The following is a 72,089-nucleotide window of genomic DNA, read 5'->3' as shown; positions in this document are numbered from 1 at the left end:
TGCATGACAGAAAAATTCAATACACTAACACTGCTTAGAGAGAGGGGCACAGCAGGCTGTTAACTCAGATTAGTTTTTCATTTTCCAAAAGGCAGCATAGCAAGAGTATGTCCTCAAAGTGTTACTGGGGTAGTTTGGAGTTGAAAGACTGGGTCCAGCCTCTTGTCAGGGTAAAGGGAACACCATTCCTTTGGGATCCTTTGTCAAGGGGGGGCTCTCATTGCTGTCTGGAAGTCTTTGTCACAGGCTGGTCCTCTGAGCCCCAAGGTTTGTATGGTGAAAGCTGTGAGTGATCAGCAGCAAAACTCCTGGTGCTTTCCTTGTGATTTTGATTTTGCCCAAGCCCAATGTAGTATGATAACAGACTAAAGGGGCTCTGAAAACTCAGGGTCAAATATTCATCATCTCACTTTCCTCAGCAAGTAAAGTTTTTCTTTATATAAAGAAATTGAATATAATATAGCTTAATAATTCTCAGGTTTTAAGGTGATTGCATGTGCCCTGCCTGAAATGATACACACGTTTGCATTTTCAATCTCTAACAGACTCAGAGGGGAAGGCAGGAAAAAATAGTATTTACAAAAACATTTATTCAAGGAAAATCTTTAGGGATCATGTATAGGATAATCTTCAGGGTGACCCTCATTTTCTACAATATAAATGGTTTTACCCAGCAGTAGTTCAATGGTTTTGAATAAGCTGTAGAGCAGAGGAGCAAACATTTTAGCAAGAATGGAGGAGTTTAACCCAGAAAGGCAGGAGTATCAGCTTACTTTGAATATAATGGAGATGATTATTCTGCTGACCTTTTATGCCCACCATCACTAAATGTATATTATGAACACAATGGGGTCTGGTTTTGTGTAAATGATTGCTGTAAGCATGACTGACTTGTTCGAAGCAAGCAGCATTCCAAGCAGGAGGCTGGAAGGCACCAGTGCTGTGCACTGAGGCTCTCATCAAACAGCTTTCTTGCTTCAAGCCTTTTATTTGAACATAAACGTTTGTGAAGTTTTCCAGTGATTTTTTTTTCCTGGCATTCACCCCACGACTCTTATTATTTTTAGCCATGTAAATTGGCATTATGCAATTGCTGAATTTGTTTCTTTCAGCCCATGATGATTTATAAGACTTAATTTCCAGGATACTCCCTTGAAGTTACCTTCTCTTTGTGACCTCAGGATTTCTCTTCCCAGACCTTTGGTATTTATTTTTACTATTTCTGTGGTGGAGGTTTGGCAATGTTGTTTTGGAGTAATGACAAACATACATAAGGACTGGAAAGAATACATGTCTTAATCTTCCAATGTAATGTGTGGATTGTTTATCAGTAGTAGAAAGAAGTTTCTGGGGAGGTTTAACACATCCTAATAATAGGCCTTTGCAGCCAGATAGAAAGATTTTGATGTATCTGAACTACATGTAATTCTTCACTTGTTCCAAAATAGATGAAATTTGCTTATTTTATATTGCAATACAGTATTTCTTGCTCAGACTTTTCCCAGAAAGAATTGGAAGTGGAAGTCAGTTAATTTGGACAGGTATGTGTTGTTTATATGGACTATTTTAAATGACATAAAATTGTGTAAACATTCTAGCTCCTCTGCTCTTGGATGAAGAAAAGATCTTTGGCATAAAAATCCTGAATTTCTGTTCTATTTTTTACTTTTATGGAGGAAATTGCAAATAATTTAACACACAAATGAAATTACTCAGCATTTTACTCAGTTGTTGAATTTTCCTCATAAGCAGTATATTTTGCTTTCATCATATACCCACTAATTTTTTAACTTGCATCTTCTTATTTTTTATTTTTCTGTATATTCTCATCAACATTAATGGTTTATTTACTCAGGCTTAATTCCTTCGCTACACAGCCTACTGTGAATAAAATGTTCCTTTGAAAATGATTAACTTTGCACTTTGTTTACAGTGTAGTCTTGCAATGTTATATCTGATACTCATTAGCAGGAAAACAGAAATAAAAGGAGAAACATTAGTTATCCCTGCCAATCATTTTGAATTCACTGGGATCAGGATCTGACCTGAAATATTTAGGTTAGCTCAACAGCTCAAGTTGATTTGAAGGGTCTCAATGTTTATGCCTAACAGTGCGTCCTCCTATGACTTTTTATTTTTAACTGCTCAACAGTTCTCACTTTCTGTGAATTTTTAAGTTATTCTTAGGCTAAGCAATATAGTCTCTTCACAGGGAAAAACTGTGACAAGCATATCTATGTGATGCAGCTCATCATTTCTGAGGGCACATCACATCTACCTGAAGCTCAAGCAGGAAAAAAACCCCAAAGACTAAATAGTTACTTTTAAACTTAGATATGAAACACTTGGGTTCCAGTTCACTGTCTTCAATGTGTGAATTATTCTGTGTAATGGTCCACCCTTCCCTGTGGAACTTAATTTAATGGCCACAATACTAATTCCTTGCTACCCTGTCTTACTTGAAACCAAATTTGAATTTCTTAAAACAAGGAAATACTGCCTTTTTAGAAAAATATTAATGACTCCTTTTTAAAAATGGGAATCATATACTTGCATATGCAAATTAAATGGATCAAAGGGATCTAAATCCACTTGTATAAATGGGAAAGATCTCTGAAATGCAGGTTTATTGCAAAAAAACCCTGGATTTGATAGGTAATGAGAGAACAGTTTTTTAAGAACAATTATGCTGTATTTGGAAAACCTGACATTTTCTCTCTTAACTAATTTTAATTGGCATTATGATCCCACTGAGCCAAAAAAACCCCAAACAAGGAAGACAGCAGCAAAATATAAATATAAACTACGAGTAAAGTATCTTAGCGGATGAAATCATAGACAAAAGCCTCTGAAGCCTTTTCACAAATACCTTCTTCAAAATGGGGTGATCCTTGAGCAGTTTTGGTCCATGTCTATTCCTTGGCCTCTTCTACAGTTGTTGACATTGCACTGCCAATGAAGCAGCTGTCACTTTTTACCAGCGTAATGCCTGGCAGCAGCTGGCTCAGAAGTGCTGCTTTTAATTAAATTTCTGATTTCAATTGGATTTTGGTTTGCAGTTCACAATGAACAGAGATTTTCAGGATGGGGTCTTATGGGGCAACTGTGGGTGTTTCAGACACCTCTCTGGCACAGATGTGTTCAGAAAAATCAAGCATCACCTTAAAATTTGTTGCAGTTTTCCTCCATTACTTGTGAGTGCTCTTCCAGGATCTTGCTGCTATAATGGATAGAATTATTCATATTTTCAGCTTAACTGTATCTATAACATATTTACACTGCTTGTTGGTGTGCCAACATCGTCTCTTTGCTGAGGCAATTATCCTGTCTCCCCTTTCTCTGTGAATTAAAGAATTGTAGAATCATTAGATTAGAAAAGACCTTTAAAATAATTAAGGGCAGTCCTACCCCCTTGGGCACTGCTCCACTGGGACTAACCAGCCAAACTCTTGTGGGGTGAGTTGGCACTGATGGGGACAGGCAGACCCAGCCTCTCTGCTCACGATTTCAGTGGGCTGGGATACAAATTGAGCCTCTCCTGCTGCCTGTAGGGCTATGGCAGTGTAATGCTAAGCCTGAGCTGGTGAGTTCTGCTGGAGACCTCATTAGCACTGATTTAATTCAGGCCATGTGGATTTTGGGACAGTATGAGGCCAGCTGAGGCTCACATTGGTCTGCACCTGTTTGTTCAGATGTGTGCACAGTCTCTTCTCATGAGATGGATTTTCCATTTCTCTGATCCTTCTAGAAGCAATTTTCTGCATTGGTTTCATGACAAGTCCATTTTCCTGCATCATATAGGAAGGAATTAATTGGAGAACAAAAGATGGCTCTGCTCTCTCCTCCTTTTCCTTGCATTAGCACTGCTTGGCAGAGCATATGGCCACTTGTTCAGCACAATCATTCTCATCGGTCAGGTTGACATCTGGAAGTCACAGACAAACGCAGATGCAGCTTGACAGCTGAACACCTGGGCAAGGAGCATGGCATGTCAGGGACGTGCTGGGTGTGCCCTACATGTGCTGTGTTATTTGAGCACTGCTGTGCAATATGGCTTGGACCTACTGGAAACCCAAAGGACAAATGAAAAGTTTGGGTACATTTTGTTCTGAAGCCTCTCTTAACACACTGTAGAGCCAACCCATCTTGGTGAGCCTGGTGTGACCGAGGAGGCTCGGGCGGATTGTGGCTTGCTGGCCATCTGTGTTGTCCACGTTTCCCACAGGCTGCATTTCCTGCTCATGCAGGGCATGGCATGGGATTTCCCAGGCACAAACATGGGAGCCCAGGCACATGCTCGGGGGCCATGTGACAGGGCTGTGGCTGTGGAACTTCCCCATATGGAGCACAGCTGTGTCTGTCCTTGAAAGGAGTGACCTAAATTTTACACAGTATTCCAGTGACGTATGACCAACACATCCCTCACTGCTGGAAATACCCCATGTGTTTTTGAATTGTTTACCATTGCTGCCTCTCTTTAGGGGCTTATATACTAACCCTGACTATGATTGAACCATCTAGAGTTTTCTCCTCCACGTGCAGCTGGCAAGTGCCCATTTTATTGTGATATTTTTTGCTGCCAGCTTCATGAATTTGAGCTAGGCAGTTCTGGATTTCATCCTGTTCATACTGCTTCGGTCCTTGAATCTGTTTAGCTCTTCCAGTGAAATACTCCAGTCCTGTTCTGTATATTCACAGGTTTCCTAAGGTTGTTCCAAATTTTTGCACCCCAGTATTCTATGTCACATATATGGTCTGCTGACCATATTCTTATATTTTAATTTGATTGTGATAGTAAGCAGACAGCAGATAACCTTAGCTGATGTAACAGTCACAGCTTTTGCTATCAAAATAGTGCTGGTAGTGTTCCCAGCTAAGGTTCTGCCAGAATGTAATTAGAAATGTACCTTTAAAATGTGATCTTTCTTTAACTACTGTAAACATCTTTTAAAAGAATTCCAAAGACTTTGCTTAAAAATAAAACCGTGCTCATGAAACACTTTTATACCAAATTAACGCTAAGGATGTAACATAATATTAAAGGTACTACAATATTAAAGGTTTAGATTTCCATTATGAGGAATATTTCCTTTTGTTTAACTCAGCTGCAACTTTTTCCTATAAACTGAATCATTTAGGATGGAAAAGAACTGCAAGATCATGGAGTCCAACCTTTGACTGACTACCCCCTTGTCAAGTAAACCATAGCACTAAGTGCCATGACCAGTTGTTTCTCGAGCATCTCCACCATCCATGATGACTCCATCACTTCTCTGGGAAGTCCATTTCAATGCTTGACAACCCTTTTATTCAATGTTTGACAACCCTTTCAGAGAAGGAATTCCTCCTGATGTCCAGCCTGAACCTCACCTGGTGCAGCTTGAGGCCATTTCCTCTTGTCACTGATTGCTTTGATTCCCAGCTGGCTGCAACCTCCTTTCATGTAGTTGTAGAGAGCAATAAGATTTCCCCTGAGTCTCTCTTTCTCCAGGCTAACCAGGCCAGCTCCCTCATCTGCTCCTCATATGACTTACAGTGACCCCAGCTAATGTGAAAAAGCACACACCTCTTTTTGAGTCAGATGCCGAAGAGATATTGCAGCAATCAGTCCTGCCATCAGCTCCTTCCAATAGTGGTGTTGAAGTTGGCCTTTAAAGAAGTTTTGTTCTGTTAACCTAAGAACTGGGCATTATGTTGCTATTTTCTCTATGCCACAAGGGTTGTCTGATTCCCATCCCCTTTCTCCAGCTTTCTGACTGTCAAGAAAACTGAAAAAATATAAGCCAAATGCAGCAGTGCATCTGAAAGCAGTCTAGGTAACAACTCCAAGAGACAAGCTGGGCCACATCTCACATATGTTCAGCACTGATGATTGAAGTGTTGACATTGTCATGGTGACAATTAAGAAGCAAGAAGGGGAGGATCCTAGATCTGTCTGATTTAATGAGAATATTTTGGTTCTAATAGCTATCTATTGCTAAGAACCACCCAAATTTAGTCCTAGCAGGCTCCATGAATATGAACCCTTTTTAGGGGAACAAAGCTGGAAAACTGTGTTTACTGAGAAAACAGGATCCTGTGCTGAGCAGCCCTGTTTTTTGAGAGCAGCAGCTCATCTGGGGAATCAGGACAGATTAGTTAGTGGTTGCTACCATCACTTTGGCCAGTTGGTCTCTGACACGAGCTGATAAAATTTGAGCATGTGGCAATAAGAGGCAGTGACACTGCCTCCAGCATTTAATGAATCACTTTTAAAGGTGTTTGGAACTTTTTCTCATTTCTAGGTTCTAATTGGTCAGAGAAGAATTTTAGAAAACATTTATCCTCCATTCTGTGTGTAAAAAATATTTACTTTATTTGGTGTTTGATGCTTTTTTTTTTTTTTTTTTTTCTTTTAGGACATCAAACCATAATTGGCTAAACACCTGCATGGAAGTTTCCTAAAATGACCTGATATGGTGAATGCAGTTATAGACTATAGTTGAAGAGGTGCTTATTTTCACAGCTATGGGAACTGTAGAAACAGAAAATATTTTTTTCTGAAAAGTTCTGGCATCAACTTTTTTTTCTCTTATAGAGAGTTTTTAGTATAAAATTGCATAAGTATATTTCCTAGCACTAAACATTCTAAAAATAATACAGGATGATAAATAAGGTGACATTTAGATGCAGTACAGTGCTCACTGCCATCAAACTGTAACCACAGCCCTCTTGTATAGATATTTAATTTAACAATACATCACCTTAGATTCACAGCTCTGAATAGCTGAAAAATCCTTATGGAATGCTTGCCACTGACCCCCAATAACTTGCCATTTATTTGAATGGCATTCAATTAGAAAGCACTTAAAGCAGGGTACTTCTGCACATGTCAGTAACGTTTTTATGAGATTTAATTTACCACTGCATATTATGTCTCAGCCTTCACTTTCTGGGAAAGGTGATGTGAGGAAATTGTTTTACTAAGTAAGGACTGCAAAATTCATTATTTACTTCATGTTAATTTGATGCATAATTTTGTAATTCTAGATGGATTTTTGTCATTCAGCTGCTGAACAATGTAATTTTGGAGTTCAGCCCAGGTCTTTGTGTCCTGAGGTACATGAGGATGGCAGTACTAAAGAGGCTGTTAGCAGCTTTCTGACAGTTCAGATATCTTGTGTGTTGGGAATGAAGTCACTCCTTTCCACATAAGACAGCTGTTCAAATGCAGAATTCCTCTCCCCATATGCATTTGAGGTGTGGGGTGCAAATTTTCACTTCCTTTTCTGATGTAATTGAGCTGTTTAGAGTCACTCCAGAATCTGGTGTATTAATAACTGGATAGTGTTAAAAATGCCCAAAATACAACTCTTCTTCCAAATATATCTGGTAGGTTTTTCTTTTGTTTGCTGAAGTTTTGGTTTTCTTTTGTTTTCCTTTTTATTTTTTATTTCTTTAGTAGGAAAAATGAAGTGCATTAAGTTTTTTCAGCTGGCCTGTTTGATCTTCCCCAGCTTGAACATAAAAATGTCACAGAAACCCGTGAGTAATCTGAAACACAAGGTGTGACTAAGGCAAATTTTCAAGGCCATACTGAGACATAGCATACTTTGAAAAAAAAACAAACCTGTTGGAAGTCCTGGTCCAAGCTGGCCTGCCTTAGTTATGGTGATGTTTTGAATGGTACATCAGAAACTGCAGAGATGAATATAAAGCATTATGTCTCTTTTCATCTCTGTTGCTACTCTTCATTAAAAGGTTATCAACATCAGCTCTAACTTAGCAGCACCTCAGTCTCCATCTCTGAGTACGGCATTTCTTCCTGTTACACTCCCAGGATTTAATGTCATATCTCCAAGCTGTACCACAATAAGCATGGTTAGATGTGCATCTGCTTGTGGACCACTGGAGACCAGTCTTCACCCAAATGTAGCTGCTGACCTACTCAAAGACAATAATAGCCACAGATCCATAGTTGCTGAGCGTCTCATGTGCTTGTCTAAGAGGAATTCATGGACCTATCAATGCATTTCACTTAATAACCACAAGTTCATAACAATTTTTGACTACTATTAATACAGTACAATACAAATGAATGTGTTAACACTGCTGTTGTTTGGAAGCAGCAGAATTGCTTATGCGAGAACAGTTTCTATTTTCCTACCACAATTATTGTACATTACTATTCATTTAAATTGAAATAGAAATGAAAAGTCACTCAGGCTTTGGAATATGGAGGTTTAATATGTCTCTTATACATCTATTTTTTTCTTTTAACTTATTCACTGTGTGTGTTTTCTTCTGTCACCCTGTACCCATTAATATAATTCAAAAATGATTGTTTTTTTGAAATATAACTTCAAAAGAGAAATGTGATTTTCCCAGCATGCTGAAATCTTGGGTGGTATACAGTGTTGTCACTAGCCATATAATTTAAAATTAACACCATTGACAAATGCTGCTTTAAAGCTTCTATTGAAAAATCATAACATGTGAGTGCGGTAGGGCTTTTTTGCTGATCTGGATTTACATTTGTGTAATTTAGTTAATAACTGGAGAGATCTTGTTATAGCTTGATTACTCTTCTTCAGTATACCCCTTGTTTTGTATTCCATTATTCACTCAAAGAACTTAATTAAATGAATCAGAGTATAAGCTCACATTTGCTGCAACAATCACAATTCCCCATAGATAATTTTCTTTGGCTGGTCTTGCTGGGATTTCCAGGAAAGTTCCCAGAAACTGTTTCACAGAATAGAGGGATTTCTCTTTTTAAAACCCTTTTTTGGTTTTACACAAATCTGAGTCCAGAAGAGTTTAATTTTTGAGAAATAACCATGAATTCTACATGCATGTGTGACTCTATAACAACAAAATCTTCAGAATAAATTGTGTTTAAGTTGAATCTTATTTGATTTTTTGTGGTTGACTTTGGAAACATTTGGTAGTTATTTTCCATTGAAATTCGCATCCTCTCGGGGCAGCAATGTGTTTAAGTTCTCCTGTTATTTCTGCTCTGTAATCCTAATCTTAAAACTTGTTTTCAATTTTTTTTCTGTTTGCTGTGTTGTGTTGTATACCTTTCACATGGCAATAAATAATTCTGCATTTGGTATTGGTGGTCTTGGTCTTAGTGTGCATGTATTTGTGTTGAAGGGCTACAATATATAACCCAGTAAACAGCATTGTTCTTTATTATAGAAAGAGAGAAGGAAAGGTTCTAATTTATATCCATATTGCTGAAATAAAAATGTGGCCTCCCCACTCAAGAACGTGGCTGTAATTTTTCAAAATTACTTGTAAGGCTTAGATGACCCGTTTATAGCTAAACTGGGATATTTTTAAGAAATAAATTTTTAGAGAAGGAGGTTCAACACAACAGAAATTTTGACAGGACAAACTGGCTCCAAAGAACCACTAACACTATCAACTGCTGTCTGTGAGCACAGTGCAGTTCCCTTGGCTTCTGTTGCTTTTGTTGGGTCAAGATACTTAATTGCTTGATCCTTATTAGACATTAAATAATACTGATTCATGCCTCAGTGTACTGACATTCTGATGACAGGCACTAAAGAGATGAGGCACCATGTTAAGAGTCAAAAGGGAGAAGCTCTTTTTGGATTTAGAGATTTTATTTTTGCTTATTACCAGTTAATCAAAGACATTTCTATGAAAGCAGGTGAAAGCTTCCTCTGAGCATGTAGCAGACTGACAAGGTACAAGTCAGCTTGAATCCAGAGGTTGTGTCACTGTATTCCACTGTTTTGCAGGAAATAGTAGCTCAGGCAAAGCCACCTGTTCATAGTGCTGCACAATGTTTCTGCTAATGCTGGGCTACTTCTTGCCAGCCTAAAGGGACGTGTGACACTGACTTCTCACACATTCACAGACATGCATCCATTTCTGTGGGTATCAAAGACTTGTTCTGAGAGTCCCCACAGCAGTGGAAGCAGTCCAGTCATCTCTAAGGAGGTTTGTATCATCCATCATGTATATCCCAAGAGCTCTAACCAGAATTTATTGAGGCTAAGTGTCATATCTAGGAGCTCCAGATGAAATACGGTTTCAAATGGTAAATACAAAGTAAGAAAGTAAGATCCCACTTCCAAAACTTCAGCCTGAACTGGGAGGAAACTTAGATGGAAATGATCATCCAGCCCAATCTCTTGCCAAAGCAAGATTATATCCTGCAGGCTGTTTTCTAGCATTTGCCAATCTGGCTATAAAAGCACCAAACAAACAGGCTCCATTACTGGGAAGAGTCTGGGAGACTGTTCCATTGTTTAAAAGACGTCATGCCAGTTCATTGTATTCTGAAATTAAGTATTTATTTTTTTTTTCTTATCTTAGCTACATCTTATCCTTGGTTATGTTCTGAGATACCAAATTAAAATCTGACATTATTAAAGGCAATATCGTTCTTGGCTCTTACAATCTACCTTTGTGTCCTCAAACCCAGAGAGTTGATCACCCCAAGCCAAAGGGCTGCACAGCTGCATGACCATAATTATTCTATGTTATGGGGGGCCAGGGCAAACATGGCTATAAAATGTCTTTTGCTGCCTTTTTGTATCTGGCTTCCTCTGTCCTAATTAATAGCCTTCTCCATCCCATCACAGTTTTTGCTGTTCTCAGTGAGTGTTTGCCAGCAGCTGTGTCTACTTTAGTAAGCAGTAGTGGGGTGTAAGTAGTGTAAGAGTGTGGGGTGAAAGCAAAACTGTAGAGTAAAATGTTTGGTGCTGAGGGCTTAACACCCACAGTCATGCATGCTTTAAGGTTTTGGAATAGTTCTGGGCTGGTCCCTCAAACTGCATGTATGTACTGGCTGGAGATCATTATATGGGCTTCTGGAATGCATTTTCTGATTTAGTTTTTTCTGAAAGTCTGTGTGTATTAGTTTGTATTTTTATGAGAATCAGAGTGTAATATATAAGGATGAACTATAATGCTGGTGGCAGATACAATCCAAATATTTTTGTGTGTGTGTTGTTCAGAGCTGAATGCAACATTACATACCAACAAGAGAAATTTGAGTCAGACATCAGGAAAAAGTTTGTAATGATAAGGACAATGAAGCACTATGGAAGTTGAATAAAATCATAGCTGAAATGGATTAATTTAATATCCTAAGAAAAGGATAAGCAAAAAATAATTTGCTAAGAAGAAAGATACAGTTGTTCCTACAGAGAGAAACAGAAATAGGTTTGATCAGTTTATGGCATCCCTGTGGACCAGATTTCCCCTGGAGAACCTGAGGCTGGTGGGGAGACCATATTGTTCTCTACAACTACCCAAAAGAAGGTTGTAGTGAGGTGGGACTCAGGCTCTTGTCCCAAGCAACAAGCAGTAGGAAAAAAAGGACAGGGCCTCAATTTGTTCCAGGCAAAGGTTAGACTGGGTATTAGGAAAACTTTTTAATGAAAAAGGTTTGTCAAGCAGTGGAAGAGACTGTCCAGGGGAGTGGTGAAATCACCTTCCCTAGGAGTCCTTAAAAGACATGTAGATCTGGGACTTGGGTACATGGCTTAGTAGTGGACCCAATGAGTTTTAAGGCAATTTCCAACAAAAACCATTATATGATTCTATGATTCTATAACGGGTGCCCCTTTTTCTTATGCGTATCAATTTCATTTTTTCCCTTTTTAAAATTTTATGTCCTTCATCCTGCTGTTCATTATAATTTTTTCTTTTCCTTGTCTGTTATGAATAACTTGTGCTACTTTGGCTACATCATGAAGTCTCATTGAAGGCAATTTACTCTCCCAGATATCAAAAGTTTTTAACAAAGTTGACTCAAAAATCTTGTCTACCAAATAATACACGTCATAGGTGATAATATACTGTGAGCCAGATTTCAAAACACATATCATATTTTCTTCAGGTCTGTTTAAATGCTAGTTCACATGAGAAATAATCACAAATACTTTACTAAACTGATGGCATATAATTGTTTCCTGATGTTACTTTGTAATTCAGTCAAGCGGAAAACTTCACCTTAATAAATTTGCTGCCATTCTCTTCCTCTCTATTGTAGAGTTTTGGGAATTTTGTTCAATATTGTGTGTATCAATATGCTCACTGTTGAGAAAGAAGTGTCTTGAAAGAGAACTGCACCCCACAAAATACACATTTCAGAGCCAAACCCCAAACAAATTATACTCCTAAGCCTCAGATCACTCAAAGAGAGACTCAATAAATTTTGGCTTCTCTACCATTGAATTTAAATAGATATTAAGACCTTAAGACACTAAGGTTTCTTTTAAATGCCTCCCTTCTGCATTATAATTTTTTGCTTTATGCATTTTCTGCTGTGACTTGTGAAGATTCCAATGTCCCAAAAGGATGGGTCTTTTAAGTGGATGGTAGAGGTGTCCAGTTTCCACAGGGAGAAGCAGTCTAGACTTGCCTCTTGACTACTGTTTAATGCAATCTCTGGGAAAAGGAAGACATAGGCTTAAACCTACCCTACTAAAACATTTTACAATCCAGGTTGCTCATTTCCCAATAATTTATTTTAAACCTGCTCCATGTTCTAAAGATAACAAAGATTTAGAGATACAAGGCCACTTCATTTGTGTTCTTTTGTGTTGACAATATTTTATTTAGAAAAATATATTCTTTCCTTTCTCAGGTATTTCCATTTTGCTAGGATAAATTATATTCAGAAATATTTTTTGATGTCCAAAATTATGTGTATACCCCTATCCATTTCTGAATTTAGCAATATTAAAAAAGAACAATAATGGAGGAATGTTTTGCTACAAACACCAGTTTTGGAATGAAAACATTTTCATCTATGAGGCTCCATTTGTTCTGCAGTTAGCAAATACTTCAATTGACACTGTTGTCAAACCAAGGACATAAAACTGAGAGTGTGATATGTTATCTGCTGCCAATTACGTAAGTTTGTGATGCATAAGTTATTGCAAAAAATGGGGTCATGACCCCTAAACCAACTCCTTTTGAAGTTGTAGTTCTTCATAAAACCTCCCGCATATTTGTATATTTTAGTTGGTTAACTCTTAACTGATTTTATGCAAGTGCTTATGAGAATGATTATATGACATTAAAGAAAAAGCAGACTCTTACGTCTACAGAAATACCAATTTGTTGATATGCTTATGGAGAGGTGAATCTGGCTAAAACAAGGATTTTAGTTCATAATCAAAGAACTTAATCCAAGTTCCTTATCAAAGAGATGCTTGAAAAGAAATATTTTTGACCATCAAATGTAAATATTAAAGTTATTGCAGTATATTATCTAGCAGAGAGGTAAGAAGATTAGGACTCAACCTCTCCAGTCCTTGTCTTACCTTTTATATGATCTTTTATGACAATGTTACACTAATAACTGAATTTTCCATATTGCTTTCAGTTATCTTTCTGTTTGACTAAATATGACTAAAACTCATATTCATCACTTGAAAACAATGTGCAAGTAATAGACTTAAAACTTCATTTGAAAAATACCAGCAAAGCTGGGAAGAGTGTCAGGTGAAGAAATCAATTGGAACTGGAACAACAAGGTCCTTTTTCATGTCTGGGGCAGAGGTTCCAGAAACTTTAAGACTCAAGATATTGTGATGCTAAAGATATGTAGCACCTGCATTCTAATGCAAAGTGTTTGTTAGAGGATCGTTTAGCTAAAGGTATTTTTTGGTTTTTTTCTTTTTTTTTCTTTTTTTTTTTTTAATTTCAGGGAGGAAGAAAGTATGACTTTAAAATATTAGCTCTTTTCAAAATGTGATGGAATTATGACCTTTCAGATGACCGGACAAAGCCTCTCCTAGAACAGCTAGCAGTCCTTCTTCCTCATTCAGGTCAAGGACTGAAAAACAGGTGATTCATACTCTACTAAACGACTTTACTGAGTGGTTTTCTTTTTTTCCCTTGCATTTTTGGGACCTCCCAGCTGCCTCTGCTGCTCTGCCACTTGCTAACTTCATACAAGCAGTTACCTGTTCACTGACCTGGGGAATGACCAATGCAATAGTTCAATGGGCAGCCTGAGTTCAAGCCCTTGTTCAATTAATGGTTATTTATTTATACAAAGTGAAACAGGTCCAACAGGAGAGACAGAATACGAGAATAGCTTGATATTTTGTGGCCAGAAAGCTGGCCTGGAATATGGGTTTCTGACATCTTGCAGAACAGAAACTTGAAATCTGGACTCCTGTGCCACCAGTCAGTGTCTTGATCACAGGATGATTATCTAGGTGGAGTCAAAGTTTTCTTGCTCTTTGATGTATTTCATCCTAGGCATGAGAATCTTCCCCAGATAAGAACTTCATAAGAACTGGTAAGTACCTGCAGAAAGTTTGGTCTCAGGAGAATATAATCTCTCAGTGAAAGAATGCATCGCTGTAAACTCCAACGGGGCCATGACTAGAGCTTTTACAACCATGTAGGTCCAGGGTGGTTTGTCCATTGTGATGGTCCATCAATGTCCTGAGTTTGAAGGGGAGGTCAACAAGCAGTGCTGGAGGGCATGAGTCTCAGGAAGCCTGCAGAATGCCAAAGCATATGTCTGCGTAAGTGTCAGACTTGTAAATCAGCTGTTGGTACAAAAGTTTAACAATGGGGAAATGGTCACATTCAAACATTCGTTTGGGGATTAGGCTTATGAGTCTGGCTGCCTTTAAACACTTCAGCTGACATTGATATGAAACCAGGGCATAAAACCAGAAGCCTGACTTGTGATCTGCTGCCAGTTGCCTTCAAATTACCACGTCTGATGAGAGCAAAAAGAGATGAAGTTAATGGAGAAATGGGACAGGTCATCTGGACTCTGATAATTAATGTTCCCTAGAAAATAAAAGTTTTGAAACTTTCCTGGAAATGAAGTTTTATGATCTGCTACAACAGCCCACAGGGGAAATGCTGCAACCTACACATATTGACAATTGTGGTATTACCAGACAATTAATTTTTATGAGTAATTTCCAGAGCAACCCTCAACCATGCAGTCACGCATATAGTGCAACAGTGTGCCATGGAATTGAGACTCAGCTAAAGGCCAAAGATTATACAGATTTATTAATATTTGCAAAAAAGTTACCAATAGCAAGGAGCAAATTGAGCAACAGAATGGGAAAGAAGGAATGGACTTGACAATAAAATAAGTTTTGTAAGGATATGATCCAGAGCATGGTGAACTCAACAGAAAGATTTCCATTTATTTTTTTTAAGGTCTTGGATAGATCTCAAGAGAAATGAGACACTCTGTATTATACCTTTCCCCCTACTTTCTCCATCTGAATGGAAAATACATTCTCGTTCACAACTGGCATAGCCTTTAGTGACCAAGAATTACAAGCAAAATGTTGATCACATTTGAGATGTAGAGCCAAGAATCCCTACCTAAGCAGTCCCAGAAGTGGCTCTCCCATGGCTAAGCAACTGGCAAATTCTCTCTAACAGTACCTTCATATTTCTATTAGACTCAGAAGAGTCTTACCCTGTACTTAATGTTGCAAACCCATTCTACTTTCTCATTTAAAATACAGAGAATAATGGAGTAACTGGATTTATAATTTAATTTCTCTTAAATCCTTCTCCATACACACCTTAATTGCAAAGGCAACATTTAATTGTCCTCCATTTATGTCTAGTTTAACTAGTAATAGCTGTTACTTTTAAACAGCTATTAAATACTTCAGTAGTTTTTAAACCATGCCAAGGAATACTGGCAATAAAAGAACAATGAACAGAGATGTCTGGAGATGAAGTTGTAGAACTGAATTTGTTTATATATCATTCAGAAGGAAATAATAGTTCTGTCAAAGTCCCTGTTAAAGGCTGTTAAACAGAATGATATACTTTGCACTAAGTGAGTCTACATGGCTCATGGCTTGTGGCCCCAAGTGATAGATCTCCAAGATAAGCTTGGTTATCTATTTTCAAAATTTTTCCTTCAGTGGGAACAAAAGGCTGCTGCCTAATACAAGTAAGATTTGAGAAACTCATCCTGCTGTGATAGCAACTCTTATTTCATCCTACACACTGAAGAACATAATTTATCTTAACACTAGGCATTGAGCAAAGCTAGCTGTGGGGAAGTAGTACTAATAGGGTTTCCTTTTACTGCTGAACTCAATTGAAATCTGCAGTCAAGCCAAGCCTGGTTTAAATACTCTGCTGGTTATTTTCTTTAACATGGTGTGAAAGACCAAGGCTGCTTTATTGCAATGGAAGGATAAGTTACCAGCAAGACATGCTGAGTTGAGGAGCTGGTGACAACACGCAGAAAGAGAAATTGGCATTACTTCCCATCACTTTGGAGATACAAGAATAAGTTTCCTTACAGAGAAAACCAAAACATTTTCAGTTGAGAATGCTCAACAGAGAGTGCTACTGTTTGGTGGATTGCAGCCTTCTCAGTGTCCAGCAGATCAGGAGTAAACACTTCCAGGTCTGTAAGAACAAGCCCCTCACCTTGCCCAAGATTGGAGTGCCTGCTTCTCATCTTCTCATCTTCTCATCAATCTGGATTCCAGATGTATCAGAAAGCCCAAATTCCATGGTCTGAGGATTTACTCATTCCCTTCACAGCCATTGTAGGTGCTGGCTTTCCCTCTGTGGAATCACTCTGTGTTGCTTCCTCCAGGATCCTGTAAGGTAGCATCAGTGGAAAGAGCTGTCCTTCACTTGGCCTTGACACACACACAAACCCCTTAACAACAGGCATTGCCATCTCCTTTGGCAAGCTGATCTGACCCAGGGGGCACAGCACCAGCAGTGCCTAAAGCTTTACAAGAGAACAGAAAATATGCAGTAGAATTGGATTAAAAGAACAGAAATGAAAAAGACCTGCAGTTTTCCACTGTTACAGCACTGGACAAAGAACAGCACTTCCAGTTTAAAGTGTGTCAAATGATGGGGCACAGATAGCGTATTTGGAGTTATCAATTTAGCTTTTGCCCCAGACCTTCCTGAGGACACTGGGAATTCCTCTGTGTTTGATAAGGCACAATCGAGGCCCTTTCCTCAAGGACAGGTAAACACATAGCCATTAAAAGTCAGGTTGTAAAGGATAACTGAGCCTACACAAGGACTTGTTTTCTCAGGTTCATCTGCACTATCAGCTTGACCACACCTGTAAAGATCCCCTGGGGGTCATGTAGTTTGGCCTCTTTGCTTTGTCTTCTCTCAGGATTTTTTTGGTTTTTTATTTTTTTTTTGCAAGTTCCCTGTCCATAAAGAGGTGTGGCAGAATGATTCTTGAAAACTTGGCTCTGTTCACTCTATCAGTGTCACAGCAGATCTAGTTTTTCACCAGGATGCCCCAGTGCTTTGGCTTGAGGAATGAGGGGGACACAGACTTCATTTATAAAAACGATATTAAAATCTGGTTTGTTGCCACAAATAACATCAAGATAGAAAGTCCTGATTCAGGAATTGGGATTCAAAGGTCAATATGAGTTTGTTGGGCAGAAACAATTATTTAATCCATGTTGTGGAGCAACAAACCCACTAATATCTTGGTTTTATCTGGAAAGGGATGATAATGACAGAGATGATATAGGTCTATGTCTATGACAAAATTAGCAGATTTTTCTGTGGACCCCATCCAAATACTACTGAAGCCTCCAGAAAACCCCCCCACAAAACCACACAAAAACAAAGGGTGCTTTTCTGTGCTTGCATACCAGAGGAGATGTGTATCAGTTTTGCTTTTAAACACAAATCTTAGGATGCATCCAGACCCATCCAGCACACGATTACGCAGCTGATGTGTACATTTCTCCTTTTTCCACTCTCATCAAAAGGTTCATCAAAGCTGTGGAGATGTTTGATATTCCTGGTGAGATGAGGTCAGTGCCCCTCTCTTGGAGCTGATTCATATGAAGTGGAGGCTGAAAGGGGACAGAGGGCATGGGAGAGAATAGGTACTATTTTTAGCACAGAGACATTTATCAGTAGCTGTGGCATCTCTGGAAATCAGCAAAGAGAAGTCTCTGCTGGGGACATGATTCATGAAATAATACACAGAAGACATGTGGAGACCTGCAAATAGCAGACTCCCCTACGGTCATGCCATTGACACCTGTTTGCATTTGGATTCTATCATTGTGTGCCAGTATTTCAGACTTATTATTTTTTTCCCTTAGTCTTTTAGGGGTTAGCACAGATGGTGACTTCTCTTGTGTGTTTTGCCCTTTACACTTGTTTCTAGTGACCACCTGACTGCCTACATTGTAGTTCTGTTCTTTTCAGAGCGCTATTGATTATATACAGCACTTTGTGGGAATCTGGTATAAAGGGATGGCTTTATAAACCATCATGGGCTCTGGGTATCTATTTTTATCAACCTAAGCAATTGTTGCTTTGAAAAAGAGACCCCTACTTCCCAGGCTGTGTGTTGCTGACCTCGGTTAGTCCGAACTCCTTTGACCTCAGTGCAGCTTAAGCGATGTGACAGCCGAGTCAGCCCCTTTAATTCCAGTCTTTGTGAGGCTCATGTGATAATCATGCACTTGCTCTGTCAGAGGAACCGGCAAAGAGCGATTCTGTCTGTACTTGCTCCCTGCAGCAGACCTCTTTCTTACCTTCTCTCTTCCACCAGATTCCTTTCATTTTGTTGGTTCTATTCAGGAACAAAGAGGACTTTGTTGAATTGTCTTTGTGGTTTATTTTCCTGAACCTTGCAAGATAGCAGACTTTTGCCACTGTTTTATCCAATCCTTTATCACATGCACAATACCTGGATGCTAATGGAAGCTAAAGTATGTTAGCCTAACTATCTCCCTTTCTTTTTTCAGGTTGGAAGCCAAGGCTGACTTCTGGATGCCAAGTTAGGAATAATGGCTGGAGTAAAAACTCAGGGAGGGGTCTGTCTATACAGCTGCAATAAAGGATTCAGTCAGAGGAGCTGTAGTCATCAGTAGATTTAATCTTGTTTTTCATGTTCTCTGGTCTTACTAGGCCCCCCATGTCTTTGTAGAAATCTATTTCTTTACAGGTGTAGAGGTGTACACATCTTCATCAAATGGTCTTTGGGCACATGTTCAAAAAGAGATAAAAAGGCATTGGCTGGCCACTACAGCTGTTAATATTTCACAGCTTTTATCTAAGCCTGTGAAAATGTTTTGACATGTTAAACTGCTGTGGTCTGCACAGATGCAGAAAGGCAGTTCAAAAGAGTGAGATGAAGGACTCTAGTTTATAGATTTTACCATAAAAGTCTTCTTCAAATCTCAGGACAAGTCAGTAGTGTGGTGAAGACTAAAAAGAACAGCTGACTCTAATCTTCTGCCCTAACCACTGTCCCAGCTGCTTTTCTCATGACCTGCCACTCTACCTAGATCCAACACACAGCTCTTAACGTGTTTTCTTTATTTAATGCATCAAAATGTGTTTTTTAAAATCATGGAAAATGTAGCCATTACTCAAGGCTGTCCTTGAGTGATAACTTTGTCTGTTTTGTCTACTGCCAGAAGGACACAGTGTTGTCCTGGGTTCTCTGGACAAGGTAATAACTGAGAGTTGCTTCATCAAACTTTTTCCCATGAGGGGAGAGATCTATAATCTTTGTTTTCAGTGGAACAGACTAACATCTCTAAAAGGCACCAAAATACAGTGCTTCTGGACTCTGTATAAAAAAGGTCAGGCGGTGTTTAATCCTGAGAGTGACCTCATGGACCTTGAGAGAATTTCATCAAGGATGTAGTTAGTTTGTATTTTGCAATAATCTGAAGGAAATAAGCTTGACATTTCAGAGATAAAACTCACAAGCAGCACCATTCCAGTCACCCAATGTACTTTGTAAATGGGATTTCTGTGCTGTTTATTTCTAAAATATTCTCATGTTCAAAATCTGAAACTTTCAGCCCTTACTTGAGCAAAAATTGCAGAAACCAGTATGAATAGTGCCAATATGAATAAAGCAAAGTGAAATAAAAGCTGGAGGATCTGGTGCTGTGTTATTTGTCTCATGCTGCAAAACTTCAGCAAATTTGTCTCCAGTGAGCAAAGTGAGCAGTTTTGACAGCTTTTATTATATTGAATTACAGTGACAAATAGGGGCATTGGTTTGCAGAACATTTGAAAGCGTGATAAAAACAGTCCTAATGAGAAAGATTTTCTTTTTATTTGACAGAACACCACTGTCTTTCCTCATACTCACAATTGCACACACAGACACACACACAAAACAAACAAAAAACCTGGTTATTTGAGGCAAAATTCCTGAAATATTATTCTCTAAATCTTTAAGCTTTCACTTATTACTTTTTATTCAGAGGTATTTTATGATTATATTGTCCACAGAAATTGTAGCAGTGATAAAATAAAATAAAATTGTTAGTTCAAATACAGAGTACCACAGTGTTTTCTTATGAATTTAACTATGAATTTAAAACCAAACATGGTTTTCAACATTAAAAATCTTATTGTCCAGAGGAAAAATGGTGCTTGCAGGAAAATAATTGCTCCTATAGCCCTCATGAAATTATAGTCTCTAGGTTGTTTGACTCCAGTTTTCCCCACTACGATGCTTTTTGAACTTTGAAGCCTACAGTGAGCAACTTGTACTACAGAAGAAAATAATTTAACATCCACGTGCACACAACAGTTGTAGCAAGCTCACTGGAGAGAAATCTGTTTGGAAAGCAGCTAGTATTATGGGTGCTGCTAAAAATAGCAATAATAGCAAGATAATTTTGCTTATCCACCAGTAACACTTGCAAATGAAGGCATTTTGCTGCAGCTGTTAGGATTCAATGACTTCTAAAAAGGTGTTTAGTTCAAGATGCTGGAATTTTACATGAATGTGGATTTCACTGAAAACTGTTTAGTGCTGCTGTCTGTTGTGTTTATAAACGTGCATCCCTCTCCATCTTCTTTAAACATAAAGAGTTGCTGTTGCCTGTGCAGATTCATTTTGTTATGCTGGTCCCAGACCAAATAATCCAGCACCTCTTTTATTTTTGATGTGGCAGTAAAATGGAAACAGGAGGTTATTGCTCTTCAGACAAGGGCTCACACATTTGAGCCCTCCCAGCAGGTACCTCTGTGTGTGCATGCCCTTCACACATGCATGTCCCTGCCAGCATATGTGCTTATCTTGCTGGGTTTCTAATTTTCTGAGGAATTTTCAGGAGACTTAGCTGAGCTGTGTCTCTGCTGGCTATTTCCTTACTCCTTCCTTACTTTTCACTTGCCTGTTCCTCTCTGTGCTCCCTGCATGCCTGCCTCAAACACTGCAGCCTGCTGAGATCAAGCCTGCCCCGGGCAGGGACACTTCTCCTGGTGCCTCCTGCCAGCGTTGCCTGCTCTCTGCACGTCCATCAGTCCGGGAACTTGCTCTGTGTGTGCTGATGCTGATGCTGGTGCAGTGGGGTGCAGTACCAGCTGAGATGAAGCCGCCAATAAAGCCACAGGAGCACAATGCATATGGAAATGAAGCAAGATATGACAAACCTGCCGCTAGGGCAGCCTCAGCTCACCCAAACCGTGCTGAGCAGAGGAACAGCTGAAGGAATTTTTCATGTGTTGTCACATCCTCAAAGCTTGTTTTTCAGAGCATAGAAATGCCTTTTGTTGTCTCTGAAGCCACCTCCTGTACATTTATGACTTGTAAATCAGTCTTACTTGGATTCAGCAGAATTAGGGATAGGGAAATCCTATTAGGTCTTATTATCATTTGAACTACCAGAGCAGTATTGTTCTATATGTTAATTTGCCAAGCACCAAGTTCCTGCTTAAATAACTCAGTGTAAACACCATGTGATTATTGTCTGTGCCTCTTAATACATAAAAATGTGTTTGAAAAAGATTGTTAATATTTCCATTAGAGTTTCAAACACCTTCCTGTCTCTTTTTAAAGATTTAGCCATTCCCCCTCATCAAGAATGTTATGTTAATTTTGATGGGGCAGTGGAGAGAGGGTGAAACTACAGTGACAATTTAAGCTGTATGTTCTTTAGTTAAGTTGCTTTTGGTCTCCCTGTTGAATGAACTGATTTCCTTAAAACAAAATGCAAAAGGAGCATTGTCTCCTGAAAGGTCTTCAGAAGCACAGTGAGGAAAGAAATACCTTGTTTGGCTCCTTGCACCCAGGGCAGATTATTCCCAGTGGCTGCTCAAAGTGATGTGCAAGACAGTACATGCTCTCCCATGTGCTTGGGACAGGCAGGAGAGGTGGGAATAAGCTACTATCACAGGCAGAGAGGGAGTTTATTTGACTGAGATGATTTTAGTCCAATGCATCTACTCCCTGTCCAGCAGTCTTGTCTCTCAGCTCACACTCTTGCAGCCCCAGCTTACTGCGAGACACCTTCCCCTCTGTCCCTCTGCCAGCATTTCCATCCAGTCACACCCTGGCAGCCTTCTTACTCCATGGCCAGGGTTTCTGCAGAGCTGTGTGCTCTGGCATGGCATGGAGCACCTCTGTGGTTAGCACTGCTGCAGTCCCAGAGCAATGAGGTGGCACCTTCCCTCTGTGGAAGGGTTGCTGCCCTGGCCATGCTGAAACCTTCACCAATGACAGACCTAAAGCAAACAGGTATGTGCCCAAAAGTAAGGAGACTTCTCACCAGGATTTTTTGCCTGATTTTTTTTACTGAGGCCAGTAAAGATACAGGCCTGATGCAAGGAGACATTCAGGTGGAGACCTCTTAATACCAGGTGAGAAAGAAGATGCAGCCCTGGAAGTGTGTTCCTAGAAGGAAGCCTGACAGCTCTCTCTGACACTGTGGTGATATTGCCATGTTGTTACCAGTGTAACAAGCTGCCCAATGAAAAAGGACCTGATGGTCCTGGCTGACAACAGCTGAACATGAGCCAGCGTGTGCTCAGGTGGCCAAGAAGGCTATGGGCACCCTGGCTTGTACCTGGAATAGTGTGGCCAGCAGGACCAGGGCAGTGATCATCCCCCTGTACTTGGCACTGGTGAGGCCATACCTTGTGTTCTGTGTCCAGTTCTGGTCCCTCACTTCAGGAAGGACATTGAGGGGCTGGAAGGACACTGATGTCCAGGGAAGGGCAATGGAGCTGATTAAAGGTGTGGAACACAAGTCTGATGAAGAACAGCTGAGGGATGTGGGGGTGTTTAGTCTGAAGAAATGGAGGCTTGGGGAGACCTTATTGCTCTGTACAACTAACTGCCTGAAAGGAGATTGTGGTGAGATAGGGGTTAGTCTCTTCTTCTTATGAAAGCAATAGGATGAAAGGAAGTGGCCTTAAGTTACACCAGGGGAGGTTTAGAAAGTTTATTAGGAAGCATTTGTTCAACAAAAATGTTGTCAGACATTGGGAGGGGGTGCCCAGGGCTGTGGTTGAGTCACCACACCTTGAGGTATTTAGAAGACATGTAGCTGTAGCACTTAGGGACATGGTTTAATGGTGGTCTTGGCAGTGCTGCATTAGTAGTGGGATTTGATGACCTAAAAGTTCCTTTCCAACCTAAGCATATCTATGATTGTATGATTTGGGTGCTGTAGCTGGTGAACATCAGCATCAAGCTGGAGAGACACCCACATCCTGTTGTGATTTGGACCTCTCTGTAGGGTGGTGGGTCATCAGGTCTCTTTATAGTGACAGTGAAAAAAAGAGAGGGAGAACATGGAGACACACTTCAAAGGAGATGAGTAGGCAGAAAAGAAATGAGGGAGCAATAGCCATGGCTTAGAAATCTGGAGACATATGAGTATATTTGGTAGCCTTAGGGCTACCTCTCTGGTCTGGACAGAGACTGAAGCTCCTGGTGGCTGGAAGAGAAGTGGAAAGAAACCTCTGTACATGCTGTGTGACTGGCAGTGGAGCTGGAAAGGGACACTGTCTCTGAAGGGCATGTGAGAAGGGAAGACAGAGGAGCGAAAGACAGATACTGCCAGGATGATTTCTTGGTGACCTGGCTTATGGGTGGCTTACTGGTGGCCTGGAATGGGTTATGCAAGAGGCTGCAATGACCTGTCCAGCCTGTCGCCCCAGATTTGTCATGTTGAGGTCAAGTAGCTGATCACATGCTCTGCTGGGAGCTTGCAGGCAGCCAGACCCATACTTGTATTGATACAGTGCCTGGATCTCTGTAGAAGGCTGTCAGTAGAGTTTGCCCAGGTGCTGAAAAGTGTTCTGTTGCCAATATCTGAGGGAAGATGAAAACCTTAGCTCCCATGGCACAGAACAGTGTTTCAAATAGCTGCTCTTTTGCAGGTGTCTGGTGTAGTTATTTCTGCATCTTCTGTTTAGGACTTAGAAGGGGAAGAGAGGAAATCTCTTTGCTGAGGTATTTCTGGAGGATACTAAGGAGTTTTATTAGTTTGTTTGGGTATCTGGAGAGTGCACATAGGGTAACAACCTGTACCAGCCTTCTGTATTTTCAGTGGACACATTGCATGAACAGACTAACTAGTAATCTCACAGACATCTATCACAATTGCACACATGACCAGTAATATTGGTGAGAACTCAGAATGGCAAAACTCTCTAAGGAAGCTGCAGATGATTTCTCCTTCACTACAGGTTTCTAGAAGGGGAACTGCAGGAAGTCCTGAAGTTGGACAGATGAATACAGAAATGTTGCCTCCATCAAGGGTAATCCTACACGCACAACACAAATTCTTCCAGGGAGAATAGACACCTCCTGTGAGCATGAAGAGAGGATAACACTGAATCCCATGCCTGCCATCAGTCTGGGATAGCTGCCCTTACCTTTGGCATCAGTCTTATCTATGCCTTGGAGGTCCACCTGAACAAGTCTGTCCACCTGACACAATGGACTTTTTTTAAGAAGGCAGATCTTGTGGGAAATAGTACCAAGGGCTGTGTGGATGAGTTTGTTCAGTAGAGGTGAAGCAAAGGGGAGCAGTGGTGATGTGGCTGCTGCCTGCATGTTGGACAATGGATACCAGAAAGCTTGGAGCACAGCTCACCTTTGATGTCCTTGCTGTGCCGTGGAGCCCAAGGAATGAGTGTGCTGCGTGGGTCAAACTGGAGCTGGGCATGAGGTGGTTCAGAGGCTGGGGCTCACTCTGGTTGCTGCTTGGTGGAAGTAACCCTGGGCAGTGGGACATGGGCTCTCTGCATTACTGACACTGAGAGAGAAATATCTGTCCTGTTACATTAACAGGGAATGGATTTGGACTTCCTAAGTCTCTGTTAGATTCTACTGCAACTCCAGCACTTGAATCTGTTTCTCTTATTGTACATTATTCTCCTCTGGGGAATCCCTCTTTCTCTGTATAAGAAACACAAAGAATAAGCCATAACAGACTTTATTAAGTTATCCAAGAGATGTTGTGCAGGACAGTGTCCCTGGAAGTCATCCCCTTGCTCTGAGGAAAGATCTCAACTAGATGGTCCCTGAGAGAAATTCCTGTAACTCCTCCCTGCCACCTCCAGTGATGCAGCATCAACTACACACTGAGGTTTCAAAGCTTCACTCCCCTTCCACCTTGCACTTCATTTATTTTTGCTCTCCTGACCTCAGTGTATCTTTGCTGCAAGTCAAGATTAAAATTTCTTGTCCAACTCTTGCTGCATATGGCAATGCTTTCCTTTGGTAACAGCCTTTCCTTCATACTGGACAACTCTTTGGAGGCCTCTTTCCCTCTATCAAGGCCTCTCTTTTCCATAGCACTTAATCTTCCTGCTGTGCTCCACTGGCCTCTCTCTCTGGCTCCCCTGCACTGCTCTTCTGGTGCGAGCCTTGTGTCCCTGTGACCTTGTTAGCAATTTAGGTCTAATATTTGATGCTGAGCACAAACCTACGATTGAGGCAACTTGCTCCAAAGACCAGGATCCTGGCAGAGTTCTAGCATGTGGTGCTCCTAAAGAATAATAACTCCATGAGGATTTGGTGACCCCTCTGTAAGACCTGCGGAAGAGAGTGCTGGCCAAGGCCTGGGGAGTTCTGTGGCATGTTGGCCCTCCCTGCTCCATCTGCTTTCTATTGTGCTTGAAAAGGAAATGAACTGAGCTAAATGATTTCAAAGTGACATTCTCCACACTGCACTCTAATTTCATAATTGCCATCTCCATGCAGTTCCCAGTACTAAAATGTTTAAATTAACAGCCTTCGAAAAGAGCCAAAGCTTCGAAAGGCCATGCACCACCTCTGCTGGAGTAGTAAAATGATGGCAGAATAATTTCCACATGCAGTGGATGGGTGTTTGGTTATTTGGGGGTTGAGCATAGTTACTTCCTTTGCCAGGAATTTCTCTAAGTCAGGAATCAAAATTACTTTTTTTCTCTGTGAACTCTATTTAAATGCTATATTGACTGATGTACCAGCCATGATTTGGTCTACTGTTGATCTCAAACTTTCCGGTGCAAACTTTTTAACAGACAAAAGAATCTTTTTATTTTTTAACATGGAATACTCTGCATGACCATATGGACAGAGGGATGAGATAAATTTTTACTCTCTGCCCTTTGATCTGATTAACTTCTCATGTGCAGTTCTGTAAATGACGCTGTAGCAATGATAGCACTGGCTTGGTTTAGTCTGACATTCATTAACAGCATCTTCAGTATGATGTAACATCTGGGACAAGAAAGATAATGTTCAGCCAGCTGACAGTGGGCTGCTACCAAAGATGTGTTGGTTACTGGTGCTTTGTACACCGTGGCTCAGAGACACTTCAGCATGCAAAGCTGCAGGACTAATTGTGATTTTTCCTAACCCATTAGTTGCATTCTTTCTCTAATGTTATCTCCATTTGCTCCATGTACACCTCATATTTTCTCTTCTCTTGTGTTTTTGGTGTGATTTTTTATTTTTTGAAATCTTCCTCTGAATCAGTTCTGCATTTTTAGCTTAATATATCTACCACCATGATTGACTTTGCTGTGTAGTATTGAGTCCACTTCTGGAATTCATCAAGTTATTGTAAAGACTCTTGTATATATTCCATTAAGTGAATGTGTATCTTGCCATACCTTTAAACAACTTTTCTGTTGATTTTGACAGAGAGAATTCAACTTTTTCCTTAAAGTAAAAAACAACCAGAATAAAAATAGCAAGCAATCTTTTCAGCAATGAGCAGTCAGAATTTATGTTCTCATTGGGCACAGCTCTGAAGATGTGATGATTCCATTCAGCTGAGCATCAACAAGATCAAAAGACTTTGTTGAAATGTAACTGTCACTTTGATCAGAGCTGTACTGGAAACTTAATGAAATGAGTGGCTTCTTTTGGCGGTTACTTCTTTTGACTATTTCTAGTTGTGGTTTTGATACTATGGGAAAATAACCTGACCCTGTTAAGTCCAGACACCGTGGCTGGATTTTGGGTGAGAGATTAGATCAGGCTTTCGTTTCTTCTCCAGTAAATACAGTTGTCTTGAATTTTGCATTGAATTCTGGACTCATCCAGCTGATTTCTTAAATTAGACATTTTTTTTTTCTTTTTGCCCTGATCACAGGTTATTTCATTGATTTCAGGTTTTCCAGCATTCTCAATAATTCTGAAATGGATGCTGTTTCCTATTCTGAAGAGGAGAAACGATTAGATGGCCAATGTCATAGACTGGGACCTGAAAATTTTGGATAAAATTATGTGGCAAAGTCTGTCCGTCTTTTGTGTGAGGGTTCAATGACTTGAAATTAGGTTGTGTTGCACTTTCTTTGGGCTTGACTTTACGAAATCACTGTGGAGGCAGGAGAAGACTGTAGTAGAATGGAATTGGTTTGGGAGGTTGGAGTCAGGAATGAACAATGCAGGTCTCTCTATAGGAAGATTTTTGACTGATCCTTCCTTAGCATTCTCTCACTCAGATGATGACAGAGTTTATCTTTGAAGTTATTTACCCCCAGCTAAGTATAAATGGCTGGGGACAAATCAACCTGTTTTTTCAGCTTAGTTCTGAAATTATCTATAAAATTCTTGGTTTGGTGTATTCAGCATTCTTTTTTGGACTATGATAATAGTTTCTCTGGAAAAGCCAATTTTTTCTTGTTTTGCAATTGGGTTTTAACTCCTTTGAATACCTCTAAAAGTCTCAAATTTGAAGTTGGGACATTAATTTCCTCAAGTCTAATTTTACCTTGTTGTATAATCCTTAGAGCCCTACCACCTTACACAAAACCAGATGGTGATTTCGACTTTTAAAAAATGATGAACAACCAGTGAGTGCCTGCAGATGAGGTACTCCAAAGGCTCTTCTCTCTTTTCCTAACAATCCTCTACAAGCAGCAGCTGTACTCATGTTCAGAGGTTCAAGTGACTAGATTTGGGACAAATGAACATCCTGAATTTTGATGCTCAGCTTTGAACTTTATGGTGTTTAAAATATTTATCGCATGTGAGACTTAAAACTACAGTTTCCCAACACTAGTTTTGTTGCTCCTGACATGGGGACCACCTTCAGAGCTGGTGGTACAAATATTATACACTTGTCCTCGCTCTTAGAAGACATGGTATTACCACTTGTTTTCAATTTCTGCTTTTTACATCAGAAGTCAGCTGGCAATTTTGCTGGTATTGACTCTCTGGTGATACAGATAAGACATCTGCCTTGTCCAGAGCTTGAACTGTCCTCGGGTTCCCTGCAGAGCAAGCTTTGTGTGGGAATAAACATCCATGTATTTTTTTTCCCTCAAAGTGACACTTTTCAACCAGGGTTGGTACCAGGTTTCTCAGAAAAACGAAGCGGATGGCTAAAGATTACCTTTTGGCCTGAGGGCTATGGCCTTTTGAAAGAATCTTGTTCAAAAAAACAAACAGGAAAAGCCTAAACAGGGAGAGTAGTTTTGAGCTGTCTTCAGTAGAAGGAGTACTTGGTAGCAGAATGGCGTGACACCTTGTATCCCTCACAATGAATATATCTGACTTCTAATTTCCTGAACTCTGGAGAGGAGTCAAATGTCTGAAGAGTTTCTTTGCTCACGGGTCCAAAACTTCTGCATTCAGAGAGCTGGGCAGACAGCTTGTCTCCGCTTTCTTTGGGAGTGCATTGCCAGATCTTGCCTGGCTGCTTCTGACATCCAGTATTTCCCTCTGCAGGGCCGGCTGCTGCCTCCTCCTGTTGTCTCCCAGCTGCCTGTGAAGCCCAGCAGCCAGTTTGGACCCTGCCATTCACAGGTCACATTCACTAGCCTGTGTCTTGTGTGTGCCATAATCCCAGCATTTGCTAAACAGAATAGAATATGGATGTTCCTGTATTTCTGCTGGGCAGACGTGCTCCCCACAGTCCTGATGAGGCAGAGACTGCCTGGCCTCCACTATCACAGCCATGGGGATAAGCCATGAAATTTCCTCCTGATTCCTAGGTTACTTTATGACCTGAAGCTTGAAAGTGTAAAGCTTTCCAAAGCACTTGGCTTTATCAAATGCTTGTAATTCTGTGTATTTTTATTACCCGTGTGAAGGTTTCCACCAATGTAACTTCATGGATTTCTAGCAGAACAGTCTTGATTTCTAGCCATGTAAGAAGAGGATCATATTCCAGGACTTTTCAACCTGGGACAATTATATTTTCAATTGGAAGAAGCAGCATTTTGTCTATAGACATTTTCAAACCGAAATTAATCTGCTATTTGTGCTCCACCAATTAATTTCATTGATATTTCGATTTCTTGGCCTGCTTTTAGATGGAAATGAAAGCTGAAATAATAAGATTTCCTCTAGATTGGAAATTCTGCCTTTTGATTGGGTCTTATGCAGCATGGGATTCTTTTATTGCCTAATTTAACACACATCCACACACACACACACACACGTATGTGTATATATATAGATATATATATATATATATATATATACATCTCTCTTTAATGAGCACCTTAGGACCTTAAATAAAAGTTTATTACAATTGAGTGTTACTTGTAACAGCATTTGGCAATTTATCAACAAACAGAGAAATGTCCAATTTTAATCCTATAGGAATTCTATAGTAACTTCATGGATAAGCTTCATATTGATCAACTCAAATATATCCTGTAAGGAATGCAATAAATACTTGAGAATGGAACACTTGTGTATTCACAAACTAAACACAGCTTGCAGTGAAGAAAGCAAGAGAAGTAAAACCATGATACCAAGGTCAGTCTCATGTCCCTGACATTTTTCTGTGTGGGAATTTGGCACAAGCAGATCTACTATAGCAAAATCAGAGTGTTTTGAGCATGCTGAACATCCCTTTTAAGCTCCCCCAGGCAGCTGTTTAACACTCCCCTCTTGTTGCTGCATTCCTCCTCTTTATCTCTGGTGTTTGGAGCTGTTGCTCTGCTGACCTTCATCTTTCCAAATCAACTTCTCTGCCTTGCAGACCTTTTTCCCCTCTTTTTTAAACAAAGGTTGATCTACGTATCTTTAAGTATTTAGTTCAAAACATTTGTTTCACATTTTACTTTCCCTACTTCCTTCTCTTTCCACCTCTATCCCCAGGCTTTTCAGGACTGTGGCACTTGCTTTTAGGAGAAGTTCTTGAAGGGAGACAGGAAAAGCAAGGGGGCACCTTCATGGTTAGGAAAACACAGGGGAAAGTAATTTCACTTTGTCTCTCTCCCTCCAGCTAATACCGGGAGCTTTTTGTTGAGACTGGTTGCATGATAGCTTAAGGGCTCCTCTTCCCTGGGGGTCAGTGGGGACAATGGGTGTTGAGCACCTCTGAAAATCCTTCTTCTTAGGAAGCCCTGCCTAGAAAGGCTGGGCTAGGTCAGGCTTAGCTCCACATGGCTACAGGTCGACTCTGATTTGGGCCTGGTCTCACCTGACATATGCCAACCCAATGGCTCAGCTAGTCTTTGGCTATTTTTGTCTTTTCTTTAGGGAGACAGCTTGACTGCTTAACGCAGCACTTAATTCTCAGGTCATGATCTGCATGTCTTCAGGTCATAGGGGAATTTTGGCTTGCCAAGTGTTAAACCTTCTGTGTTTATCAGCATTAAACCTTAATGTGGTTACTGCTCACTGCTCACCGTGTTTTGTTTCAGTCTTGTGAAGACTATGACATTTAGCTTAAGGGCACTGCAGACAGCAACTCAAGCTTTGTTCAAGACATGGCAGATAAAAAATTTTCATGCTACTAACATATGATGGGGATGTGGGACATTTTACACTGTGTAAATACAAAACTAGCATGTTACAAGGATGAGGTATTTGATATTTTCTTCCCAAGGAAAATATTTACTTATTTTTATAATATTGATTTGTACATCATTAAAAACCACCTATTTTGTTAGCTTTTGTGTGAATTAGGGGATGGAATCTTAAATTTATTTTAAAAATAAAAACCACATCATGCAATCATTTCTACACAATGTAGGAGTGCTGACCTCTTTAGTCACTTCCAAAGAACATTTCTGGTTGGCTTTTCCAGCCGCTGCAGACCTAGCAGCCTGCAGGTGAATGACATGTGGGGAGGACTCACTCTCTTCAGTCTTCTCACCTTCTTATTTCTCTGATAGCTTTGGATCAGCACAAAATTCTTTTCCCACTGAGCATCTGCTGACCTCAGTGATCTGCTGAAGGCAATCAGCCTCTGCTGACCTCAGTGATTTCCCTAAGAGCTGTAGTGTACAGGGAGGCTCTCCTGTCCTTAAGACCCGTATGTTAAGGGTCTGTCCCAAACCTCACTGAGTCCATGGCAAGCCTTTAACCAATCCAGATAGTCTTTAAACTGAGTCTTACTGTGGAATTTGTTAGTGGAATACAATGGGGATTTTGTGTCTTGGCATATTTAAGCAGGAATGCTTTACTGCTTCTGGACAAAGAGGGTAAAGTATTTGTATGGGATGGGATGGGATCAGTTCCTGATGTGGGTCTAGGGATGTGTAAAAGGCCATGAACAACTCCTTTGAAAGCACTGAGGATTGTTTAAAAGCCATTTTTAATCCAGCTACAAAAATGTGTGCAAATCTTATTTCAAGGTAAGTGGAAAAAAAGCAGATGCTGAGATATCAAATTTAATCTCTATCCAGAACTCTGTAGTAAACAAAGAAAGAAGAAAATACCTAAATACCAAAGAACCATGCAAATATACAAGGTCTTTTAAGTTCTTGTTTGCCTGGACTCCAAGCAATGCCTGGTTGTACACTATACATTTGCAGGTGGTATTTCTGTTTGATATCATTCAGACCTCCAAAGCTGTCTTTTCTCCAGGTGGAAATGTGTGGAGGTGTTACTTTACTTAGCTATATGAGAGGGTCTTACACAAGTGCTTGGATGAGGTCTAGCTATAAAAAGCAGTGATTATTTTGACTTGTATGTACTCCTTAAGGGAAAAGACCTATACAACAAGGGACTTTGCTCTTTTCCATATTATGGAGGAATTGCTGGCATGTTACAATGTGTTATTATTGAAAGCCAAATTCTGACCTCATTTGTAAATGTACAGATTTTATAGAATATGAGAGGCTCGGATGTGTGTAAATGAGATCAGGGGTTTACTTCATTTTACAGAAATTTAAAGTGAAATACAACCATAGAAAAACAGAGGTGAAAGGGTGCTCAAAAGTACCTCAATCATCTGTGTGTAACAAGGTAGGACCAATTACACCTGAGTCATTCCTGTCAGCTGTTTATTTAACTTGTACCAGAAGAATACACAGTACAGGAAAATCAAGGTGATCTATTCCAATGCCCAGATGATATATATATTCCACTGATTTGGTGGGTGGCTTTTTCTTAAGTCAAATCTGAATCTTCCCTACTGCAATCTTAGCCCTATTCTTTTTTTCCTATCTACCACGCAGTATCACACTCCTGATTTTTATATTGCTAGGAATATTTTCCTGTGTTGTCTATCTAGAGGTGTTCACAGACATGTTTTCCAACAGAACAATTGTAATTTAATTAAGGTGCTATGAGGCAACAAGAATAGAAACTATTACGTCTACTAACAACAGTCATATCTCTGCTTATCAGCGTAATAGCAAACCAATTTAATTAAATGCATTGGCTCAGTCAAGAGAGTTTGCAGTCTGAATTTGCCATTCCTGTTAATGGAGCCAAATCTGTTTATTTTTAGGGATTCCAGAAATTCATGTAACCATTTTCCAAGAATGGCTGTTGTCAGCAGACTGATAGTAGTGTTGAATCATTTGTGCTGGTTGTAACAATGATTTCTATTCCTGAAGAGGTATCCACTGAAAGGCAGGAGTATGTGCAGTTACAGACTGTGATGGGCATGTATGATGTTGATGATGTGAAGAGGACAGAAGGCCCTTTAAAAGAAAACCAGCCAGACCACAGAGAGAAGGGGATTCAAGGTAGGGCACCATGGACTTGGCAAAGGAGATGAATATTTTGTCCTTGTGAAGAAAGCTTTCTAAAAATGCCTCACTGTTGGCTCTGCTCCATTGACATTAGTGAAGCTGGAAGACATAGTAATAGTCTAAAAGATCAAAAGCATGAGTGGGAATTCTCTGCTGGGCCATACTGGTGGAGCTGGAGAAAGTCTCAAAACAGTGGAAAATCCTTAGTGATCATCCCTACTATAGAAAGGACCCCATGGAGCTTCCAGGAGTTAAATCTCCAGGAAATAAAAAGACGGTGAGAGAGTGTGAGAGATGCAGTGCAGACCATTCCTAATAGGAGTAAAACTGAACATAGCTCAAAATACAATATACGGAATATAATTGAAGAAGATGTTTTTTGAATGAACAATAACCTTTAAATTCTTTAGTGTGTGTTCTCTGAGCTGTAGAATGTTCTGATTGTTAAGGCAATTAGCTTTTAAAAATAGTTATTTTTTTAGCTTTTAATTACATGCTGCGTTTTGCCTTTGTTATTAGATGGGGTCAGTAAGGTTACTGAAGTAATTATTGCGCTCTGCTTGGCACTGGTTAAAGCATAACTGGAGTAACTGCATTCAATTCTGTATGAAAAAATCTGGACAAATTGAAGAATTTAGAGTGGAAGAAAGATGGTAAGAAGTCTGGCATTCAGATCTAAGAGGAGAGGTTAAGATAACTTGGCACCTTTAGCCTAAAGGCAAAAGTAGAGTGTGGGGAACATAATAAGGGGAGACATAAAGGAATGTTATAAAGAGGACAAGGATCAATTATTCTCATTAGTCAACAGAGATGGGACAAATAATAATTGGCTGAAGCAGAAGGGAAGTTTTAGGTTAAATATTAGACAAAACTGTAGAAGAACTGTTCGGCAGTTGGACAAGCTGCCAAGAGCCGTTGGACAATCACTGGCGTTGGAGTTATTCAAGGCCAGACACCCATCTGCAGGAACAGTTATAGAATAATTAGATCAATCCTGCCACAGACAGAAGGGTAGGCAAGGGGTCCTTCTGGCCTCAGTGACCAAGATTTTGTTATGGATCTACTTTTTCAGGATTCATGCCCACCCACTATTTTGTAAACTATGGTGTCTGCTTCAGCCTCCACTAAAATCAAGAAGGAGAGCAACAATTTAAAGCTGCTCTTCATAGGGTCAGAAAACATGTGAGACATAAAATTATCCCCTGATCTGTGGCCATGCATTTCTTTTTATGGCTTCTTAGAATGAGACTTCCTCTCCTCTGGGCGTCTCTGCTTTGTCCCTTTGAACATTTGAGCTCTGGGAGCATAAAGTAGTAACCAAAACAGAGTAAAATGGCTTTGGGCTTATTCATTGCTATTCACTACTTTATGGCAGCTTTCAGAAGTTGAATTGTAAATAATGTCTGTGTTTTATTGACAATATGCTCCTCATCTTCCCTACGACTTATATGGAAGAAACCAATCATGCCAAGTGCAGACTCTGTGGTATCAGCAGATCTCTTCCCATGGATCTGTTGAGATGCTGAAAACAAAGCAAACCAGGAGTAACTCTACAAAAATTTGCTGTGCTATAAAATGTTTGCCAGCTGGACTGGACCCAAAGATTGGCCTGGACAGGTTCTTCTTCCAACTACATAGCGAATGAATGTCAAGGCATGGCTCCAAATACTGGTCACTGTGTTTGCTAGCAGAGCAGATCATTTTTAGAGGTACATCACACTGTTTTCAGCACATCCGAGATTGGAATCTGGCTGCATGATGGACAAAAAAAAGAGATGGCTTATGTTTGCTCTGAGAGGCACTGCAGAGATGATACAAAGGGCAGTGAGCTAATTTGTATTGCAAAGAGTGGTCTTAAAATGGTAATTACATATGCAATTATAAACCATGAGCCCAGCTTGTTTATTTTTCCCCTCTAGTGCTAATGAAAAACAAAATAGTCTTAGTGTTTTGTGAGATCCTGGTGCAATGCAAGCAATCATTTGGCTGGCTAACTGGGAGGCAGAGACACGGTATGACACTGGTTGTGTTAAAAAAAAAAAGGAAAGAAGAAAGAAAAAATAATGAATAAAAGAGAGCCAGTGACAAAGATTTTAAATCCCCCGAATAATGGAAAAGTCATACAAAATCCTTGTACTTGCTAAGCCTCATAACACTGAGCAACCCCTGGTGTCTGGAATGCCTTGGCTGGCTGTGCTCTGTCCGCTTTGAGCTGGTAACGTTATCTCAGAGATACAGGGATATGTCTGCAGTGGAGATAACCTCTCTGCTGAGTCAGGACACCAGAAAATGGTCACAGAGCAGGAGATGCCATTGCAATGTGATGCACCACCCAATGTGTAGAGTGAACAACCCCATGACTGGAAGCATGGGATGTCTTCACTAAGCTCTATTGGCTTTATTTTATTTCACATTCCCATTTCTGTGACACAAAGCAAAAGGTGCTGAGGTGCTTTGAGGGGGGCTGCATAGGAGGGCTCCGTGGTAACTTGGGAACCCTGGGAAATCAAAGCCCCCCTGGGGAACCAGCAACATGTGTTTGTGATGGCTAGTTACTTCCAGCCAAGAGGTGGGAAGGGCTGATGGTCCTGCAATTTGCTCCCCATCACGGCCCTTGTACTCCCAGGGGCTCTGTGAGGAATCATGGAAGTCCCAGCTCCTGGCTTCACTCTCCCTCAGTCTGAGGATGCTCAGATTATCTTCTGCAGAGTGTGTAAAGAGACAGGGAAGTTGCTTTACATAAGGCCTGGTTTTCTACCCTAGTAGTGTTGAAGGAGACCATTTCATAGCATTAAATGTATTTGTCTGCATTTCTTTTCTAAAAGCAGATTGTACACTTGATGAAAAACTAATATTTAAGCAGACAGTGGCCTTTGAATTCAGTTATCCTTGGAAAATAATATATATATATATATACATGTCTAACAGATCATACATCTAACAGGGGAGGAAAGAACCTTTTCTTCTGTAACGCCTATTAATGAGTCTACGTGCAAAACTTCATCAAATGGTTTTTGGAACTATAAACCCTTCCTTTCTTGGCTTAGTTCTTCAGGCTTTGCTAACCCACTTTTTTTTGATGCTGTCTCATCCTGGACTAATTCACATGTGAGTGTGAGGGGGAAGAGTACCTTCATCACCCCTTCAGTGCTGAACTGAAGTGGTCTGGAGGGCCAAGGGATGAGGCATTTCTACCTACTAAAGTGGCTGATATCTTAGCGTGGAAGGCAGTGCTGTCCTAACATCACTGGGATTAATTACTCAGAGCTGCTTGATGTGGCCATTCCCTTTTGTGCTTGTGGGTCTACTTGCCCGCTAGAACCCCTTTGTAACCTCGGGCACCCTTGAGACCCAGCCTCCTCGCTTTTAATTCTCTGGGGACCTTGTGACATAACAGCACTAAGCCTCTGCCTGCTCTGGCTTTTTCTGTGAAGGGGGTGTTTTAAACAAGATTTCTGCTGCAAAGTTGAAAGACTAGAGGAAGAAAATCTGACATGACTTAGGGGTAGCACAAACGAGTCATAGGAAACTCACTCTAGAGATATCTCCAGAGACTAGTCAAGACAAAAGTTACAGCACAAGCATTTGGAAGGGGGCCACTGCAAACAATTTGTCCTCATTCCAGTTGAGCAACTGTAAGCAGGGACATTTTCAACACAGGCCATTTAGGGACAGAAGGAAAGATTGGATGGCACTAAAAGAAACTACACAAATACGTGGTGATAGGATGACTCGGCCACCCGCCACACATACTCTGCTGCTTCGTTTTTCTTTCTCCTGTCATCCCGACATCTGAAAAGGTTCCACCCCAGCACAGCAGCACAGCACAGCGGAGACTGGAATAAATTAACTCCAGGTGACAAAACCACCTTCCTCATCTGGCCTCTGCTTGCAAGGAAGGAGGACAGAGGTCATATGTGTGTCAGGAGCTGAGGACAAAGGGGTGAAAAAGGAGCTGAGGACAACAGGGTAAAAAAGGATTTTGCTTGTGTAAGTGAGCAATATAACAAACATAGGGAGTAAAGATGCTTTGCTCTGTATTTTTCCCCTGAGTTTTTGGGTTTAAGGGACTGCAGTCATCCTGTTTTTTGAGGAAATACTTGAATACCGTTATTTCAATTTCTTTAATCCTTCTCTTCCCCCCTCATTTACAAGCTGTTCCTGCTCTACTATTTTCCTCAGCATGCCAAGGGACCATACCTTTCTGTGGAAAGTTTCTGCTACCCTCTCTGATTTTGTATTCATGCTGCATAAATAAGAACAAGACCTCCCTCCAGCACCTTGGCATGATGTGGAGAGTTGGGTGGGAGGATTGTGCGTGATAGAAATATTATGTAAGCAAGGTTTGAATGTCTGTAGCCCTAGCTCTAGACAGCAGTTTTCCACAGATATGTTAAAACTGCTTCTTTTTTCTTTTTTTTCCCCCTTCTGAGCATCACATGACAATACGGTTTCATTCAGTGAAGAGCTGGCATTCAGGGGCTGGATGGCTTAACTGGCCCAGATGGGGTGCCTTTCATCTGTAGGTCATTGCTTTGAATTCTGCCCACATTTTTGGCTACTAGGAGTTCTTCTCTTCTGATGACAGTGCAGCAGCATATGCAAAATTGCTAGGAAGTCTCTGATCCTAGACACCATGTCTAGATCATAAAAGCTACCATAACAATGAGTCTAAATGGCACCCCTCTTGGCAGCTGAGGCAGGGGCCAAGCAATAAAAGGACTACGGAGAATAGGCTACTGTCTAACATCTATAAGCTAAGAGTGAGGAACACTAGTGAGGGAGTGTGAGAAAGTATGCACAGCCCATGAAGGCCCTTTTGGGTGAAGAAAGAGGATTTCAGTCTCCTAGGCTGAAAGGCCAACACCTTTCAGTAGCAGAATCATTTACAAATGTGAGAACAAAACCATTGTTAGTCCTCGTGCCCTTAACAATGCTGCTTCCTGTTGGCATCTTTTGCTTACTAAAAACACAGTCCCACGATTTGTATCTTCACAGTGCTACACGAGCACTAACTAATTAATCCTTTTTCACCCCTTTGAGGCAAGTGATTTTTTATTTTTAATGGTCTGTAGTGGAGAAATCTTCCTTAAAACAGATTGCAGATACGTTTATAAAGGCTACATTATGCTGATTACACAGTGGATGCTAACATTAGGATTTATGCTTTTGATACAGCTATTCCAGTTCAGGTAGGCTACACCCAGTTATATGTTCTTCTGAACTGAGGTCTTAATGAAAATAAATGAGTACTAAATCTTGGGAAAAAGAACCAAAACCAAGTCAGAGTGGGCCAAGTTTACATTATAATGATACGAAACAAACAAACAGCCCCTCCTTTCTGCCCCCCAAACAAATCAACTCCCCTTCACTGGAATAATATCTGGCTGTCTGACCTTATTTATTCAGATGCTGACATGAATCATCATCTGAACAAGTACTCCCTCCTACACCTGCAGTACTTGGGGTTATAGTTCTCCTTGGTTTTCTGCAGCAATAAGAGCTCAGTGTTACTTGGAGCTGTCTCCATCTGGCAGGCCATGATGTCCACAAAAGCACAGAGGTCTTTCTGTAAAAAATGGAGACAGCCCAGATTGCTTTCCATTTACACAACATCTCAAGAGGACTCCAGACTTCTCTCTTTTGCAGTTACAGTCAAGTGTGCAGTCTTTTTCTCTCCTATCTACTTTTTGTGTGATGACCTCTTCTTGGGGTAAAGAACTGCGTGGGTGAGTTTGGGGGGAGGGGTTGTTCTTCTCTGGAAAGCCAAATTGCAGGATGCAGCACATCTTGAGCTTGGCAGCCTTTCACACTTCCCCAAGAGGCAGCTGAAGGGCCCAAGCAGGGGTAAGACGTTATCAGCTCACTTCTACCCTGCCAGAGGATATCTTTTCACACACATAGTGACACACTGCCTGCACCACAGTTGACCTTCACAGGCCAAAGGAGATCCTTGGCTGTACGCTCGGGGAATATCTTGTGTCATCTGAACGCTGTTACAAGGCTGAGTACTTAATGAACGAGTAGCTCTGCAGTGTTAGCCATAAAGTATGTACAAAAGTGAAGGCAAAAGTTAAACATTATGTTATCTGCCAGTCATTCATTGTTTGGAGACAGTATCCCAAGAGCATGGCTGAGCATTGGTGTCATAAAGATCTATACGTTGCTGTTGAAATGAGGTCATTTGTCACCATCTGGGATTATACCACTAGCAGTATACAAGTGTATTCAGCTCCATGTTTCAGCCATATGGAAAAAGTGTAATATAGTGAGAAATTCAATCCTTTAATGGAATCCAGAGCACCCTCCAGAATGTTCTCCTTAGTTTTATTTCTTTGCAATGCAGACTTAATAACCATTGATGTAGCATTTAAATTGGAAGAGATGCAACATCTAGATAAGCCGAGAGATCTGCTGATACCAACTGCCTTCTGATAGGAAAATCCCTTGCTGTTTCAGTGGAAAAACCCACCAGGCTTACTAGACCCAGAGGAAGGGTATGGCACAGCTGTGGCATGCATTAACCTCTTTTGACTTTTGTCTCTGTAGACACCCTGAAGGGCTCCCTTATCACAACATAAATATTCTCAAGTAATTATCACTCTGGAAATTGTCATCCCTTTCATGCATTGAACATGCAAAATTCTAAAAGTATAAAACAGTTGTGATTTGTGATAAAATCCTGATGGTACAGGAGAAAGCAGAAGTCCTTGTCTTCTTCCCTATCACCTACCCCTCTTTATAGGCTACATTTGCCATAGAGGATTCATGTAGGTATGACCTCATGGCTAGTAGAGGATACTACGCTGGCCCTTGAAAATCCATTTGCAGCTGTAACACATCAAAATGGTCATATATATGAACTCAAAAGCAAAAATGTTTTTTTCTGTAGTCTTTCCTAGTGGTGCCAGGCTAGCTTCCCTTTGCTGAATAGAGTATATGAAACTGTATGTTATGTTGTTAAGGGTCTGGAATGATGCTGGTGAAGCTGGGAGGAATTCCTGTAAGAAATTAGCTTCCTTGACTGAGAAGCAATGATATCTGGACCAAACTCTGCCTCTGGCTGGGTGTTGTCAGGAGTGCCTGAAGGAATTTGATGTTTCTGAGTTTGACATCCCCAAAAAGGCTGTTACTGAGACATACCTGGCATGGCATTGTAGCCTAATGCCAGAAAAATGGAAACAAACCCTGAAAGAGATGATGAGGTTTTCTGAGGCCAGGAGCAAATAATACATGTTGCTGTCTGGGAAAGGTACAAATAGCTGCAGCTCAGTGCAAAAAACTACATTATGGCTATATCTGGCTTAAGTGCTACATAGCTCTGTGGGCTGTTAACAGATGTTGCCAGAGCAACATGTTATGACAAGCTGTGTTGTATTTCTGAACCCAGTAATGTTACTGGCACCACCTCCTCCATCTGCCAGTGAATGGGAGTTACCTTTGGTTAAGTTCACAGCCCATCCCAAACAAATACCCTTGAAGCTCCATATGTGGAACTAATGGGGCTCAGAGCTAAGTTCAGTGTGTGACAAATAGTCCTCTGATAGCCAAATTTTCCTTGTTGCTGTACAGGTCCATAGAGCTTGTCAGGATATTTTAAGGGCTACATTTTTAGAGGTAGACCAGGGGAGCATTTGACAGTAAGGAGGAAGTACAGATTGGCAGAAAATGGGGGAAGGGGGATGGAAAGAGGCAGACGAACTCTTCAGTAAAGTAGTCATGTGGCAGTCCCATGCCTATATCTATATTCTCAATCAGACAAAAAAGGGATCTGTACCCAGGTAGATAGACAATTTGCAGTGCAACTGAATTTGGTTGTGTAGACCCCTCTGTGTCTCTTTTCTTGTAGAAAAGTTGAAACTCACTGTGATTAGTTTCAGGAAATTTTTTTAGAAAACTCATATATTTTTAAAAATCAATCCATTTACAGCTATGCCAGTCAGGTTATTTTCTTTCCTTACGAAAACACTGCAAATAAGCTCCTTGGTATGAATCGTGCAGTACATGATAACTCAGCTATTCAGCCTAGTAGAGGATGAGATTTTCACACAGTGAAACAGATAAATCAATGGCAATGATGTACGGAGACAGTAAAGTCTGTGGGACCAAAAAAAAAAAATCCCTTAACATTCTGTAAGTCAGAATTCTATATTGCTCTGCTTAGTTTTTTTCTTTCCTACTAATACAGAAGAGAAAACAATGCAGAAGATCATCAATGAAGATTCACTCCTTATTGGCCCTTCCTGAAGAGTAGCCAGAAGTGAGGAGAAATGAACAAAGGCTCCTTCCAAAGGACATGAGTGGTAACACCGTCACTGACCCATCTTTTTTGGTTTGTGTGAGTCAGGGCAAAGAGTAATTGTGATGTAGTTCTTCATGCTTTGGTTTCTTGACGGAACAATACAACCCAAAGGATAAACAAAGTGATAAAATAAGCAAATCCTCTAACAGTTTTATTATCTAATTGATTATTTTCTCCCAAGCACAGTCTGCTCAGTAGCAATATGGTGTCTTGTAGTTTGTCAAAAGCAGCAGTTTGCTGGACCTGGAGACAGAAATGCTTTGAACAAGACGAAACAGGCATTTCAATAACTTCACAAAAACTGGGTATTTAGTCTCTCTGAAAATTTGATATGCTAAAAATAACTGTGTCACATGGTCTGTGATCAGGAGCCATGCTGGTCACAGCTGGCCAAAGCCAACAAGGAATGGTGTGGGCCACCACTGCCAAGAGAAAAGGCTGATGCAGACCACAACTGGCTTATTCCATAAAGCAAAAATCCTTGAGGATCTGATCTACAAAAGTGCTGAAGTAAATGGGAGTTGTGGTTGCTCAACACTTCCACGGGTCAGGCTGCTCTGTCCTCATTAGCCATGCTGCTGCTAAATCCTATAAACCCTGACGCTCCTTTTCATGCAGATAAGCTATCGTGCAGGAGTATCCCAACTCCCTCCACCCTGCCAAGTCCCACAGTCCTTCACCAAATGAAAGCCCCTGAAATACAGCACTGGTATTCATTTTTGGTAGCCTAACATCTGCAGATGCCTGATTTTACTAATCCTGCCTGTGACTAGCTCAGGCAGGCTGGCTGATGCATTCGCAGAAAGATGGAGCTCACATGTGCAAGATCAGGAAAACAGCCAAACCCTCAAAAGACCTATGAAGTAAAATAAGCAGGTTTCTGGGATTTGGACATGACATGTCTGCCATCTAGTAACTAGTCAGGGCTTGTTTCATGTAGAAAATGAAGAGTAAATAATCCAGTACCACATAAAAGGGGAATAAATTTAGTGAGGCTTTTGACAAATGAGAAAAAGACTTTCGATGGCATTTTAAATGAGGTTCTTGGAAAACAATATAATTAATAATTAAAATAAAAATATGTGAATTTCTAAACTTGTTTTGTTTGGCTGTAAAAACAGTTGTATATGCTAAACTAATAGACAGGAATACAACTGATGAAGTGTTATTGCAATAATGGACTTGAAAACTCTGGGTCCCACTCTCAAATACAAAGAGATTGTTAGCATGTGGTCCTGTTGGCATGAGATGTGATCTGGTAAAAGTTTGACCAGTGAAGTGGAAGCCAGGACATCAGAAGTTCTGTGCTGTTTTGTTCTTTGATTGATTGGGTAAGGCACAAATTGGCACAAAGGACGTTTCAGTCTCAGTTTACCCATTTGTAAATGAAGACGTATATCACACTGATGTTATCAGACAGACTTAATTTTTGTTATCTAATTAAAACATCTCAAGTGTGAGGTATTATAGAAAAATTTCTTGTTCCTAATCTAAAATAAGTATAAGATTTTCAGAATTCCTAATATTCTGATTTTGTATTTCGTGGGTAACTTTAGCTGTGAATAATGTTTTCCTTTACACACACACACACACACACACACACACACACAAGTTCTGTTGAAAAATAACATTCTCTTTGCTTTCTAACAAAGTTCTCTGTAGTGTGGCTTGGCAACCAAAATAAGGCTACAGTTCTGCTGAGCATTGATTTAGTTTAAGTCTTCAATTTAGTTAATTTCTCTGAGCCATGTAAGATGCTGACTTGCAGATATAAAATAGCTAAAATACTGCTTAAAGATATTCAGCTGGTGAATATCATTATATAAAAGACCCCTTAACTTTACAAGCTAGAGTTGTTCATTATAATGAATGCTGATTTTCTGCACAGGAACTATTAATCTTAATTTTAGCTTTTTGTTCATAAAAGAGGATGCTCACAGCTATAGAAGTACAAGTGTTTGCTGTGCATAAGGGGAGGAATGAGTTAAGGCTCTCCTGATGAACATGCTACTGGTTTGAAAATACTGTGGCTCTCTTGCTAGAATGTGATACTGGGTTTGTGTAAAAAGATGGAAGGGGTTTTTTGGTGATACTCTCAGTGTCCCTCTGACTTCAGAATGTAGAAACACTCGTTGAATAGGGAAGGGTATGACCCTGTCAGCCTCAGAGTCCTGCTCAAAGGTTGGTTTTCAGTTCTTGGTGTTAGAAAAATTCTCCCTTACTCACTGTCAAATGGGATCTGGTATGGTCACCTGTAGCCTTACTCTGTATCTTGCTGCTACTCACAGCAGGATTTTATGAGGGGCTGTGATGTCCTCTGGACAATCCAGGGACTTGTGGGAGCACCCTGCAATTGGAGGGCAGGATCTTGGTGAGCAATATGGGGGGGACATGGCAGGACAGTGCTCAGAGCACATCACTGTGTTGTAGTAGGGAATGTGACATGGCTAAGAAGGAGTAGAGCTGAATACTGGACCAAGAAATTTGCATTTTAGCTGAGGGTTGAATGACGTATGTGAGTAAACTGCATTAAAACTGGAGAAAAACTTTAAAGATTATGTTGCACTGAATATGGGATATTGGGAGCCAATGACAGAAGCAGCTCATGTGTCTCTGCTGGGGGCAGCTGTGTTTGTCAGGGAGATAGGACAAGTGTCAAAACGAGAGCAGATCTCCAGGATATTCACTGCAATCTGTGCGCCAGCTCTTCAGCCGGGTAAACTGGCTCAGAGCAGCCCTGTTCCTTGGCCTGGGTCTGACTGAGACAAGTTAGTATCACAGTAAAACTCAAGTGTCTGATCTTCCCTGTGGCTTCCTTTGGGGTGGCCCCATCCAGTCACTCTTTCTCTGGTCTTAAACCCTTTTTTTTCCCAAGCAAAGGTACCACAGACTGTGACAGAAGCGCTGCTGGAGTCCCTGGTGGGGCTCAGCAGACTGGAGTGGTCCTTGACTCAGATGGACAGTGATGAGGGCAGGTGACACCTTCCCTTTCACTGCTTGGAGAGGTCCTTCTCAGGTCTAACTCCCCTCTCACTAATTTTAGTCTTATGTAATTCAATTACTTTAGTGAGGTTGCCTCCTGATTTATGTCAGTGAGAGCGAACAGAGTATCAGCCCTTGAGCCTTTTGCTGAACAAAGTATGATGTTACACTATTTCTGGACATCATCATGTGCTGGTTGTGCAACAGATAAGAATAATGCTTGGTAAGTCATTAGTACTTCAGTTCAATTTGTGCTAAAATAATCAGCTACATCCCATTTAGTTTCTAAAGCCTCCTCATTATTGCTTCAAACATCAGACCCATGACCTGCTTTTCACTCTGTGAGCGAGGGTAAGTGAATTTAATGTGATCTCTGCATTACAAAAAGTCTGCTGCTGCTCCCTTGAAATCAGGTGGTGCCTTATCATTGACTTCAGGGAAGGTAGGATCAGGTCCAAATTTCAAACACTTAATTTTCCAGCAGAAGAGAGTCAGGCTTAAATTGCTGCACTTCTTTGGCAAATAATGAATGGGACCTCATTATCTCTATTGGGACGTGACTTTACAGACGGTTACATGCTGAAAGTATGCCACTGATAGACTGTCCTGAACTGTGAAATTTGCACAGAGAATCAGAGACTGCTAACTTTCAAGACACTCCATTCATTCTCATATCATGAATGGTTTTGTCAATGAATGGGACTACTGACCTTGATGATGTGGTATTGTCATTTCCTTCTAGGTACAAGCACATTGATGCTATGACCATTGAGCAATATCCCTGCATTCTTTTAAGATGAAAAGTCATCCAAAGTAGTATTTACCAGAATTTCTCTCCTTGTAAGGTATTACTGTGACCTTTTCAATTTCTAAAGCATTTGATATCCCTTAGAAAAACAGTATACAAATTAAGAATCAAAGGAGTTTCTCTACAAGTTTTACAGAGAAAATCTTGGTCTGAGTTTCTGAACATATATTTGCTAAAATGTTCTAAGTCATAATGTGACAAAATAAATTTGATTAGCTTTATCTTTATTGCATATTAAGGTGAAATACAAATAGCACAGGAAGAGAAAGGTTTTGACCATGATAGACCTGTTTGCTCCTGCACATATTCCCTGAACTCTACTTTTTAGAAGCACTGTAGGGCTAAAACCAGTAGTTCATGTGAGCTTCTCGAGAGTCTATAATGGGTGCTGTGTAGAAAGTGTGTTGAGAGTGCGTAAGAGACTTAATGATTTATGAATTTATTCTTACAAAACATTTCTGAGTCAAATAAATACTGTTATTGCTGTTCTGCACATGGGTAAATTGAGGGGTGGAAAGCTTAAGTAGCACGCACAAGATCACCCAGCAAGTCTAGAGAAAATAGGCTGGAACCAGAATGTTTCATTTCTATTTTCATGTTCTGTAAGTGTTAGATCATCTTTCTCCCATGATTAGCTGCTATTCTGGCACAAACTCAGGACCATTATGATAGAGCTATTTTTCATACAATGGGATGAGACTTCCATGGCTTTAATTACAAGCATGTGTTCACTCCTTTATGGCATTGTGATTGTTATGTAAGGTGATGTGTAAAATTAATGAATTTTAAATTAGGAGTTTACATTACAAACCCCTTGGGGCAGGAAAAATTTGCTTTCTCCCTGTTCATACAGCCTTTATTAACTTAGAATTGTAGTTAATGGCCTTGGAACTGGTACACCAATACAAGAATAAAAGTAATTATCAGATTATTTTTATTCAAGAAGAAAATGTTTTACATAAATAAGGAGGAAATCTCACCTTCAGAAATTTTCAGAAAAGTTTGTACTTCTGACTGAACATACTTTTTATAGAATTCACAGCTGAGATGGGACACATACTCTTAAACTTTAGTTTAGAAGCAGAAGTATCCCAAACACGTCCCACAACATATGTTTCTAAATTTTGTAAATTTAACCCAACTCTTTTGGAGAACAATATGATGATTTCAGAAATGAGTAAATGTTGATACATTTATAGCTTCTTTTCAAAGAAAAGAAAGGTAGCCAATCCTTATGACTAATAACTATTATTTAAAGTACAATCTGAGACGCTTGTAAAATTTCAGCCAGGGTCTTGGCATGACTTGGTGCCCAAGAAAAGGATATCTATATTGGGAATCAGCTGCTCTTACACAATCTTTTTGATGATTTGGAACCACTTAAAAACAAGGAGTTGATGATATAATACATTCTTTGGATTTGGAGATGTTCATCCTATTCCTGCTTTGAATTAAGAGAATATATTGGTGGTTTAGTTAAATGTCTCTTAAGTCAAAATTATATGTCTTTCTTTATCCTGCATTTGAAGCCAGATCCAGCTCTTACTGTAAAAAGAAACATACAGGTGCAAAGAGCTTTCAGCTGCTCCAAGAGTGAGATTTCCAACTCTGCAGTGGGTTTGAAGCTGTGGTCTGTAGACCTGAGGAGAGTCTGTAGCAGAGCTGGCTCATCAGATAGGATTGACGGGGTTTTTAATGTTTGTTTGTTTGTGATTTTTTTCCCCCGACAGTTTAATGGTGCTAAAAGTAGCTAAAAGCGCATTAAATATTTCCTAGCTAGCACTTTCAAATGTTAACAGTTGTGCTTGCCTCAGGGCTGTTATTCAGCCACCAAAACCAGAAGGTTTCTGTGTGATCAGAAAACAGGGGTGAATCTCAATGACAAAACTTAGGAAGATGCTGCCTGTAGTCTGAAACTCTTAAAGAATCTGTGTCCTGCTTAAAACCTGTTGGTAAATGCAAACATCTGACTTCCCTAAGCAACCGAGGTGTATTTGTATCGTTGTGAGAATGCAGACAGGGTGCTAGTGAATTGTAATGATTTTTTCTCATATGATACTGTCAGTACAAGTTATTTGGAGGACTTGATGCTGGTAACATGCTCTACAGCAGCTAATGATCACCAAATAACAAAATTAAGATATGATATATTATTTAATCACCTCATAGAACATACAATCTATATATTTAATCTGAAAAGCTTATAAAGAATACATGATTAAAAGTGGCAGCCATTGAAGTAGAATATATACTGTGAATTTGATTAATAATTATAAAAACATGATGAAAGCATAGGCTATATTTTCCTCCTTTGTAACTCTATTCTTTTTTATTCAAATTATTTCTCTGCCTTAGGTGGCAGAGAAATAAGCCTCAGTAAAATTTAGCCCCCATAGGTGTGACATTTCTAGATCTGGTGTTCAGCTCTGGAAGGCGCTATTTTCCCACTAAATCTAGAAGGCAGAAAGCTTTCACTCATGTTTTTCTGCAACCAGAGAGCTGGACATAGCAGGGAAAAGCATGGCTTATCAAAATAGTTTTTGCTATGCAATATGCTTCTAAATCAGAGATTTCACAATGCTACTTATACAGAGTTTATGATGGTAATTGTCTGTTGGTTACAACTGGGACTACTAAAAAGATTTGTTTCTGAAATTCTTGAGGTTAGAATAATCTTTGGCCATTTTTAGACTGATTCAAGGCAAAATTAAAAAAGAAAATAAAATTTAGATAAACTCTGTGCAAAGAAATAGGCACAACTAGGAGAATACACTCCAGGTGACTTGTCTAAAAGAGAAAAATTATTTCAACAGCAATAGTACATCAACTGTGAATTGTTAAAACTATTAATTGAAGCCATTACTTGGGAATCAATAGAAAAGGAACTGTATCCATTTGCTCAATCCAGCAATTTAAATTTCTCAGGATGCCATGAATAAACTGTGAAATGTATCTTTAAAATAAAGTTTTTAATTAGAACTGGCAGTTCTGAACCTGCTGTTGGCAGGAGCCAACCTACTGAAAAAGAGCCTGATGCAATAGACTGTAAAGTGTATTTGCTTGATGCTTTAGCATTTAACAATTAAAAAAGAACTATCAACCTATCAACCTTTAAGTTCTGTTTCAGCATCAACATTAGAAGATTTTTTCTCTATAGTTAAAGCAGTTTGAAATTTTCAACTGTCATTCTTTTACAATAGATTAAAATGTGCCAAATACGTGCCAAATACAGATGGTTTCCTGAAGGGTGAAACCTGTTTTACAGGAACACACACAAAAAAATGAGTAAAAATGAGTAAAAGGAAAAAAAACCCACTTGCTATAGCAGATTCAGCAGTTCAAGTGCCACCCTACAAGCCATGGCTGGACTGCTGGTGCTGGTAATCCTTCATTGGTTGTGGCCTGATTCAAGCACTCAGCCAAGCACATGCTGAATTACACTTTGCTTGAATTGCATTGTCTCTTATCAGGACTTAAGCATGTGCTTAAAGTTCAATATCTGAATTTTAAATAGGTTTTAGGCATGACACCTGCTTGGCAGAAATTACTCAGTTATTTTCAAATATGCCTCACTGCTTGTTCCCCAGAATAAGTGGTGCTAACACTTTTAAAAAATTCCATCCTAGTCTGAGTAAATTAGGTGAATTTGTTGTTTTGGTAAACAAAACATTCATGGTGAGGAAATAAAAGTTTATGTTAAGGGTCAAAAATTAGTTGAATAAAAGGGCAGTGTCCTATGCCACGTGTCTCTGCTCATTCTTTTGAGAAGCATGAGTCCATCTCTGCTTCCCTTTCACCTGTGGTTTAGGGGCCTTGGCGGCTTCTGCATTCCTCTTCTTTCATGTTGCTCTGAATGTGATGCCTTTTAGAAAAATCCACTTTTTTCTGTAATTGAAGCCCAGTAACCCTTGTCGCTGACCTCTCCAGCCATGTGCTCAATGTGAGCATGACTCACAGTAGCGATGAGGAATCCTCATTCTCTCTAATTTGGCTTTCCCAAGGGAGAAAGGAGAGTGGAGGTGGGGGGGAGTGGGTGGTGGTGGTGAGGGGATGGGGGAAATTCTGGTATTTCCAAACTCACTTGCTGGAAGTGTTGTGTCAGTTACGATAATTCGGTCTAGCACATAAATCCTTAGGCTGACTTGCGATTCCCAGCACACCCCTTGTAGTCTAATTGAGGAATTGCTTTTCTGTCAGTCACATACTGTGGTGGAAATGCAAGAATGTGAGAAACAATAGGAGCAGGCTTGTACTGAGTCAAAACAGATAAAGCCAAATTGCTTGTTGGACTGAAAGATGAGAGCAAATAAGTTGGTTAGAAAGCCATTGCTGGTGCTTGTGCTGAGGGTACAGATAGGCAAGCCAGCAAGAATGCCATGAACATTTTCTTTATGGAAGAGGAAGGATAAGGGCATCAAAATAACACAATATGCTAGAGCTGGCAGGACAAAGAGAGTACTGTCCAGATTGATCTGGAGGTAAAAGACAGCTGGGGTGAAATAAGCGCAGGAACATGTTGGGAGTGGTGCATGAACTGTGCGGGAGTGAGGGATCTGTGCTGGGATCTGGGATCTGGCTGGGCTGCTCCCAGGCTGCCAATGCTTTGGATCAGTTCAAGATGGTTGCCCAAGGGAGCACGTGGCAGGCTTCTTTTCCCTCTGGAGACTCCTGTTTGTTATTCCTTTTCTGGTTATTTCCTCTAATCTGAAGAACAAGATGTCCTTAATGAAAACAGATGTTTTGCTCCTTTGCATATGATAAAAAAGTGATTCCCTCAAAATAGAATAAACCAAAAGAATGCTGAAACCAGTGATGGGTTTCCATAAACCTCTTCATTAATGCTCTGACCTGGCTGCTCATTTCCCCCGACGCATTGTGGAAGCTGTTGATGCAAAGGTCTGTGGTGAGACCTGGGTGTAGGAGTGAGTGAGCTGTGTGCCTCTCTAAAGTATAAACACCACACTGAGCTGGCTCACAGCTTTCCTCATCCATGGTCTCCCACTGTGAGATCCTGGTCAATGGCAGCTTTTGTCATTGGCTTCAGTATAACTCGGAACCAGTCCCAGTATTTAATTTAAAGCACAGCACACAAAACACCAAAATCATAACATCCCTGCTACATTTATAGAGCTGCATAAGCCACCGATTAACAAATGGATGAGATACTGAACTTTGCTTTACCATCTGTCTTTAATTACATAAAATAACTTGAAGCAATTAACAAGAAAGAAACACTGTGACACAAATAAATAAATCCTATCGATAGAAACAGACGAGGGAATACTTGAATATACGGATGAAAGTCACCAAAGCTGCATAATCTGAACTCAATAATATGACAAGTAGTATCTGAAAGATTTACACTGACATTGCCAATTATTTTTGAAGAAGAATAGTTACCTTTGGAGATGCAGAGAAACAAAAGGAAAGCTCCGTGTGTGTGGCTACAAAGGACAATGTGTGGTCTATCCAACAGTCTAAGTTTTTCTTTCACAGATAAGAGAAATTCATATCAACAGAAAAATATACAAAGCATGAGGTTTCATAACCGTGGACCTACAATGAGTCACGTAAGTCTGTGTGCTTATAAGTGTTTAGGCACCAGTTGGGATTAGACTTTTTAACACTTTCCAGGATTTAAATTCTAAACCCATTTTTTCAGCATTCAAATGCACTTGTTTGCCTTTTCTGTCTAAGCATTTAATACAAATGAGTACTGTACAACAGGTATTGAGTGACTGCTGAGTGGATTAAGAACTGACTAACTGATAGGTGTCAAAAAGCAGCTGTCAACTCTGAAGGAAAGCTCTGGAGTCAGTTTGCAGAAATGGGTGTTACACTTGGCAGGCCCCAGTACTGTCTTAGTGGTTGAGAGACAAGTACATCCCTAGTTAAACTGTGCTTAGTAAATTAGGGAGAAAATTAAAACTGGTGGAATGATAAATAAATTGTGAAGATGGAGCAGCCCAAATTCGGTAAGCAAGGCCTCTGCAGAAAAGAAGAATTTTAAAGCATGCACAAATGGTGTCTGTATTGATGCAATAAAAATCATATCCCAGGGATGGTGCTTGAAAAGCCTGTGGGATCATTGCGGGGAAGCAATTGGACACAGGACTAAATCTGATGGTGTGGAAAAGGAATAACACCCTCTTTGAACAAGTTAGCAGGGATATATGAGTTGATTTATATGGCTGGGGTGTATTGCAGCACAGTGGGTGCTAGAAATCTGAAAAAGGGTGGGAGAAAAAGCACAAGAACTGCTTGCAGTTTGGAAAGTACGTTTTGTTTCCCTTACCAAAATGAGATGACTGGATTACAGTGTATAATTACCTTCACAACAAGAAAAAAAGTGTCTTGCATCAGATGAATATATTACAAGAATCAGTGGGTGGAAATATAAGCCAAGTAAATTTAAGCAAGCGTTGAGGCTTGGATTTGTAGCAGTAAGTGTGATGAACTGCTGAAACACACTGCCCAAGAAAGCAATTGTGTACATATCAAAATTGAATCCCTCTCTGGAAAACACATGTCAGCCAAGCAGAAATTTTGGGCTCTGTATGTAGGGAATGGGGTAATGTCTGTGACAGAAAAGGTTAGACAGGATAGTTAATGGTAGTTTCTGACCTCAAAGGTTATAAATCAAGGACAATGTCTTTAATATTTTAGGCCAAGTTCTGTATATTTCTTACAGCTTAAATAGTCCAACTAATCCCAAGGAAACACTGAGGCAAATAATATCAGTAACAGCAAGTAGTATGGTCTTGTAAAAACTAAAACATATTAAACGTGTCTTTCATGTTAATATGCAACATATAAATTCTGTGTATTACAGATTTGGGGACCAAGGCTGTAGGCTGTGGCCAGGTTCCTCCAAGTTGGCACTCAGCAAGCAAGGCAATACCCTCAGTGAGTGAACTGAGGGATACACAGAATGGTGGGAATGTGGGTGAGTGCATATATGGAGCAGTGAATATGTCATTTGACACTGTTTCAGGTATTCGTGTTGAGAGAAAGAAATTCAATTGTTTTGGCGGAGAACACTGCTGTGTAGACTAAAATGGGAAAAAGAATGTAAACAAGGAGCAATGATCAATTGTTGTAGCTTGTGAAAATGTCTTGTAGGTCATGTCAGGGACTTTTGACAGACATTGTTCTATTTAGTATCTGTATGGTAATCTCAAAGTAGAGGTAAACAGCAAAATAGTGAAATGTGGTGATGATACTAAAGCAGGAAAGAATGCAAACAGAAGAAAGCAGATAATGATATCAAAGGAAAGGGAGATACTAGAAAGCTGAGCACAAAATTACCCAAACTATCCACAAAAAAAAACCACCCCAAAATAAAACAAAAAGCAAACGAAAAAAAACTTCTCACCAAACGAAACAAACCCCAGGATTCATTGGAATGCACGTGTCCTGGCCATCAGTACTTCTGACACAGTTTCAAGGTATAGTGGAGAGAGGACCAGATGGGAGATAGATACGAATTTGCACAGTTATAAAAGCTGTGCACATACAGATATGTACCATGAAGCAGGTAGGTAAGAGTGCCTACGTAAAAGATCTGTGCTATTACATTCAACTCTGTGTTCAATATTGCCAGCCACTGGCTGACTGGAAGGAGTTGGAAGAAATCCCACAACGATTCAAAGGCTGGAAAAAACACTTGGGGGAAAGACTCAGGCTCAAACCAAACATCTCATTAAGCATAAACTTAGCTTAAAGTGTATGAGCTGTGCTGCAGATTTACAACTCCCTTTACAGCCCTGCTAGGTGGCTTTAACAAAGGAACTACATATCAGGTTAAACAGTGCACATGTTAAAGCATTTCATTAGCCTGGAGCAGGAAGGGCCTTGGTTAGATCTGTGAGGAAACACAAAGTCTCTGAGCCCTTGGCCACCAAAAGGTGCATACTGGCTGCATCAAAATCACCAGGCAGTCATTTATTACCATGAGGCTCGGCTTCTGCATTCTTAGGCATGGAACAAAGGTCTGCAAAGTCTTAAACCAGCCAACATTACATAACAGAGAGAGGATGGCAGTGAAATCATGCCTTTTGGGTGTATTTTTTAAGGTGAAAATTGGAAGGCTGTCAGATGGTCTTTCAAGAGCAGTTCATATTGCTGAGGGTTTTAGAATAAAGCATCAGAGAATGTATGTCTTTACATTGGAAGGCTCAGAGTTCTTCCTTATCCCAAGAATTCCTATAGTTACCACAGAACCTTCACAATTCAAGGTGGGAGGAACAGTTCCCTTCTGAGCTCTGAAATCATCTCTGTGACTGTTCATAAAACAGTTCCTGTGAGCTGAATTCCTGATGCTGGTTTTCAAACCAAAGAAAATTAATCTTTGAAGAATAGGGCTGTGGAATGCTGAAGTGGAATCACAGATATAGTGGGAATATCTCTTCTGTGTAACCATTTATTGTGCTTATATCTGAGAATGATCAGAAGTAGAGAGCAGTTTGTTCTCTAAGAATGGTATTTTGGGGGAGTTAGCACTCAGTTCTTTTGGAAAGTCAAGAGGAGGTGAATACCCATCTCCTTAGACACTTAATCATTGGCACAGACTGAGAAGGGGCTTTTAAAAAATCTTAGTCAGAAATAGTAGGGAAAAACCTCTCTTCTGGAAAAAATTAACACTTCAGTGTTTTGCTTAAATAATGACTCTGTGCTTATAATGCTGTAACTATCACATGATTTTATAGCAAGTATTAGCAAATCACTGCAGGTTTAATTTCATCATTCAAAAATAAATTAGTGAAGAAAGTGTTGACTTTGGTAGGGATTTAGTCCTGGAAAATTAGCAGGCACTTTTCTGGGTTTTACTAGTCAATACCCTCAAGAATTCAATAAAACCCTTGCATAGATTATGAAATAAGTAACAGGGAAAGACCAAATGAGTGATGATTAGGACAGAGCTTCCCTTTACAAATCTGGATGGAACAAATTTTTCAAAGTCAGGTTTCTCATCAGAGGATTGAAGTCAGGATATAGGGTTAAATTATTCACATGAGTGAGTACAGATCTTTCTCATTTTTCTTCCTTCTCACTAACCTTTACAGTCCAGTTTTATGTTGTGCTGCTTTATTAATACACTAGTGCTTTCCCTCTCCCAACAGGATGTCTCTATAAGATCTTTATGTGCCAAACTCACAACCTGCTGCTCTCTTTATGCATTTACTTAGTTTTAACATTCAGCACACAGTCCCCTTTGGATATTGAGTTGCTGCAGCAGTTGTTAAATATTTTATGTGTAGTACAATACAAAAGCTACCAAAAGAGGGCAACATATGAGCCAACAATAAGAACTGCATCCTGACAAGTTTACGGTTGTGCATTTGTGACACCCTCCCCCCCCTTTTTTTTTTTGATAGAGAAAGAAATTTTAGCAGAGCTGGTCAGTAAACAGAATCCTATGGGAAATTCCAACACTTAAGAAAAAGAGAAGGTAGTGAAGTTTTCAGGGATTGAAAATTCCAAGAAAATATATTTGGCATGGTGGAAATGTTCCATAAGTGTCAAATCATTCTCACACCAGAAAGCCCAAAAGTTATAATGACATTAAAATATTCAATTTAGTAGGAGAAATGTTAAATATATGAATGCTATATAAAGTTCAAAACAAGATTAAACAAAACAAGGAACTACTTATATGTTTTCACTTTATAGAAAACAATAATTTAAATATAATTTACTGTAAATACTATTTTAATTTGTCTCCATTAAAAATGCTGTCAAAATGACTATGGTCTCAAAAAAGCAAGCTGATTAAGATGAAGTTGTATTTCCTTGAAGAATGTTTCCATGGTTTAATTATCTTTTCTCTTTGTGAAATGCCTGAGAGAATTTCAAAATACTCTTAATAACTCTGCAAGAGATGAAGGTAAATTGGCTGCATCCCAGAACTGTCCCCAGTGCTCTGTTTGTGAAGTGAGACAATGCCAAGTGCCCAAACACCAGGCGTGTGAGCTCTGGAGCTACTATACCCTGGACAACACTGAATGTGCACTCATTGCCAAACAGTTTATTATAAACAAAGGGTTTTTTAAACTATTCAATAGCACTCCAAGGAATTAGACAGTCTTGAACACATGCCAGTGTGGCAATGGGTACAATAAGCAAATATAATCTACCTCGTTTAGGGTAAATATTTGGCTATAAATGTATTGAGAGCTCTTTAATTCTATGTATGCTTCTGTGATGAGAACCAGAGGAAAGGCAGTGGCGATGCAAGGACTGGAGCATGACTTTTTTCTTCTCTTATCACCTGCCCAGATAGGCTAGCTGCCAGTCAAATTAAAAACCTCACTGGAGGAAATGAATGAAGACCTGTAGGTGTACAAATCTGCTGTTTATACAGCTGCCTCAAGTTCTGCTAATAATCAACCAGAATCAGCCACATCTTCATGGAGACATACAAAATTCTGTGGCAGAATCTGGGAGGTTGACTACAGAAATCAAGGCATGCTCAGGGTTTGTTTTTTTTTTCACTTTTTTTTTTTTTTTTTTTGGTCTCTTTTTTCAAAATGAACTGCTTTCTTCCTGCCTCTAGTATGACTTAGAATTTTAGAAAGTATCTGGAAAGGAAAGAGGGGCAGACCTGTGATCTATTTGGAGGGCAATGAAATATTTGGAAAGTTTGGCAGTACTCACCCTTTTGAAGACAGGATGTTTTGCTTGCAGGGGCAAATCCTTATCTTCTCTCATTTACCCATGTCCTGCTTTTGCATCTGTATTTCTGCGGATCCCAAAAGAAAAGATTTATTCTTCCTAGTCAGAAGCAAGCAGAGTTTTCTGTCTGGAGGGTTTCTGTACTGTCTGATCTATCACATGAACAACAACTTCACATCATTCACCTGATGAAGGGCTGCAGAATCACAGGGTATCCAATGAGCTGTTCAGTATAGGAATGACAGCAGTGCACACTGGCTGTGTGGCTGCATCGAGTGTATTGACTCTAATCACAAGGTTTTCAGACAGCCTCTGTATTCTGGATATGCAAGAAGATATTTATACTCATCTGCTTGTCCTTCATTTCTTTTACTGCTCATCTATTTTAGATTAATGTCTTGATCCTCTCTCCCAAGCAGTGATGCTACTTTTGGGAGACAAACAAGGAACACCATGGGATATAACACAAATATTTTAATGGCACTGAGAGGTGTGGTTCGTTCTCTGGTTGTGTTTATTTGTAGGGAAAAAAGGTAACTTGCATCCCTAAATAGCCTTGCCTCATGTGTATGTGCCTACATGTCTGACTGCCATCTTATATCGACACTACACAGCAGCCCAGGGACTGGTGTTTATTCAGAAAAGAATTGGCCCATGCACACAGACACACTGATTCTCACAAATGATTCTGTGTATGCCTTGGTTTCTTGACTTCTGCCAAATTCAAGCCTAAATTCTAGGAAGCAACAATAACACTAACAGGAATAACGTCAGACTGGAAAGTGATTGCTTTAGCTCTGTGAACACAAAATGGACTTCTTTTTCTTCCTTAGAAGTGATTTTTGAACATGCCTTGGCTTCTCTGAGCCAGCATAGTTTCACCCTGCCAGTCAGGTTACGAAGACGAATCTGTTACCCCCTTTTGCAGATGTGGTATGTGAGCTTAGTTACATCACATTTTGAGGCAGATGGATCTCTGAAGGAAGCTCCAGTATCCAATCATGTGCTTTCTACCCCTTGCTATTGATTCTTGTGGTTAGTCTGTTTCTGATTTTATTTTTCTGTGTAGTTTAAGGGCAAGTCTGTGGTTTGCCCCATGTGCCCAAATGAGGGAGCAAGGGTGCAGAAGACTGCCTGAAAATAAATAAATCAGAAACAGATAGACTAATTACAAGGATAAATGCCAAGGGATGGAGAACACACAGCATCCTCATGATCAGATACGCCTGGCCTATTGGAGGAGGGACGGATGTTTCACTATGTGATGTAACGCTGCACCACATTGGAGAAGAGAGACAGAGCGTCCTCTTCCTTGCCTGGCTGAGCAAAACCCTCTCGTGTGGCTTGCTCACACAGCCTGTCCCAGCATGGGGAGAAACAGCTTCCCTGAGGTAAGGGTGGGGAGGAGCGAGGCTGGGAAATCAGAGCTGCTCTTGCCTCCCCCATGCCTGCCCCAACAGCCAGCAGGGCTAAGCTGACACGAGGGAGGATGTAATCTACCCCTGGTTGTTTCATGCTCAGAGCACTTTGGGCACATTACTTCCTTCCACGGAATAAGAGGATAGTCATGGATGTCATTGTGAGTCACGGTCTCCTGGGGCAGCATGGCTCTGTGCCATGCCTATAATCAGATGACCCGGGGGGTGAATTTGGAAGGCTTTTGATGTCATTCTCTGAGCCCTGCACCACAGGAGACAAAGACTTCTTAACGTAACATCAGGCTATATCTTAAACATAACCATGAAACTAACTTTGACTTGCCAGCAGCTGGTACAGACAGTGGCCTCCCTACACCGCTCTGGCACTTAGCATAAGAAATGTCATTATGTGGGTGGATTAGGCAGAACCTGTCAAAGCTGTGTGCGTGTTCTTTGGCTGTGTTTCCCTCCCCAGGCTAATAATGCTGAAGAGATGGGGAGTGGGTTGACACATTTTCTGGCATGTGTCATGTAACCCAGTGAAGTGGAGGACATGCCAATCACAAGACTTTTGTGCTTTAGTAAGGCGCAGGCAGCAGGGACATGCTGCAGTGGCTAGCAGTCCTAATCCTCTCTGGATTCACGCCCTTAGCACCTTCTCTTGACAGACCCACAGGTATGTTTGGAGAAAAAGGCAAGGAAATGTATCCAGGCAGGTATTGTCTAAGCTCATGTTACCTACAGACCCTGAAGCTCTTTGCAAGTTGACTGACATGATATCCATAAGGACCACTGAATTTGGCACAGGCGGAAATATTCATTGCCTGTTTTGCAGTGTGCAGAAATTCTCTATACCAGTTCACCAGAGGATACAAAGAATAATCATGCCTGACAAGAAGAGATTTTTAGGATAGAAGATTCTAAAGCAACATAACCAGAAACTGATGAAAGAACACAGTTACTCTTTCTGGTTCCCTAAACAAGAGTGATGGGTATTGATGTAAATATTGGGGTGAGAGAATTCCCACGGTCTAGCACAATCTCAAGGTAAATCATCCTCAGGAGAATATGGAAGAACAGTGCATTCAGTGTCAGAAAGAAGTCTGGTTTTGCACAGCTGCCTGCTTAACACCTGTGCTGAGGAAATGAAGTTTACTCCCCGGGCTGAGGCAGTATGCCAGGTTGGTTCCTCACAAATCACCATCACAGAAACAGAAGATGTAATGAGCACGTATGCCCTGTATGACAGAAATGCCATCTTCTGTCTCTGCCTGTGTGTTGCAAGCTATTTTTGGTTGTTGGGAAAAGATGTATCAGCTTAGGTGCTGGCTGCATAGCCCAAAACACACAGGCTATTGGTCTGATGTGGCTTGTAGCAGGCACTGCACCTAATTCACTGGTAAGAGTTACTGTACTATTTTTCTTGAAGCTCATAATATTAAAAAAAAAAAAAAAAAAGTAGAGCCAGTAGCTTCTGCAAGCAACCACAGCTGAACAACAGCTGCTACTCTTGCAGCATCTGTAGTATCTGAGGTCAGGAACTGCCATGCCCAGGTGCCATGTTCTCATTCCATGTAAAAGTGAAGAGCAGCTGCGTAAGTGGTAGAAATATAACTTGGCAGGCAGGGAGGCAACCTATAGGGTTATAACCCCCTAGGAGGGGAACTGCACAATAACCCAACTGGATGGGGGCTGCCACCTCCCTTCACTTGCTGGTGTTGAGTCATACCAACAGGACTGAGGATTGTATTAAAGGGGTAAAAGAAAGTGCTCCTTGGCTGTGCCTCCTACAAACACATTGGTGTGACGTGGGAGCTGCCCTGTGTCACACACAGCTTGTCACCAGTTGGTCACCTGGGAACAGGAACTTGCGGGACTGCAATGGCATGCTCTGAGGGATGTCCCATGCCCATTATGGCATAGGGGAGGAAGAGATGGAGGATAGTGAGGTGGGAGATGGGTCTGACAATTTATTCTTTTTTGTGCTGCGTAACACTTGTGTGAAGTTGAGAAAACCCGCATCAATGTGATTCCTGACACAGAATTTGTATTTTCCTATGACCAGTGTGACCCTGCTCAGATTGCCAGATAACGTCACATCTCCAGTTGTGCAACACCATCATGCTCTCTAGATCCCAGGTCTTTAAACATTATTGAGCTGACTGTTTGTACCCTGTGGTGGGAATTCAAATATTGTTTATCAGCAGAAATGTTAACTATGTGTCCTTTGTTGGGAAGCAACCTGATTTCTCAGACATCTGCGTATTGAAAGTAGGAGCTCATTGGAGAGAAAAAATGTGTGCCAGCAGGGAAAAAGGAAGAGCTTTCATCTATGAGTGAGTACACAACGTGCAGGGTACAAAACAGTGTTTTGGTAGATACCAGTGTTTTGCAATTCAAGGATCACATGACTGAAAAAAAATCCACTTCTGCCGTGGTATTTTTCATTTACAAATAAAAATTAAGTTAAACTTTGTTCATTTATTGCTTTTATTTCTCCCTGTTTGTTTTCCTATTTTCTTGAATGGTAATGTGTATGTAGTTTGGTTCCTTATTTGCTTTTATTTGAAAAAAATTTGCATGGAATTTTCTGAACTCTTGCAGAGCAGAGAGACTAGTAAATGTGTATGTTTATGCACCTTTGCACATGTACAAAGAATGATGGATAGTTAATAAAATGCACATCACTGCAATCCTTTCATGCTTAAGATCCCCAAACAGAAATTGTGAGTGTTCAAATAAAATAGAACTGATCCAAAATGTACATATTTAGCTTAGATAATAGCAGTCCCCAGATATGTGCCTCATTCTGCAGTTGGAAATGTCAGTTGAACAAAGAGCAGGATATAGTGTGAATCAGGCTGTCCTAAAAGCTTTATGTGACAGACACACTTTATGGAGTTAGTTCCATTTCTCTCACATTTCAAAAGCAGACTCAGAGCCTAGTTATCATGAGGACAAACTCCACAAAATCACTTTTTTGTAGTCAAGGACTGCAATATTTTTTAAAAGTCAGAATGCATCTTAAAAGAACAGTTTGTCCCAAGGCTTATGGTTCAGCTGTAGAAAGTTTCTTCTTGATCCATCCATCTGAAAAATTGTTCCTGAAAAGTCATTCTGCATAAGGGTGTTTTTGGTATTTTTTCAGGGATAAAAAATATAAATGAGCTATAAAGCTTGAGTTGTTCTGAACTCTTTCTCTTCTTTTTCACCAATGAGTTAATCAAACAAAATTCCACATGAAACAAATGTTATTATGAGATTAGCAGAATGAACGCCAGAGTTCAGATACTAAACATTTTTTTTAAAAAACAATGAGCTTAATGACATGAAGGAAGTTGTAGTTTAAACATCAAGGTCAATTATTTCGTTAAATATTATTTAAAAGTTCCTTGCCTTGAAACAAAACCAGAGCTATCCTTTTCCCAAATATGCAAACAGATTATACTGCCCTGTTTGTCATCTTCACGAGATAACTTCTATTTGATCTTCAAATGAAAACAGTTTCTATTTCAGATTTATACAACAGGCTGCCTCTAAAAAGAAAAAAAGATCTTAAGGTTGGACTGCTGTTTACTTTCTCTTCTAATCCTGTGAGAAGATTTGCATAAGAAAAGCAAGTAGATTTGAGTCTAGCTTTTGCTGTCTACATCGAAAGCATGAGCATCAGTCAGACCTCTCTATTTATTCAGACAGAAAATGATTGTTTTTTAAGTCAGGTGAGTAGAAAATCTTTCAGTAAGTTCAGCTGGGTTATTCTAAAAGTAACAAGGACTACTTATCAAGACTAAGTGGCATTTAAGTAAATAATTATAATAGTCAAACACTGAGAGTTTAAAACCTAAACCCCCCAGTTGCATGTATGTTTCCTCATACTGTATACTTGGATCAGAATTGGTATTTCCTGGATCTTGCAAAGCAGCCCCTTGTATTTGCAGATAGCCCTCTCTCAATCCCTGACAGCATCAGTGTCTCAGAGGACTTCGGTGAGCAGAGCAGTGCTGGGTGGTGGTGGGAGCTCTGGGTCTCAGGACTGAGCAAGTGCCCCCAGCTCCAAGTGTGACCCCTGGACAAACCAGTTCACCCCTCTGTAGAACAGGAACAGGGACTCATATCTACAAGAGTGCTATGAAGCAGAGTAGTTTAATGTGTACAATGTGCTTAAATTTTTTTTGTTGTTGTATAGAAAAGCAAAATATTATTTTTTAGGAAGAGTACTAGAAGGGATTTTTTGGATCCTGGGGTCAAGTTCCTCACTGTGGGTGGTAACCACATCTCAGAAGCTGGTTCTCAAACCAGTCAAATTCCATCTTCCAGGTGCTTTGATTCCTTCCTGACTGCAGAAGGCCTTTCTGGGTTCTCACCGCTCTGGTGGAGTGAAGCTGCTTTTCTTTTTCCATCTTGAATCCCTTCCGGGACAGTTTGTACCAATTCTTTCTCATATTTTATTTTGGAGAAGGGGAGGGAAACTGTCTCACAATTTTCAGATTCATTTGAATTTTTCTCTGAGCCCCAGACACCTGGTGGAAAGACGCCAGCAATGCTGTAGGCTGGTTCGATGTACCAATAAAAATAAAATTAAATTAAAAAAACTCCCAAACTTCGTGTAAGAAAAGCGCCATTCTTAGAAAGCCTCCAGCGTTCCAGCTAGAGCACAAACAGCTGCTTATTTAGGACTCTTTTCGGGTAAATCGACAGTCCCGGGCCAAAGGGGCCGCAGCTCTTGTGGTCTCGCACTAGCCCAGACCCTCCCCGGAGGGGGAACACACAGGGGAGAGGGGAAGGAACGAGTAGGGAGAGAGAACCATCCTCAGACCGCGGCTCAAACTTCGCCTGAGGAGGGCCGACGCTCCGCTAGCTCGAACTAAGGCGGAGAAACCTCAGCGGGACGCAGGTCCCCTCCCGGGTCCGGCCCCGCGCCCCCCGCCCGTCCCGCCGGGCTCAGCCCCGCCGCCCCGGGCTCCGCCGCCCGCAGGAGGCAGCGGGGCTCGGCGGGTGGGAGATCGCTGTTTTGCCCCTTGGCTCGGGTTTTCCCCTGCCCAGGGAACAAGCGCCTTTGTTGGAGCTGCGCTCCCCGGGGCTGGGGATGATTTTTCGTTTTGACCTTTCTCCTCCGCTGCCTCCCGCAGGCCCGTCCCCGCAGCGGCGGTCCCGAGGGCGGACGGGGCAGCGCTGCCGCCTGTCCCCGGGAGAGCCTCGGGCAAGAAGAGAAGCAGCCTGTGGGGCTGAAACGGTGGCGAGCGGGAGGGATTGGGGAGCACTTCGCCGGGCTGTGGGAGAGAGGCAGCGGTCCGTGTCCCTCGGCGACCCCTGTCCCTGCTTCCCACTGGTGAAGGCAGTGCGTGCCCCCCGTGGAAATGCGGTGGGGCAACAGCTCGCTGCCGGCACGCGGGGCACGGGCTGGAGCCAGGGCCAGGTGTGCCATCGGGAAATACTACCTCCAGCCGCGGATCGAAGGACTCCCAGGCCACGGCTACACGGCTCGACAGGGCAGCAAACAGCCCGTCCCCATCCCCCCCGACAACTACAGCCCCCTCAGCCTGCAAGCCCAGTAAGGCTGAAGCAGCAACCAAACTCATTCGAACAGACCCTGCCGGACCTCTGAAACCCCGAAGAAAACTGAACACCAAAGTGCGAGCGAGACAACACGCCCACCAAGGAGCCCCCCCGAGACGGGGGGTGAGCCGGTCCGTGCCGCCGGCACAGGCGCAGCGCTGCCGGCCCGTGGCTGGATGCAGGGGGCCCGGCGCCCGGGGGACCACCCTCACCCTCTAACGCCTACTGTTGGTTCCTAATTCCTACGAATTCAACCACATTCCCCCAGGGATAATGGGGGCAGGATGGGGTTTAACCCCCGAGTTCAATTGCAGTGAAACCACAAGGAAACAGACACAGGTGAAGGGCAGAGCGCGCTCGCTGCCGTGTTGCTGCCGCAAAACTTGCGGAGGATCGGGGCGGCTCGCACAGCACAGTAAAGGAGGGACAGTAAAGCCCTCTCTCGAAGGCTCCGAGCGTGGAGAGAGGAACCGAAGAAAACGGGCTTTTCCCGGGAGACGGGGGCGGGAGCGGCGGGCTGTGCGGGACCAGCCCCCGGTGCGCACCTTCCGCCCCCGCGCAGCTCCGCTGAGACCCGCGCTGCTCCTACACGGGCGATCGCGCCTGGCCGGCTCGCATCGATCAAGAGCCTTTCCGGGAACAGGCTACTAAGAGCAGCGAGAGCAGGAGGGGGAGGGTGGGTACGAAATAAAAGACTAAAGAAACAGTGCGATTTTGGGACCAGGACCAAATCCTAACGTGTTACATAAAAGCCACGGGCGGTTCTTATCAGCAAGCCCGGCCTGAAGAGGAACAATCCCCAGGACCGGCTCCAAAACAACCCTGTTAAAGGAACAATTGTGAAATGCCAACTTCCCACCAGAGTATGAACAGCAGGAGCCGGGCATGTCCTGTCTATAATCGGGCTTCTGACAACCGACAGAGAGGGGAGGGGACGGAGGGGGATCCTCTCTTGACAAGATTTATCAAGAAACATTTAACTGGGCTTTAATCATATTAGCAAGAGCCCAATTAGGGCTGAGAGCGAAGCGAGGCTGGGGAGAGGAGGAGGAGCAAGCGATGGAGTCACTCGAGGATAAAGTCCTTTCATCAGGCTGCGCTCTCGGCAAACAGAGGAGTGCGAATAATCAGTGCCCTTCACTGGGGGGACGGGGGAGGGAGCGGCTGGGGAATGTGTGTAAAGGATCATTAAGGCCAGGCAGAAGGTTTTTTTTTTTTTTGTTGTTGTTGTTTTTAATTATTACGGCTATTAAGGTGGTGTCTGTGGGCTCCCTCGGGCGCTGTTCTCAGAGACGGAGCGGGGAAGAAGCGAAGGGGTTCGGAAGCACCTGCTGCACTGCGACGACCTGATCTGCGTGTGCGGATAGGTCTCACCCTCCCGGAGCAAAGAGGGCCTCCGTCCCTCCCACCCCACCTCACATCACCGAAGGAGAATTTCCTTGAAAGACCTTTTCCCGGGTCTCGTCTCCCTTATGCAGAGCTCTTTCCCGGCGCATCCCACCTCCCAGCACGGCTCCTCGGGGGTAGCGCGGCGCCCCACCGCCCCCGGCGGAGCCCAGCCCGGTGTGCCCAGGGCTCGTCGAAAGCCCTGCGGGAAGCGCGGCGCTGGGAACACCGGGTCAGGGCCAGAGGGCAGAAGATGTCCTCCCGGGGATCAAACTCTCCGTGCTTTCGCGTGGGCAACCTGCCCTGTCCTTAGGGACTCGATCGCTCCAGCTGTAGGGGATGGGGTGGGCGGACAGCAAAGAAATAAAGAAAAACTAAAGATGACAGGTGGGAGCAAGGGAAGAGGCTGTGGATAAGCCCATGAACCCCCCTCCCCCGGGTTACGCCACCTCGGGGACACGGCGGTGGGAGAGCGGCAGCGGCCGTAACCCTGCTTGCGGCTTTCGAGACATCGCCAGCAGCTGCCGGCAGCTGCCCCTATTTCCTGCCGCTCCCCGCGGCCAGGAGAAGGGAGGTAATGCTGTTGGGCAACGAGGCACCTTTCTCCCAAGAGGAGCCCGATCTTTGCGCCGCGGGGCAGAGGATGCTGTCTTTTTCTTATTTAAACAGGACAGGGCCCGGGTGGGGTTTGCCTTTCGCTCCGACGAGCATCCCCGCTGTCGGAAGCCATCTGCCCCGTGCCTGGAGCGGAGGGGCTTTCGCCCCCCACGCTCCCCTCCATCTCCGCCCAGCGCCCTGGGCCGCCACAGCCACGTCCTCGGGGACGCGCGGCCCTGGGGGCAGCGCCTCCCCCCGCACCGTGCCCTTTGCGTGACCGTGCCCCCGCCGCACCTTCCCTGTCCCACGCTTACCTTTCCGGCCCGGCCGCCGAGGGGCTGCCCCCCCCCGCTCCCGCCCCCCGCCCCGTCTCCGCCATCCCCGCCGCAGGGGTGTCGCACGCCGCCGCGCCGGCACAGCCTCGGCTCTCGCCTTGCGCGCACTCGGCTGGCGCTGGCAGCCCCGCCGGGTTCATCCGAGGACAGCGGCGGCTCCGCGCCGCGGCTCGTCTGGCTGCCAACGCCGCGGCGAGGCTGACGCTGCCGCGGCCGGGGGTGACTCACGGCGGCCCGCGGCAGCCGCCGGGCAGCGGATCCGACAGCGGATCGAGCGGCGAGCGGGCACATCGCGGGCTCGCTCTTCGCCCCCTTCCCCGGGCACCGCGTGCCACCCGTCGCACCCATGCCCCCTCCCCGACCCCCTCCGCTTCTGCCAAGTGGAATAAACGCCCGGGTTTCCGGCAAATATTCACCCTTCCGACACCGAACGGGAGGCCGCCCCCCCTCCCGGCCGGCTCCCCTGTCGGAGGCGGGCCGGGGTCCGTCCCCGCGGCCGGCAGCACTCCCGGCGGCACCCGCCCCCAACGTAAGTGACCGTCGGGGCCGGGAGGGGGGGGCCGTCCCTCGCGCCCCTTGCCCGGCGGGGCTGCGCTCCCAGGCCAGGGCTGGAGCGGGCGGGCGGGCCGGGGCCGGGGCGACCCCCGGCCGTGGCCCCGAGCGCAGCCCCGGCCATGTGCCCCGCGCCGTCCCCGAGGTGCGTCCGGTGTGTGCTTAGGGGACAGGACAGCCGCCCGCCCGCCCACGGACAAGGGCAAACACAGAACCTTAACGCGGGGCGGGGAGGGGACGCGGGGCACAGACCGGGACAGGGACTCGGAGCCCGATAGACGGGCAGCATCGGTGTCATCACCGCTGTGCTCTGCCCTGATCGGCGGACGCGCGGCAGGGTTTTAGCTGCCTGCGGTTTCCATGGAGCCCTCCTGGCACGTCCCAGCAAAAACGTATGGCGGACGTCTTAATGGCGAGCCTGCAGCGGGTCTCCCACTTTTTCTCAGAGCTCCCAGGTGGAGTGTTTTCAGATCCTTTACACTGCGTAGCTCAGCACCAGCAGTGCTTTTGAGAAACATGCTTCCTGCGTGACATCCCTGTTTTGAAACACAATTTTGAGGCGAAGCTGTAGCAATACACATCTTTCAGTCTGGATGCACAGTCTTAAAAGCAGTGTCTCCCTGATATGAAGAGATTATTTATTTATTAAGAAGCTCCAGCCACAAAGGTAATGGTAATGAGTGATACATACCCTGCATACACACTTAAGTTTTGGATATAGGATGAAGGCATGAAGTCGGGCCTATACTTAAAAATACTCTAAAGCTACTTGTCAGAAATGTGCTAGAATGATAAGCCATGGATTTAGTGACATGGATTATGCTGTCAGTCCTTCATCCTTAAGTTCATTTTTAAGTCCAAATTTCAGTCCTTTGAGAAAAGATAGGCGGAGGAGGAGGAGGAGGAGGAAGAGACTATTATAATTGAAATGCTGACATTGCTAACCATGCTAACCATGGCAGTGTGAATTCACCACTATAATAAGACCTCAGCTAGCAGCCTAATTCCAGAGAGGTGATGTTATCCAGTAATAATGTAATCACTTTGTTGGCTGTAACATTGGGAATTACTTTATTTGATTGATATTTTTGGCCAAAATGTAAAAAAAAAAAAATAAAAAAAATAAAAAAAATCTGTAAGATGCCAAAATTGAGGCAGAAGAGCTACCTTTGCTATTTAAAATAATAAACCAAAGTTCTTCATGAACATTTTTCACTTCAGTGCAGTTTTACAAAAGCATACTTAAAAAGGGACAGCTAGTGAGAATGCAAGCTTTCAAGCTAGGAATTGGAAGACAGAAAGGCCCAAGGGTGTAACATTGTTAAGAGTTTTCAGAGAGGTCCCAAAAGCATAATGTTCACTTTACAAAATAGAAGTTTTCTCCTGGGTAATCACTGAATGAGTTTGCATTGATTTTCAGCTGTGATTTTAAAGGGAAAAAAAGGGAAAGAAAATAAATGAAGAAGACAAATGCCCCGTTAGTAAATTATGATGCAACCATTAAGAAAATTGTGTCAGATATATGAAAAATTGGAACTGACTGCGTCAGCTTTTGGGTTTATATATTCAGGATTCTCCATCCCTCCTATCTGTCTTTAATACTGATTTTTAAGGAGTAAACATTCCGATAATTTTCTATGCATCTGGTTCTCAAATTACAAATAACAGCAGAAGTGAATTAACTTGTAAGGTGCCTGTACCAGTGGAACTGTATTAGCGAAATCTTTTAGAGAGAGTTGGTTAGTGTTGGTGAGGTCAGAATTTCAGCCACTGTGAAGGTTTTGTTATTGCAGAAAAGTACAAAGATAGACCATATTATCCCTCTAATTCAGATTTAGATTTTGTGGTTGCTCTTGATGGTGTTCTGCCTGTTTTACCTTAACCAAAATGCACTGTGGTCAGTGGGACTCAGGGTTGGGGCCATTAATTCTTTGAAGGAGTAAATCTAAAGTTTCTCCATATTGCTAGGAAGCCTAATGGTATCAAGATAAAGACATGTGAAAGTATGTGAAGACAATGAAAACAAAGTAATGAGTATAGCCAAATCATAACTGCCATTTAAAAACAGAGTGGCTTGTAAATAACAGAGCCCTTCAAGAATATATGGGGGTGTCTGAGTCAACCCATTTTGAAAACCCTATGATATGCAGCTGCAGAAACTACACAAATTCTTGAAAAATTGTCAACAAAACTTGAAATTTCTTGAAAATCATGTTTCCAAATACAAGCACTGTTCTGCATATAGATACATCACATGTTGTCCAGTAACACGTGGAAAGTAGGCTAAAACTGCTACAGTAACTACCTTGTTCATCTGATCTTCTTAAGGCAACATTAACTCTCTTTTAAGACTTAAAATTTCAAATGTATTACAATGATTTGTGAATGTGTGTCATCTGGGCTGTGGAAAATCAGTGGTTGGCATTCACTCTCAGGCTTACATCCAAAACTGTACAAGTTAATTTGCACTACATGACCATTGGCACTACAGAGTAATGAATTGGAAGACGTATGTTGAGAATATTTTCCAAAGCTGCCTTATACACTTGCTTGAAGCTAGAAAATAGATGTGATATAATGATAGTTGTTTTGGCTTTATTGTGGAAGATAATACCAGCTTGTGACTACTGACTGGATGTGAGAAAAAAACTTTATGGCTGTATGGATTGGATGTGGTATGTCAGCAGTGATACAGGGTACTAATAGAAGCACTGTGTATTAGTTCTGTAAAAAGATTCAAACGACAATTAATTAGTTTCTCACAAATACAAAATGAGAGGGCAATGAAAAATTAATTGAAGAAATTTATGTATGGATATGAAGCATGGTAATCTGGATGCCAGCTGCCACACAGGAAATCCCCAAACCACTAATTGATGGAAATTATGAGAACTTAACAGGTTAGGCTCCAAACAGGGTTTTCAGTTTGGCTTTTTTTTGTCATTAGGCCACGACAGAGAGATTTCACTAGCCCAGTACAGACATTTTTGCCTCCTTGGTGCATTGTTCTTGAAGTCCTACCTCCTTCATCATTAATCACAATTGCTTAGTTTTTTATTTTTGATATAAAATGTCACCTTTTTAACTGAGAGATTGAGTATGGCAGTGTGGAGGTAGGTCCTTATGTATACAGGAGGAAAAGAAGCAAGTGGAAGTGGAAAAGGGAAAGAAGCAGGTGTTTGGAGAGCACAGAAGATAGGAAATGTGGAGCTTCCATTGGAGTGACTAGTGATGGGACAGGACAGGCAGGAGTCTGGATCACTGACTGTGGAGACAGCTGTGTTCAGAGTTTGTTATTTGATCAAAATGCTCCTTGTTTAACATGCCCTTCATTTCTCAGTGGGGATACAGCTTATAATCTGTGTGAAATGGTGAAAGATTGAGAAAGTAAAGACAGAATGAAAAAGCAAGACGCAATTTCCTAATTTGTTTCTTTTCCATTTCTAAAGCCTGCCTAGCCCACACATCGGGTAGGGTATGCTTAGAATCTTGGAAAAAAAACAAACTAAACTGCAGCTGGAACAAAGTTGGAAATAAATTCCAGTCATTTTAAAGATGATAAAAAAATATCTGACCATTCCTTCTCCCTGCTCCCTCCAGAAGGTCCAACAAAATCATCTACCCCATGGCAAATGCCTGATAACAGCATGCTATGTGTATCTACTCTGAAATCAGAGTTCAGGGTGTATATAAATGTAACTGCAACTCACATTTTGTCCTTCTGATATTGTTTACCTGGAACTTGCACACTGTCATATTTTTCTACTTTCTCCATTCAATTTGCTTTTTTGCTTTGGGACAGAAAATCCCGCATGCAGTGTGGTCCAGGCTATACTGAACCATGGATGTCTCATGCAGAGCACTATCTTATTCCACACATGACTTATTCTTGTTGCAAAAGTAGGGTGAGTAATGGGTGCTGGAATTTAGCTTTATACTGTATTTTGCATCTGGGGTTTCTGTAACTGGTTCATGAAGTTCACAGACTACTTCTAGTAATGTCTTAATTTTTCTACCTCCCATTCCTGCCTCCCCCGCTTCTTCAGAGGTTTTATGTGGTCCTGGATGATTTTACAACTTTTCAAAATGATGCAGAACTGTATCAAAATGCTCCAATCACTGTATAAGCACACAGGATATATTTGTGCAGCAGAAATACCAGGTTTTGATGGGGCATGATCCCATACAGCCGTAGGACTGTGGGTCAGCATTTCATCTTTACCAGCAGAAAGGTTTGCAGTGACTGCGTGTCTTAGGGATGTACTGACTGTGCATAGAGGGCAAAGTAGTGCTGGACTATTTACAATTGCAAGTGGGATGATTTAGATGGTACCCTGCTACATCATCCTTGGATACACAGAGAGAAAAACTGATATGCCTGTGATGCTCTCAAGTACATGCTGTACGCCTCCAAGTACAAGGGCAATTTTGAATTTAGAAAGAAGCTTTCCAATGTGCTAAGCTGCTGATGTAGCACTTACAGTGAGAAATATACTGGTCCAGATAGAGCTCTTGGGAGTACACTCAGGTCAGACAAAGAGGGTCTCAGAAAGAGATGCAAAACAAACAAACAAACAGAAGTGTTCAAACACACAAACTATGTGATCTGGAAACAGAACAGAGGGGCTGCCTGTAGCTGCACTTTGTTCAAACTTCATTTGGGCTTGTAATGTAACTTTGTGTTAGTCTATGCAGCACATGTCAGACTCTGGAGTGTGGGTTTTCTTACTGATGATTCTGCAGCCTCTCAGTCTCCTGGGGCTACTGTGCAAGGGTCTGTTTGCCCAGAGGTATCTATTCAGTGCAAAGAGGTGGTGACAGAAGTTGCTGTTAATTGTTGCCGTATGGTTGAAATTTGGGGGTTGCTGTGCAAGCAAGTCTCCTCTGTTCTGTTCCAGTTCAAAGTCAAGCCACCTAGATAAAACTAGGGAAAAGTGTTAATACAGCTCATGCTAGATCTCAAAAGAATAGAGACAAGGAGGAAGGTAACCAAAGTTCAGACCCAGAGGGTGCATGCAGTCAGTTTAGATATGCTGAGTCCAGTTTTGTGTCCCAATAAGTTGATCACAGTTATTTGTGAAAAAGGGTCTCATGCTTTCCAGGATAAGCTAGCTGTTTAGTTTGTCTTTCTAACTAGTCAATAAAGCTCAAACAATGTTCTAGGAATTATCTTTGTATTAAAATTATCTTATTCCTTATGTGTCTATGTCTATATTTGGATGCGAATTCTAGGACCTTGGATCCTAAAATATTTAAAGTCCAGTTAAATTTTGACATGAGAGCAACTGCATTATTTTTCTGTTCATTTTCCAGATCTGTAAACATGCTTTTGTGAAAGACTACTGGCACTGAAAGTCTGTTTGAAATGGACTTGTGGAAGTGCACGAGTTCATAACCCTTCTGTTGCAGCAACTGGGAGTGCAGTCTGAACACTGAGTGCCGGCTCATGTAATGAGAATTGGTGAGGTCTTCTTTAGCTACTCCTGCAGAGCTCTAGGGAAGTCCAGCATTGCTGCCAGCTGCATGACAAAGACACAGATAGTGCATTCAACATCCTCCTCTAACCTGCCAGGAAGAATTAGTGAGACACTTTGTTATTAAATTAAATTTGAGTTAAAACACGTCCTGAGGCTGAGCTTCAAACTCTTTAACCTGAGAATGGAATCAGCAGAATCTTGTGAGCTTTGGAGCTCACTAGGTTTCACTTTTACAGCAACAGAACAGTTTTCCATTATAACCTTTACTTTCTTGTTTATTTAATATGTATGAATTACTGCTGCTGGCTCAATATGTTAGCAGTTATTTAAAGAATGGTCTGGTAAATTTTTTAGTTCATGTATGGATTATAAAATATAATATCTGTCACTATATTTTCTGGTCACTCACTTTATGTTAAGATTTCATTAATATGCTTTTCTTAAATAACAAACAGATCCTGCAGAGCTGGTTAGCCATGTGAGGACCATGTGGTGCAAGCAGTTATAAATACACCGGTAAAAAACATTCCAGAGAACTATAAATCACTGTAATGTTCAACTCCAGTGGGTTGATGAATAGTATCTTTATTAACTTATTAACCACTTATCAAGATGTTTTGCCTTGTATTTAGACTTAGTTTTATGTTCAGCGTAAATTTTACATAAAGCCTGACTTTGTTTTCTTTTGCCAGACGTATTTATTTCTGAGTCAAAACTCAGTCTCTTTTGCAAAAAGGAGGAGAATTAAAGAGGCATAATAATCAGCCTAAACTCATCCAAAGCACTTTAAAAATAGCCAGCCCACCTACTGCACTGGGAGATTTTATAGTGCAGTGTACAGAAGCACAGTGTGGAGTAGCT

The 72,089-nt window shown here is 41.6% G+C and overlaps 1 long non-coding RNA gene across 1 annotated transcript; it reads right to left on the bottom strand.

Moving 5' to 3' along the window:
• Positions 1–14,002: 14,002 nt before the first annotated feature.
• Positions 14,003–55,991, bottom strand: LOC107205943. The gene is made up of 3 exons (XR_001522205.3): positions 55,890–55,991; positions 16,417–16,592; positions 14,003–14,486 (listed from the first exon to the last, which is right to left on the bottom strand). It is a non-coding gene; the product is annotated as an uncharacterized LOC107205943 (long non-coding RNA).
• Positions 55,992–72,089: the final 16,098 nt, after the last annotated feature.

This window comes from Parus major, chromosome 5, assembly GCF_001522545.3.
Source record: "Parus major isolate Abel chromosome 5, Parus_major1.1, whole genome shotgun sequence".
NCBI classification, from domain to species: domain Eukaryota; kingdom Metazoa; phylum Chordata; class Aves; order Passeriformes; family Paridae; genus Parus; species Parus major.
This window is presented reverse-complemented; position numbering and strand designations above follow the sequence as displayed.